The sequence below is a fragment of the Phoca vitulina genome, unplaced genomic scaffold, assembly GCF_004348235.1.
Source record: "Phoca vitulina isolate PV1807 unplaced genomic scaffold, GSC_HSeal_1.0 scaffold6, whole genome shotgun sequence".
Taxonomy (NCBI): domain Eukaryota; kingdom Metazoa; phylum Chordata; class Mammalia; order Carnivora; family Phocidae; genus Phoca; species Phoca vitulina.
In genome coordinates, this window is record NW_022589709.1 from 50,854,107 (window position 1) to 50,926,195 (window position 72,089).

The window sequence follows — 72,089 nt, forward strand, 5'->3', positions numbered from 1 at the left end:
CTCTGAAACTAATAATACACTATATGTTAATTAATTGATTTAAATTAATAAAAAAAAGATTAGTAGGACAAAACATCTGTGAGGAAGTTTAAGGGCTCCTTAATGATTCCCTGTGTTTTTTAAGGGACTGCTATAAAATTATTTTCTTGGGGCACCTGGGTAGCTCAGTTGGTTGAGCATCTGACTCTTGATTTCGGCTCAGGTCATAATCTCAGGGTCATGAAGTCAAGCCCCATGTCGGGCTCTGTGCTGAGCATGGAGCCTGCTTAAGATTCTCTCTCTCCTTCTCCCTCAGTGCCCCCCACCCTCTTTCTAAAAATAAATAAATAAATAAAATCATTTTATTAATCATCCCTACTTGCCTCTCATATTAATAGAATGACCAAGTGTGAAAACATCTTATAAACTATTTTTTAAAAACCTGTAGAAATATAGGTTACAATGATCTGGTTTTGGGACCCTCACAGATTCAGAATAGTATTCATTTGTGTGTGATATAAATAGACATATACATGCATGCCCATCCTTGGAAAGTTTCTCAAGAGTGATATACTTTTCTATCCATGTCGGTTGCTACTGGCGATGTAGGATTGCTGACCTGAAGGGGACTTTTCTCAAATCCTTTTTACCAAGACCAAAAAAACGAAATGAAGAAATACGACAAAACACATTTTGACCAGAAGGTGGCAGTAAAGCATTGGTATTTCCCAAAGTTTCCAGGCACAAGAATTAACTTCTGGTAGGTGTGGCATATCCAAGAGACAAAATATTGCCTGGAGGTTCTGATCATCCAGATCCTGTGGGCACCTCCCTATCCCCACCTGCCTAGTCCCTGCCCTAGAGGAGCCAAGCCTCAGACAACAGATTATGGGGACGCACTGTGACCAGCACTGCCATCGGAAAAACACAGGGGCTCTGGGAGCAAGGTCATTTATCTGAAAAGTATATCCCCATCTTGGAATCCTCATTTAAGTTAACTTTATTGCATAAATGGAATGACTACTGGGATATTGTGATCATCTTATTTTAACTCTTGGATGAAGTTTTTCTATGTACCCATTTTTCTGTATCTAAAAATATGATTTCTCTTTGGGCGCCTGGGTGGCTCAGTTGGTTAAGCGACTGCCTTCGGCTCAGGTCATGATCCTGGAGTCCCGGGATCGAGTCCCGCATCGGGCTCCCTGCTCGGCGGGGAGTCTGCTTCTCCCTCTGACCCTCCTCCCTCTCATGCTCTCTGTCTCTCATTCTCTCTCTCAAATAAATAAATAAAATCTTAAAAAAAAATAAAAAATAAAAAAAAAAAATAAAAATATGATTTCTCTTTGCTCTTCATATAAGGAATGGCAAAGAACTACTGGGAGAAATGGTATACCCTTTAATTGGCCCCCTCACCATTCACCCCAGGCAATCAAGAAGACCCCTAGAAGGCTCCCTTAATGCTAGGAAATGCACATTGGTGTTGTCTAGTCTAGACTGGGCCTGGAGTTCATAAAGGAAAAAGGTTTTCTGCCACTTGTAAGGAAGAATTTATTCAGGACTGTTGCCATAGGTGTAGATGTCAAGACTAGGGCAATAGGAGAAAGATATTTGACTCAACTCCAAAGACCATGAGAAGTGGAAATTTATAGCCAAGGAGCAGGGGTGGAGTTTGGGGGGTGGGGGATAACTTCAGGAGTCTGATGAAAGGAGACATATGGGGGTGTAGTTTGCATATCAAAGGCAATTCCGCAGGCAACTGGTTTGCTATCTCTAGGAAGTAGCTAACCCTGGGAGGGGCAGCCACTCCTTTTGTGTGTCTACAAGGCCCCAGGATGTCGAAGCACCATAAAATAGAGAAAAAAAGTTGAAACATGATTAATATAAAGTGCTTTGCTTCTAGCTTCCAAAACACTCTTTCTGTCAACCAACCAACTCACGAAATTAGGAAGCACTGAATAAGCAAGACCATCTGATTTCACCTAACTAATAATCATGATACGTAACATTTACTTAGTTCCTTCTATATGCTACCTCTTGTGTATGCACTTTAAATGCTTAGTTGTATTTAACCCACATATTTGTATCTTGATTGTAGTGATGTATATATATGGTGCCTGGCTGGCTCAGTTGGTAGAACATGTCACTCCTAATCTTGGAGTTGTGAGTGCCAGCCCCAGATTGGGCATAGAGCTTACTTAAGAAAAGAAAACAAAAACAAAACAATACAAAAATGAGTGTATGAAAAACTGGTGAAATCTGAGTAAAAACTATAGTCTAGTTAATTAGATTTGCCAATTAATTTCCTGGTTTTGATCATGCACTAGAATTAAATTAGATTCCCCCACTGGGGTAAGCTAGGTGATGGATACATGGGACCTCACTGTACTATTCTTGCAACTTCTTGTGAATCTACAATTATTTAAAAAAAAAAAAGTTAAAAGTCCTTCAAGGCCAATACTATTATTATCCCCATTTTACATTGGAGGAAACTAGGCTTGGGGAGGTTAAGTAACCTAACCTAAGGATCATTGAGCAAGCAAGTGACAGAATGTGTGTGATTCCAACCCAGAGCTAATATACCAACAACTTACCTCCAACACAGATAATCTTCAAATAAAATAATGATTCCTGCTACTCACAGAATGTTTCTAGGTTCCAGTAAGTTTTGAAAAATATGTAAATAAATTCAATTACCCTACACTGCTTGAAAGTTAATCTGCGCACACTTAGTATAGGAATCAGGACGGGTCCTTAGCAAAAAACGATGAAATGACAACATTGCATTTTATGGGCTTCCTTCAGCAACAAATTATAGAATATCAACACTTTCTTTTTTCTTTGCTATTATAAAACACCAGATATCAGATTAATAGTTATATAAAGATTGTATTCATTTACCAAGAAAAATCTTAGACCTGAGTCATAAATAACAATGCATTTTGTACAATTCAGTCCTCTCTAATGGCAAAGAAATTGGCAACGTATTTCCAGAATTCTAATTCCATTGTAGGTAGATAAATCATAGCATTTTCTATGACACACTTGTTAGAAGCCTTTTAATTTCACTTAGTCTTAATTACAGTGGCAGGATATAGCGCTGGATTGACTGAGTATTCACATCTGATCTCAAGGTCTGTAAAATGTCAGAGACACATGGTATTCAGAGACCCAGTACCTTTTCTTTAATACATTATGCACCTATAGAATTTAATTCATAAGGTATGAGTCAAAGAGCTCTACAGGTTTATTAACTACTTTGTGTCATTTCCCAAATATTCTCAATTACTTTTATCTTTGGTTATTTCTTTTATTTGGTTTAGTGTGACATGGGGCTGTACTCTGACTAAGTTAATGGACAGAAAGAGACTGTGATGTGTCTTTCTCAGCTCATCATTGCCATAGTCCCCAGTTCCTCACCCTAAACTGTCTCTATTGAGCAGGCTTTCCTATAATAGGGAGGGTGTGACCCATTGCAGGGAAGGACTGGCCAATAACTATCACCAACTTCACCCTGGCCTGCCTGCCTACCTGCAGTGAGAAAAACCAGCAGAGTTTTTTGTTTTTAAAAATTTATTTAAGTAACCTCTACCCCAGTATGGGGCTCCAGCTCATGACCCTGAGATCAACAGGCACATGCTCTTTCGACTGAGCCAGCCAGACAACCCCCCAGCAGAGTTTGTTTTAATCAGCCAATGACTTAAAAAAAAGTTTTTAGTGTGGGGTTTAAGTTTATTTATGTAAAATACTATACAGATTAACTAATGATCATTTTCAAAGAGGGGGGAAAAAAAGGAAAGAAACGAGTATGAAACCATTAACATTTTTGAGAATTTTGGGGCACCTTGGTGGCTCAGTCAGTTGGGTGTTGGACTCTTGGTTTTGGCTCCGGTCATGATCAGGGTCATGGGATCCGTCCCACACAATAGGCTCCTCGCTCAGAGGGGAGTCTGCTTGGGATTCTCTCTCTCCCTTTCCCTCTGCCCCTCCCTCACCAAAATAAATAAATAAATCTTTTAAAAAAACATTTGAGTATTTGAATGAATTCCCACATTCATTTTTTGTCTTATTCATTGTGACTGATTTCAGTTTCTTCAGTGTTTCTTTACAACTGACCCATAGTTTGAAATTACTGAGAGACTTCTATAGACAATGAATCCCATTCAGATACTAAGTGTCATAGGATGTGAATGATTATTTGTTTTAAAGATTCTACTTATTTATCTTTATTAGAGAAAGAGAGAGAGAGTGGGGAGGGGGCAGAGAGAGGGGGAGAGAATCTCAAGCAGACTTCACACTGAGCATGGAGCCTGACTGGGGCTCGATCTCACAACCCTGAGATCATGACCTGAACCAAAACCAAGAATCAGATGCTTAAATGACTGAGCCACCCAGGCACCACAGTGAATGGTCATTTTTAAGTCTCAAATATCCCCAGATACATTTTCCTTATGAAAAGAATGAAGTAGATTTAATGGATTAATACAGTTTTCTTTACTGTATTCCATACAATTTGGTTAAGGATACAAAAAAGATCTTATGCAACCAACTACCAGGTAACTCTTCTGGGTCATGATGGATTTAAGGGTTGCTGTAACCACAAAGGACATTGTAGATCTCTTTGATGAGTGGACCTCAAGCTAACAAGATAGCTGAGGCCAAAAAACAAGATCTTAGCTGGCTTTGAAAGACAAAAATTAGAAAGGAATATAAATGTAGAACTATAAAGTACATCCGTACAATGAAACGCTCTGCAGTTGTCAAGATAGTAATATATGGATATATTGATTATGTATATTTAAAATGTTTTTTCTTAAGTGGGCTCCATACCCAATGTGAGGCTCAAACTCATGACCCTGAGATTAAGAGTCACACACTCCACTGACTAAGCCAGTCAGGCACCCCTTGATTATATTTAAATGCATAGAGATTGCATATTTTTAGTGTGAAAAATCAGATTGCAAAACACTGTATCTCATTTCTACATATGTGCACACATGGATAGAAAATAGCCTAGATAGATAAACACCATAATGTATATCAGTGTTAAATATGGTTATATTCTAGCTTATTGAGAGATAATGGGTAATTTCCCTTTTGGGGGAGTGGGGAGAGTTCCCAGGTTCTAAAATTAACTTATATTAATAAAACTTTAGGGGCACCTGGGTGGCTCAGTCGTTGAGCGTCTGCCTTTGACTCGGGTCAGGGTCCCGGGGTGCTGGGATCGAGCCCCGCATCGGGCTCCTTGCTGGGCGGGAAGCCTGCTTCTCCCTCTCCCACTCCCCCTGCTGGTGTTCCCTCTCTCGCTGTGTCTCTCTGTCAAATAAATAAATAAAATCTTTAAAAAATAAAAATAAAAATAAAATAAAACTTTAAAGAATAAATGAAAGAAAAAAGGGAGAACCTATAGTAGCAGAACTTATAGAAATCTGAAAAGTTAACACTTAATTCAGTTAACATTATTCACTCAAAAGATACTCAGCAAATGTTTATTATCTACTACGTACACAGACCTTTGCTATGTCCTTTTTTTTTTTTTTTAAGATTTTACTTATTTATTTGAAAGAGAGAGTGTGAATGAGAGAAAGCATGAGTGGGGGAATGGGCAGAGGGAAAGGGACAAGCAGACTCCCCACTGAGCAGGGAGCCCGACGCAGGGCTCGATCCCAGGACCCTGGGATCATGGCCTGAGCCGAAGGCAGCCACTTAACCAACTGAGCCACCAAGGCGCCCCTGCTATGTCCTTTTTTTTTTTCCTTTGTTTTTTTAAGTAAACTCTTTGCCCAACATGGGATTTGAACTTACAAACCCGAGATCAAGAGTTTCACACTCTATCAACAGAGCCAGCCAAGCAACCCTGATCTTTGCTATGTCCTGAGGGAGATTTAAATGTGCGTTAACAACTTTTCTACTGTCAAGGATTTAATTAGTAGAGGTGGAGGCATCCATATAAACAATGAAAATTAATCCAGAGGCAGAATGAAAGACACAGGAAAAGAACAGACAAGGGGCTGTGGGAAGACAGAGGAAGGGGTCAGTGACTGCTGATGAGACACTTGACAAACACAAAACACAAAACAGACTGAGAAGGTGACCATTCACCTGTGAGGACATGCTTTGGGGTGCGGCTTCAGTGCTACACCCAAACCAAGCTGGGGGGTCTCTGACGGCAGAGCTAAGTCCAGTCTTCTACTTAAATAAAATACCAACTTTATGCTCAGGCTCCTGAACTGTTTTAGCTATAAACTTATCAAAACAAGCAAGAGCTCTTGCTAAAGTCTGGTATTAGGCTTTCATTGGAAACTATCTGGATGTGTTGTCATTTAATGGATAAGATGTATTTCTTATCACTTGAGCCAATATGCCCAGCAATATGCCCAGTGTATCATGAACAGTAGGCTGATGGCTAGCAGACAGCTGCAAAGATGCATGGAAGACTTATCTAGGGACACCTAAATAAGTAGCCTGGCTATCGATCATTTGGCATCAGGGAAATACAGATCAAAACCACAATGAGATACCACCTCACACCAGTCAGAATGGCTAAAATTAACAAGTCAGGAAACAACAGATGTTGGCAAGGATGTGGAGAAAGGGGAACCCTCTTACAATGTTGGTGGAAATGCAAGCTGGTGCAGACACTCTGAAAACAGTATGGAGGTTCCTCAAAAAGTTGAAAATAGAGCTACCATACGATCCAGCAAATGCACTACTGGGTATTTACCCCAAAGATACAAATGTAGTGATCCGAAGGGGTATGTGCACCCCGATGTTTATAGCAGCAATGTCCACAATAGCCAAACTATGGAAAGAGCCAAGATGTCCATCGACAGACGAATGGATAAAGAAGATATGGTATACACACACACACACACACACACACACACACACACACACACACACTGGAATATTATGCAGCCATCAAAAGGAATGAAATCTTGCCATTTGCAACGACGTGGATGGAACTGGAGGGTATTATGCTGAGTGAAATAAGTCAGTCAGAGAAAGACAGTTATCATATGATCTCACTGATATGTGGAATTTAAGAAACAAGGCAGAGGATCATAGGGGAAGAGAGGAAAAAATGAAACAAGACAAAACCAGAGAGGGAGACAAACCATTGGAGACCCTTATTCTCAGGAAATAAATTGAGGGTTCCTGGAGGGGAGCGGGTGGGGGGATGGGGTGGCTGGGTGATGGACACTGGGGAGGGTATGTTGTGGTGAGCACTGTGTGCTGTGTAAGACTGATGAATCACAAACCTGTACCCCTGAAATGATACATTATATGTTAATAATAAAATAAAATCTGGGGGGAAAGCAGGAAGGTGAATTTTTCCTTTCTGGGGATTCCATCCAAATTGAACTGTTTAGTTGCCCACTAGACGAAGAGAAAAAGGCAGTGGAATGAGAGAGCTGTGGCTGTTGAAAAGGGATCGACTGACTCACCAGATCACACCAGTGACCTTCCATCAGGGGACTGACTCACTGTTGCTTAGTAGCATGCACTCTGCATTCTCTCCCTTGCTTATCCAAGTGTTGCACATGGAGATAAAGCTCTTCTGCTCAATTTCAGACCCTGCGGCAAATTATCCTCTGTCCTTGGAGCTCAATCACATGGTTAAAAAGAACATGCAAATGGAATTGATAATTATCAAAATCATCAGAATCCAAAGGATTCTCTTGTCCTCTTATGTATAAACCGGTACAAGGATTAGCAAATGAGTGCATCAGGCTATCAACAATATTATAAGAACATCAGATAATCTCACACCTTGTCTCACCCTTCCTTCATGACTCACCTTGCTCTCCTCAATTATGAGGCTCAAGAACCCTCTTGATCATTTGGCTGATACTAAAGGTACACATACTTTGTGGCAAAACTTCAGGTCTGGGATCATTTTCTGATATGCATAATACTGAGTAGGATGTCAACTGCAGCAACTTATTAAAGGTTGAATTTTCCTGTTCCAAGAAAACAAAATTAAATTGAATGAAGGTGTGAACAAAGGACTGGCTAAGAATTGTGAGTGCAGCACACCTAGAGTTTATCCTACATTGTCAAGTGCTTTTCTATCGCTAACAATACACCTGTCCATTCTACTCCGCAGGGCAGGCTGATCTCTTTCCCAAGCTGGTAGGAGAGTATTATGTTGCTATTCATGTGTAGTTAAGTATATATAAATCATTTGCAACTGGAGATAGCTCATCCATCTCTCTTACAGCTTAACTTGCCACTTCGCTATAAAACATGCACAGATAGGCCTTTCTTTATGCAATGGGTATACTCTTGGCAAAAGCTACTTGACAGTTGGATTGTTTCCTCACTGAATTGCATTATAATTTAGAATTCAATGATTCTTTTTTGATTGACAATAATTTGCTTTAAAAATTTTTAACTTTAAAAATTTTCTAACAGAGGCACCTGGGTGGTACAGTCACTTGAGTGTCCGACTCATGGTTTTGGCTCTGGTTGTGATCTTGGGGTGGTGAGATCAAGCCCCACCCATGTGGGGGCTCCCCACTGAGTGTGGAGTCTGCTTAAGATTCTCTCTTCCTCTCTCTCATTCTCCCCACCTCTGTCTCTCTCTCTCAAATAAATAAATCTTTTTATTTTTTTTTTAATTTTTTAAATTGTTTTAAAGATTTTATTTATTTGACAGAGAAAGAGACAGCGAGAGAGGGAACACAAGCAGGGGGAGTGGGAGAGGGAGAAGCAGGCCTCCCACTGAGCAGGGAGCCTGATGCAGGGCTCGATCCCAGGACCCTGAGATCGTGACCTGAGCTAAAGGCAGATGCTTAACTGACTGAGCCACCCAGGCGCCCCTAAAATAAATAAATCTTTTTAAACAATTTTCTAACAAACTATTCATTATGGTCTGATCACATATGTATATGTAGTTTTCTCAGGAAAGGACACAAAAAATGTAAAATATGGTCCCAGTCCTCCAATAGCCTAAAATCTAATTATGGGAAGCAAGACATTAGAGACTTTAAACAGTTGAAAAACAAGGTAGGAAAGTAATGGTTAAGTGCAGACAGTACTTCGGAAAGAAGGGATTAGAGTAATCTGAAAGAAATAGGTCTCCAGCTGAACCTGAATGGCAGAGAATATTTAAATTAAAGGGAATGGAGGGGTGCCTGGCTGGCTTAGTCAATACAGCATGTGACTCTTGATCTCGGAGTTGTGAGTTTGAGCCCCATGTTGGGTGTAAAGATTACTTAAAAATAAAAAATCGTAAATAAATAAAAGGGAATGGAGAGGGCATTTTAGGCAGTGGGTTAAGCTGGGAACACATCTGAAGTCACTACTTAACCTGATTTATATGGAGGATGGAGGACTTTTTGGCAAAGAGAAATACCTTATAATGTATGCAGTCATTTACCCCATATATTAGTTTTCTATTGCCGCTAAAACAAATTACCACAAACTTAACGGCCTAAAACAACACAAATGGTATCTTCTCACTTATATGTGGAATCTAAAAACCACCACAACAACAACCCAAGCTCATAAATACAGAGAACAGATTGGTGGTTGCCAGAGATGGGGGTGGGGAGTGGGTGAAATGGGTAAAGGGGTCAAAGGATATAAACTTCCAGTTATAAAATAAGTAAGTCATGGGGCACCTGGGTGGCTCAGTCAGTTGGCTCAGGTCGTGATCCTGGGGGTCCTGTGCTCAGTGGGGAGTCTGCTTCTTTCTCTTCTGCTGCCCCTCCCTCTGGCTCATGCTCTCTTGCACCCACGTTCTCTCTCTCTCTCAAATGAATGAATAAAATCTTAAAATAAAGTAAAATGAAATAAGTCATGGGAATGGTGAAATTCATATTTGAAAGTTGCTAAGAGAGTAAATCTTAGAAGTTCTTATCACAAAAAAAAAGTCTGTAACTATGTATGGTGACAGATGTTAACTAGACTTATTGTGGTAATCATTTCACAACATATACAAATATCAAATCATTATATTGTACAATTGAAACTAACATAATGTTGTACATCAATTATACCTCATTTTAGAAAATGTACTATCTTATAGTTCTGTAGGTTAGAAGTCCAACATGTGTCTCACCGACTAAAGGTGTCAACAGGGCTGTGTTCCTTTCTGGAGACTCAAGGCAACAATCTATTTCCTTGCCTTTCTCAGCTTCTAGAGGCCTGCCCCATCCCTTGGCTTGTGGCCCTCTTCCTCCATCTGGAAAGCCAGCAACATCGCAAGATTGCATTCTTCCATAGTTACATCTCCCTCTCTCCACAACCAGGAAAACATCTCCATTTTTAAGGACTCATTGATTACACTGGGCTCATCTGGACAAACCGGGATACTCTGTCATCCCAAGGTCCTTAACCTTAACTACATCTGCAAATTTCTTTTGCCATGCAAAGTACCCAATTTTCTCTAACCCCTTTCTTTCCATTCTCATTCCCATGGTTTTAGTCAGGGTCATATACCCTCACTTGGGATTATAGCAAAACCTGCTAATTGCTCTCCTCTACTTCAATCCATCCTTATGCATCAGTTTCAGACAAATCATCTTGAAGCACTACTAAAAAACAAAATTCATCTAAGTCAATTTTAAAGAGCTTGTTGGCTTTATTCAGTGATTCATGAATTGGGCAGCACACAATCTAGCAGACAGAAAGGAGCTCCTAGGAGCTATACAAAATGAAAGAATTTATAGGCAGAAGGGAGGGGGGACAAGCAAGAAAGTGAATTGATTATTTCAAGGGTCCTTTCCTTTAGGGGATAGGAGGGAGTCTACCAGGCAGATATGACTAGTACTGATCAAGTGATTCCTAACTGACTGGTTTAAGATTCCATTTTTGGAAAAGCCAAAACTAATTTTTGCAGCTATTCATATATATTCCGGATACACATAAAACATTTCTGAAAGGATACACAAAAAACTGTCATTGGACTGAGAAATGGAACACAGTAGTGGCAGAGGAGGGCGGTATAAAATGTTCTAGAAGGATATACTAGAAACTAATAAAAGTGATTAGCTATAGGGACGAAGGGTAAGAATTCAGTCAAAAGGGGGATGAGAATCAGAAACATATCATTAAAAAAAAACATACTGTATATGTCTTTATATATTCAAACTTTTTGAACTATATGAATATATTCCCTATTAAAAAATAAACGAGGGGCACCTGGGTGGCTCAGTCAGTTAGGCATCTGCCTTCAGTTTGGGTCATGATCCCGGGGTCCTGGGATCGAGCCCTGTGTCAGACTCCCTGCTCGGCGGGAAGCCTCCTTCTCCCTCTGCCTCTGCTGCTCCCCCTGCCTGTGCTCTCTCACTCTCTCCGTCAAATAAATAAATAAAATCTTTATAAAAAATAATAAATAAATAAATAAATAAATAAATGAAAAATTTAAAGAAAACAGGGAGCTGGATTAATGTTTATGCCAGTTGGCGCTATGGTGCAATGTTAGAGGTTTTGTTTTTGTCAGTTTTTGACATGACTTTCTTTTTTTTTTTCCTTTTTATTATTATTATTTTTAAAGTAGCCTCCATGCCCAACATGGGACTTGAACTCATGATCCTGAGAGATCAAGCGTCTCGGGCTCTACTGACTGAGCCTTCCAGGCGCCCCAAGATGAATTTATTTCAAGAGTTCATTCAAATTCAAGATTCAAATGGTAAAAAAGAGCACATGGAAAAACACTTCCTTCCCACCTTAGCTACAGAGTTCCCCTTCCAATGTTTAAAAGATTCCTGAACATAAAGTTTTTAGACATTTAGGGTTTTAAAATGTATGTGCGGCTGTGCCTTCGAGGGGGATTATGCTCTAGTGGTTTTGGCAAGTCAGGACTTTCTTATTAAAAGCTATCTTTTATTAAACCGTCTTTTCTTATATTGCAGGTGAGAGGCCGACCGCTGCGGACACCACCAATGTGATGATGTCGGTAACAGGCCAGGAGTGACCCCTCTGGCGGCCGGAGGAACACAGGCAGAAGAGGCTCAGATGCGGGCCACCGTCCGGCTCCAGGAAGCTGGGGCCACCTTCGCCGGCTTCAGACTCCTTGTGGGGGGCGGCTGCACGGAGGGCCCACGAAAGCCACCGGGGGCTGCGGGCGGGCGTTCTCACGCCGCAGGACGACTCCCGAGCTCCGCGCTCCGCGCGCGTCCAGCCACCGCCCAGGCCTAGCGGGGCTGTCAAAGGGATGCCGAGGCAAAGGACTGGCACAGGGCAACTGTTAAGTCAGTGCTTCTCACAGTGTGTGGTCCCTACCACCGGAGAACGTGCTAGAAATGCGAGCACTCGGCCCCGCCCAGACCGACAAAATCGGGAACTCTAGGGGGAAGGGGCGTTTTAACCAGCCCTTCAGGTCGTTGTGAAGCGGGCGAAGTTTGAGAATCACCGGTTTAAATCTACATTTTCTCCACTTCCCTAATGATAACAATCACCTGGAGCGGGGAAAGAGGAGGTAGGAAGCTTGTGAAAAATGTACCCCCGGGGCCTACCTCGGACTTGCTAGATCAAAACGGTCTGTAGAGGAACATCAGAATGTACCTCTAGGGACCACTGAGCAACTAGTTTAAATGATTCCGAGTACCAGATGCACGATGTTAGCAAAACAAACTCGGCTTATGGCTCCCTGAACATGTCAGATGTTTCTTTTTCTCCAAGTAAACATCCACGCTGGCCTTACAGCTCAAACCAGACTCTTTCAGACTACCTAATAAGGAACAGCCTCTTCTGGGACATGCTTGTCATTTCCGACCCACAGCTGCGCTGTGCTCTACATCTTGGAATCCTAATTCGCCAGTCGTCCAAATAAGGAAACACAGATCCTTTGGCTGTTTTGCTGACACCACTCCCATAATAAATGCACGGGTGAGCCACCTAAGACCCACTCCCCACCGTTATCACAGCGAGGTCAGGAGACCTGAGAGGATGAACTTAAGGAGAGGTAAAGGTGGGATTTGGGAAGCCGGTGCCGCTTACCGCCCTGCGTGATGGCACACAGCTCCGAGGAGAGAAGCATGGGAAGGAAATGCTACACTCCCCTCCACTGAGTCATATCCTGTAGGCGGTGGACAGGCTGCATCACTCCTTAGTTCTAAAAGCAAGAGAACTTTCCCATACGCAGCCCTCCATTCCAAACCCCCTCATCCCCTGCCCTGGGGTGGGGAGTAGGCAAGTGGAAGAGGAGCTGGGTGCATAATGTGCCCGTCTTAGGACCGGGTGAGCCCCACACTTTGAAAGCACTCTGAGAAGCTCCTTCCCAGAGCCTGGCTAGGAACCCAGGGGGAGAGAGCAATGAGGCCCGCAAGGGTCCAGCTCCCACGGGCAGTGGCTGCAGGAGATGGCTCGCAGATGGTACCTTCAGGAAAACGAAGGACAGCCATAACTTAAAGAATAACTCCATACTTCCCGTTCATAATACATACTGTGAGATCATCAGTGTCTCCAGCTGTTTTCTCCCAAGCTCAGCTACGCTTCACAAGTCAGGCCGCAGCTCACTGGTCCGGGGTATGGGAGCGGAGGTCACAGGTTCCAGGGACAAGACTTTCGTCTGTGAGCATCACGGTAGCAGGTGAAGAATCCACAACTGTTAAACACAGCCAGTGTTTCGGAATGGCCATTGCCATGGAGTGTTTCCTGTCCACCGCACCGCTGAGCACCACTCCGCAGCTGGAAGGCCGGCGGCCTGTTTATTCTCTGCACATTCTGTCACACCTAGTTCTACGAGCACAGAGAAAAGGGACATGATGAGAAGGGCGGCACAGGGCAAGAGCGCAATTGGAGAGGTAGCCAGGGTAAGGTGACTTCGGGAGGGATATCAAGAGGACTCTCAGCCTCCACCTGCTGAGGTGAGCTGCTGTTCTGCTTTTGTTTTTCAACCTGGACTTAAGGTATCTTAGGCCATTTTTTTAAGTAAGCTCCAAGTCCAGCATGGGGCCAACACGGGGGCCGAACTCACGACCCCGAGATCAAGACCCGAGCTGAGATCAAGAGCTAGGCACTTAACTGACTGAACCACCCAGGCACCCCTTATGCCATTTTTAAAAAAAAAAAATCCACATTCGTCGGCCATTTTGTCCCAGGAAGAAGAAAGCTCCCAAGCTGAATCTACAGCAGTACAATGCAGACAGCCCCGGAGACGCCTGGGAGATGCTCCCATTGGCACAAGAGATGCCTCACCTCATGGTCGTCCCACCGCAGATATCTCGGGCGCCATTCCTGGTCAGGGAATCGGGGCCATTTGTGCTGTAATGCCTTTGTTGCCTCATTTTATGCAACTTGCCGCATTTTACCCACTAAGAGGACCCAAAATACAAAGAGGCATCTGAACAAAAAGAACAAAGAGTGGCTCCATCTAAAATGAATATGAACTCCATGAGAACAAGGATCTTTTTCACTTTTGTTTACACTATTGACTAAATGTTTGTGTCCCCCTACATTCATGTGTTGAAATCCTAACCCCCAAGGTGATGGTAGTGGGAGGTGGGGGAATTAGGTCATGAGGACAGAGCCCTCATGTTTGGCATTAGTGCCCTTATGAAAGAGACCCCAGGGAGCTAGCCCACCCCTTCCACCATGTGAGGTTATAATGAAAAGAAAGTCATCTATGAACCAGGAAGAGGACCTCATCAGACATGGAATCGGCCAGTGCTTGATCTTAAACTTTCCAGCGTCTACAACAGTGAGAAATAAATTTCTGTTGCTTCTAAGCTATTTGGTTTATGGCATTTTTCTTCTCTCTCTTTTTTTTTAAGGTTTTTATTTATTTGACAGAGAGATAAGAGAGCACAAGTAGGCAGAGCGGCAGGCAGAAGGAGAAGGAGAAGCAGGCTTCCCGCCTTGCAGGGAGCCCAACACAGGGCTCAATCCTAGGACCCTGGAACCATGACCTGAGCCGAAGGCAGTCACCCAACGAACTGAGCCACCCAGGCGCCCCTATGGCATTTTTCTTATAGCAACCCAAATGAACTAAGACCTAATCCCAATGTCTAAAACAGTGTCCAGCACATAGTAAGTGCTTTATAGGTATTTATTGTATAGAAAAAGGTGATCCCTGGTCAGGAGTAGAAGCCAGCACTCTGCAGGATCATTAACAAAGAGCTGTCATGAGCTTTGTCTTCCATGTTAATGCCTGTTGCATTTGTCATACCTAGGAGGACCAACAAATGCCTGTATCATTTATCCATTTATATGGGTTTCATGAAATTTCTTTGCATTACTCTCCATCAGTTGTGTCTTGTTTTGTCACTACATATATGTGTTTTACTTTTTGGCCTCTTGTCCTTCACACTTGCTTCAAGAGCAGTCCAGAATTGTAGATGAATATCACAGAGCCCTGGGAAGTCATGGGCCCACCCCACAACCTTGGGAAACAGCGATAAGCCAAGGTAGGTGGTAGAGGCATGGAAGGAACATAGCCATCATGTAGTCCAAATTCCCTGTTATATAGACAGGGACACTCAGACCAGGAGAGAGAAACCATTGGAACATCCCACTCGTTCAGCAACATTGTGGCCCACTAATATCACGGTGATTTATCATGATTTCTTTGGCTTTCCAGAGTCCTTGCTAAACAAAGTGTGCTATTTGGGGAAAGCTAATTGCTACTGGAGTCCCTTAAACTGTTGGCTTCCCATGCTCATTTCAGGGTGCAGGTTTTTAATGATGGGCTTTATGAATAAGCTTATCCAGTGAACTAGGAAGGAGACAAATTAATTCTAAAAGGGTGTGGAAAAGGTCTTAATTCATTGTACAAGAAAAAAGAAACTTTAACAATCATTTTGTAGAGGCAGTGTACCATAGAGAGTAACGAGGCTGGAGCCAGACAGCCTGAGTTCAAATCCCAGCCTTGCCACTCACGAGCTTTGGAAAGTTACTCACTTGCTCTTGGTCTCGGTTCCTCCATCTGTCCTTATCTGTAAATAGGAGGCAGTAATAGTGGAGTTTGTTTTTATAAAGAATTTAGTATAGCACCTGATACTTATAAGTTCTCAATATATGGAGGCCATTGCTTTTTCTTTCCAGATCTCTTCAGGTAAAACTTTGCTTACATTTGTCACTCATTTCTGGAATAAAGCACATCCAGATCTGTGGTGCATGACCCACCTGCCATGTCCAAATTGTTGTCCTACTTTAACCAAGGGTACAAGGAAGAAAGCTCCAGGGAGGAAGTGGTGCTAGAGGGCCATGGATGGTATTTGCTCTAAGGGCCGACTTCATAGAAGTTAAACTTACAGTTTAATAACACCCCCATTTTAATCTATTTGAGGATAGTCTTAAGAGTCTGCATTGAGTTTAGTGTTTATCGTTATTACTTTAGGTTTTGAGGGGTCTACATCTAAAGAATGTAAACATGGGGTCTCACATTACAGTTGAGTAATTCAATTAAACAACTATTTGTGGAACTCATCAAATACAAGACAGTGTCATGTACAAAATTCTGAGGGATGTGAAGGCAACTAAAAAACAGATCTCAATCTCGGGTTTAAACAATATAGTCTATTGAAAAGATAGTTGGATGCATCTAATGACATTCCCATATAAAAATAGTCAAGGACAGAATCATTTATAAAAGATTATCACATCGTCACGAATTCCTTCCAAATGTCGCTTATCTACCTCGCCTCTAACGTCATAACATTATCCTAAACATCCATCTCTGAAGTTCACTTCGCTACAATTATCCTCTGGTGAACTGAGAAGTAAATTATATGATCAGAGATTATTCTGGGTGTCATCAAAAAGGAATGAAGGTTTATTTTCTGAGGCAAAAAATAAAGTGACAGTTCCACAGCACAGAATATGTTCTCTTCCCAGCTCATAAGGATATAGAGCTATAAAAGGCAGAGCAATTTCATGTTAGTTTTCTCATGAATACCCAGGACAATTTTATTTTAAATTTATTTCGTGAAATCTTTACAGGTCTGTATTGTCAATATTCATTTTGGGGTTTTACTGTAGGCTTTAATTAGTTACTTGAAACCAAATGTATTAGTATAGAAAACTAGGGGAAATGCCTTTAAATGAAATGTTTTATTACCTATATTATAATTCTTTCATGTTCATGCTGCAGAAGTTTGAACTTCATTAGCGTTATACACTGCTGAGCTCTAAATACAAGACTTCAATGACAGGTGGTTAGACAGTAGTCTTTCTAGAAACTTGGGAGTTTTGAGTGCAAATTCTAGTTTGGCATTAATTCACTGTCAATTTTTCAATCTCGTGTTTGCCTACGTCTTTTTTTTTTTTTTTTTTAAGATTTGCTTATTTATTTGAGAAAGAGAGAGCACAAACAGAGGGAAGAGGCAGAGGGAGAGGGAGAAGCAGGCTCCCTGAGCAGGCCCCCGCCAAGCAGGAAGCCTGATGCAGGCTTGATCCTGGGGCCCTGGGATCATGACCTGAGCCGAAGGCAGATATTTAAACGACTGAGCCACCCAGGCGCCCCTCATGTTTGCCTATGTCTTAAGTGAAGACACCCATGTTCTCCTGGTTCACAGAGTTGAGTCCTTGCACACTGTAGGGAATAAATAAAGATACACAAAAGTCCCTTATGAAGCATTAAAAAAACCACAACTAGTGGTAATAAGTCAGTCCACCTGTTAGAGCACAGCCGTGCCAGGCAACCCGAGTCGTCCTAACACGGCATATATAAATACCGTGCTGCATTGAGCAAAACATATCCACAGGATGATCCTGCCTGTCATAGTGGCACCCAAAGAAAGCCTTGCTGATACGTATTATATGACTCATATTATGTAACATGTTTAACTTCCTTTAATAAGCAAATCCATTCATTCAACATATATAACTAGGTCTGATAGCATAGCACTGGACAAGATACACAAGGTCCCTGCCCTATGTAGTTTACATCCTAGTGGACAATTCCCTGTGGATTTGCCTTCCTCAAGCTTTAATGTGCATCTGAATCATCTGGGAATTTGATTTAAATGCAGACTCTGATTCATTAGGTCTAGGTTTGAACCTGGGGGTCTGCAGGTCAAGAACACCACTTTGAGTAGCAAGGAACTAGGTAACCAATGCGTTAAACTCTCAAGCAACAGGACACCTTAAGAGAAGAATCCTTAAGGACTGACAATGATATTGAGAATTTCAGGCAGCTGGTGACACAAGAGGAAGAGGAGACGCATAGGAGCAAATGGACTCTCTGTAACCTATCAATAAAACGGCTACTCAGGGAGCGCCTGGGTGGTGCAGTCGGTTGGGCTTCCGACTCTTGGTTTCAGTTCAGGTCACGGTCTTGGGGTCGTGGAATCAAGCCCCGAGTTGGGCTCTGCTCTCAGCGGGGAGTCTGTTTGGGATTCTCCCTTGCTCTCCCTCTGCCCCCTCACCCCATTCAAGCTCGCTCGTGTTCTCTCTCTCTTTCTTTCTCAAATACATAAATAAACCTTAAAAAAAAAAAAAAAGTTGCTCAGAAGAACCCAGAAGGACAAGACCCAAGTGCAATGACCAGCCCCAAGTTTTCTGAAGGGAAACTTGACCCACAAGTAGCCAGCTCTGATTAAGAGGATTGATTTATATATAGCAAGGACTTTGAACCCTGGCTGCATATTAGCATCTCGAGACCAGTCTTTTGTGGGCCTAGCACCCAGACATCAGTACTTTTGAAGGTTCCCAAAATGCTTCTTATGTGCAGCCAGAATTGAGAACCATTATCTAATAGGTATGGATCTTTAGGAAGAGTTATTTCAGGAATTTTTACTATTTTCTTTAAAGGCAAATTATTAAATTATAACTGGAATTTATTTTTATAGATTTTTATAATTCTTTCTATATATATACATTTGTAAATCAGGTAAACATCCTTTCATATAGCATTTATCCTAGTTTTTAGCTTGGGGAAAATATGACAACTAATGGGAGAATAATATGCACAATATAAATGGCAAGCAGTGTCATTAACATATAAAGTCTTCTTAAAAACCTTCAAAAAGACAATCACCACAATTAGAAAATGGGCAAAAGAAGTGAAAAGGTAATTCAAAAAGGAAAAAGGTGAATGTGACCCATAAGCAGCTTTAAAAGGTTTAACTCATAGTTAATGAAATAGAACCAAATTAAAATAATGACACTTATGAAAGAGAGCAAACAAAAAATTTTGGAGGAAACAAACTATGGGAGGAGATGAAAACTAAAAAGGAAAAAATATTATTAATATTTTTGGAGAAGGAAGAGAAGACATATTCTCAGAACAAAAATAAGCTAAGTCGTTAAAGGTGTTGCCTTATTCACTGGGCTCCTTGCTGTTAAAGCCTTCAGTCCATATGAATGGCTCACTGCTAAAGGGCCACAATGCACTGAGGTGGTGCATGCAGAGACCATATGGAGAGGCCCTGGGACTACAGGTAAAGAGAGAGATGCCTGGCTAGCCCCCAGCTGCTCCATTCCCCTGCTGTTCCAGCTCTGGCCATCATCTGATGCAACCACATGAAGACTCTGAGCCAGAGCCTGGCAGTCAAGTCCTTCCCAAATCCCTCATATACAGAAACTATGAGAGATAATAAAATGATTATTGTTGTTTGTGGATGATTTTTAAGCCAGTAATAGATACCAGAAGAAGATTTGGTACCTGGAAATTGAATGCTGCCATAACAAAACCCTAAAACAAGTGGCATCTGCCATTGGCATTGGCAGACAGAAATGGAAGGGCCTTGAGAAAACCGTTAGCAGAAGTCTAAAAGCAGGGACCAAGACAGAGCTACCACACTAAGAACTTACCAAATACCCAACCCACAGTAATCATGAGATTCAATAAAATATTAGTTTTAAGTCAATAAGTGTTGGGATGTTTTGTTACATAGCTATAGATAACCAGGAGACCCCACATCTGGTACCAAATTCTGGATTGGTTACTGTTCAATAGGAGAAACAGAACGACCATGAGTTATACATAGGAACTAGACGTTGTACAGTTGTGGGAGCTGGTTAAGGCTGCAGCATCTGCTTCTGCTTCTGCTTCTGCTTCTGCTTCTGCTTCTGCTTCCGGGGTTGGGCTTGAAATTGGCAAACCAATCCCTAGTGGTTGTGTGGGAGATTTTCCAAGAGGTGGGTAGAGATCTGAACTGTGGAGGTTTGAAGAAGATGCTCCCATGGGAAGTCCTGACTTGAACCTTGCACAAGGTGAGGAAATGGAGCTCATTGAAGGGCTTCTCAGAGACTTTTTCTTTAGATTGTAAGAGAAGTCACATTTTCCACACAGCTTTAAATTCTTTCCAGCGTACCTTTTAATGCCTTTAATTTCCCTCACTCATGGTATCCTTTCCCATGGGCGCCGTGACAAAGTACCATAAACTGGGTGGCTTCGAACAACAGAAATTTATTCTTTCATGGTTCTGGAGGCTAGAATTCTGAAATCAAGCACTCCCTCTAAAGGCTCAGGGGAGAATCCTTCCTTGTCTTTTCCTCACTTCTGATGGTTGCTGGCACTCTTCGGAATTCCTTGGCTTGCATCCAATCTCTGCCTCCACTGTCACATGGCCCTCTCCTCTGAGTATGTGTGTGTCCTTTCCTCTTATAAGGACCCCAGTTATTGGATTTGGGGCTCATCCTAACCGACTGTGACCTCGTCTTTACCAATTACATCTACAAAGACTCTATTTCCAGGCAAGATTCCATTCTGAGGTTCCTGGTAGAAATTAATTTAAGGGGACACTATTCAACCCAGGACACTCATTAATGAAAATATCAACGCGGTGTGGTGATGTTATGGAGGGAAGTAAAACAGAGAACCAAGAGGGGAAGTGAGAGCCGCATTGCCCTCCTAACCCATGTCTATAAGGTGTCAGATGCGACAGCAATCCACGAGTCCTGTGGGCCACAACCAAAAGTGAAGTGAGTACGGTGGTGAGGAGTGGGCGAGTGGCAGGGGGCCAAGGTCAGGAGATGTCTCAGAGAGGGCTGGAGACAATCCTCTTTCCTTTCCCCAAACTGAGGCTTCATCCGCAAGCATAAAAGAAGTTGCTAGAAGGGAAGTTGTGTATCCTTCTTATTTCTCCATCTATAGTCAAAAGTCACTGAGGCATAACAAATAACGAGGAGTTTCAAACAATTCAGACTAGCTGCATGTAGAAGCTTTGGCGTGTGCTGTGGGTTGGGACTGCTGATAAGGAGCGATAACTGAGAAGGTAGTTCTCCTTCTCAGGCAAAGTGTATCAGATGTTTGGTAATAAATGGTCAGGGAGTATACTTAACAAGACAGGGGTATCGATCAGGAAATAACTGTTTGCTGGGAAAGGGGCAGTCTTTTCCATGGGTAATTAAGATGGTGTCACTTGATACCTACTCCAGAGAGAATCACTCTTCCAGCGCTGTGTCTTTAACCTGGCGTCATGGCAACAAGCTGGTCGTGAGTTCTCCCCCTGGAGCTTTCTTTTATTAATATGTCTGCTATTCACAAGTTACAGCTTGCCCTTTCGTTGTGTTGCTCCAAACACAAGTGATAAGGTGGAAAGAAAGTGAGGTAGCTTTTATTATTTAGCACCAGCCTTTAAGAAAAGAAAAAACAAATAAACCAACCATGGGCTAGCTACATTGAAAGGTAATCTCCCAGGGCGCCTGGGTGGCTCAGTCTGTTAAGCAACCGACTCCTGATTTCCGCCCAGGTCATGGTCTCAGGGTCGTGATACAGAGCCCTGTGTCCAGCTCCACACTGGGCGTGAAGCCTGCTTAAGATGCTCTCTCCCTCTCCCCCTGCCCCTTCCCCCTCCGTGCTCTCTCGTGCATGTGCGGGGTCTCTCTCTCTCTCTCTCTCTCTCAAACAAAACAAAACAAAACAACTGAACAAAGAAAGGTAATCTCCTTTCTCCATACATTTCTCCATAGGGGCTCATGGACCAGTAGCATCAGCCTCACCTGCGAGCTGTTAGAAATGCAAAATCTCAGACCCCACCCCTGAATCAGAATCTGATCTTTGATAACATCTGCAGGAGATTCACATTCACATTAAAGTTTAATATAGACTTTCCTTTAGATAATAACATCACCTGCAGTGGCCTCAGGAGAGACACCCCTTTTTTTTCACTAGCCTTGGTGGCCTGATAAGGTTTTTTTTTAAAGTGGAAAATAGTCACTGTTTTCTGCAGTAATAGGAATTCTTGGTAATTTAGGCTAAGTTTATCATGAAAATAAGTTTCTAAGCGGTGCCAGGTATTTGGTCCCCAGACTTTTCTTGTGCCCTGTCTAGTTTTAGGAGATACGTCCCTTGGACTCTGGGCTCACCCAGTCAGCTGGGAGACTCCCGTCAGAGAATCAGGCACCATATTTCTGCAGCACCAAATGGAGGAGGCTTTTGTTCTAGAAATACTGCCCAGAAACTTTGCCAAAGAAACGCTCAAAAGCAAGTTTTATGTCTTTTAGCCAGGATAGATGGTCACGCTGTTGCTCTTATTCATCACAGTGATGATTTCTGGTCTAAGCCTTAACCTAAGGATCATTATGAAAATGTTTTGATAGTCAAAACACCCAGTTTGAAGGACTTTCCTTCATTCCTAGCAGACATATGAAATACCACAAACCAGGTCTTAAAATGAAATGAAAAATGAGGGAAATGACCCAAATCTTTCCATTAAGAAGCAAATAATAAAATCAAACCCATTCAACTATCTAGATATTTTTTTTTTACCAGACTTTGTGCTTTTTTAATTTGGGATAAGGGAGGATGGACAGGATGGATTGTAATGGAAGAGGAAAGCTGAGGCTGTAAAACAGGTTGTACAAAAGAATGATTGATAATTGATAATTAGGAATAAAATGAATCATTGTTGCCATGAATTAACCTTGACAAAGGAATGTGAATTGTTTTCCATTATGAATGGGTAGCTCTATGACCTTGGGTAAATGTCTAAACCTCTTTCTTCCTCAGTTTCTTTTTTTTTTTTTAAAGATTTTATTTATTTATTTGACAGAGAGAGACAGAGGGAGAGAGGGAACACAAGCAGTGGGAGTGGGAGAGGGAGAAGCAGGCTTCCCGCTGAGCAGGGAGCCTGATGCAGGGCTCGATCCCAGGACCCCGGGACCACGACCCGAGCCGAAGGCAGACGCCCAACGGCTGAGCCACCCAGGTGCCCCCTTCCTCAGTTTCTTAATTGGTAAAATGAGGATAATAATACTACCTCCTCTGTGGATTGTTTTAAGATGAAATAATACGGTAACGCAAACCACTTTACAAGGGTTAGTACATAATAAACACTGAATAAATGTTAGATTTATTATTATACAGAGAAGAAGTAAATTCTGAGACTAAGAGAATGTGGGGCACCTGGGTGGCTCAGTTGGTTAAGCGTCTGCCCTTGGCTCAGGGCTCAGATCATGATCTCTGGGTCCTGGGTTCAAGCCCCCATCAGGTTTCCTGCTCAGTAGGGGAGTCTGCCTCTCTCTCTCTCTCTCTCCCTCTGCCCCTCCCCACCACTCATTCTCTATCTCTCTCTCTCTCAAATAAATAAATAAAATCTTTAAAAAAATAAACAAATAAAAGAATGTGCTAGAGCAAAAACTGGGGTATCATTTAAATTAAAATCTACATACATGAAGAAGTGAAATGAAGAATTGAGATAATTTGCAAAAATGACTTCAAGGGGAATTAGCAGATGGATCAGGTTTGGAAGAGTTAGTCTGTTTGGGCTGCTACAACAAAAATACCATAAACTGGGTGGCTTATAAGCAATTAACATTTATATCTCACAGCACTGGAGCCTGGGAAACCCAAGATCATGGCACCAACAGATTCAGTTTTTGTTGAGAGTCATCTTTTCCCTATAAACTCATGTGGCAAGAGGGGCAGGGGAGCTTTTTCAAGCATCTTTTATAAGTACACGAATCCCAATCACCTCCCAAAGGCCCCACCTCAAACTACCACCACACTGGGAATGAGGATTCAACATATGAATTCTGGGGGGGCCACAAACCCCTCCGTAGCAGAGAGGTTACCCTGAATTATCAGTTTTGTTCACCTACATTCATTTAATTAATAGAAATAATCAGTTCCTCACAGCATCTTTATGGACATCACTTTTTGAGATAGTAAATTTCAAGAGAACTATTTTTAAAAATCTGCAAAGTATCTGAGAATATTAATCTTTTAGAACAAGGAGAAACAAAATGCCTAATATGCAGTGGCCCCTCTCAGATGTATGTCAGAGCATCCTGTTCTAGCCTCCATACCTCCTAACCTCTTCCAGAACTGATGTTCTCAGCTTGTCCGAGCTACTATCAAACCCATCCACTGACCTTTATATTTTACTACCTTTTCTTCATTTCTTAAATTTATTACATTTTTAAAAAATGAATCTTCAGGAGTGCCTGGGTGGCTCAGTCTTGATTTCGGCTCAGGTCATGGTCTCAGGGTCGTGACATTTAGCCCGATGTCAGGCTCCATGTGAAGCCTGCTTAAGATTCTCTCTCCCTCTCTCTCTGTCCCCCTGCCACCCCCCCCCCGCACGCATGTTCTCTTTCTAAAAAAAAAAAAAATCAAATTAAATTGAAGAAATGAATCTTCTGAGTTTCTTCCTCCCATAATGTTCTCCTCTTGTCTTATTATATTCATCCCAGATGTTTCTGCAATCCTGGATAGAGCACATTTCATTAGTGGCCTGAGGAAACACATTGTTCATTCATGCATGAGGGAATCCTTTCCAATTAAAGACATTGCTTTGAAAGAGTCTTCCAAATTGGTTTCAGTGGTAAGAAATGAAGGAAGCTAAAAGCTTTTCACTTAAGATTTGACAACAGCCAGAAAACTTTTGTTAATCACGAATGTTAAGTGATAACATTTAATTAGCATGGGTTATAATCAGAATATTGCCTGGAATTTACATAGGCATAATCTTAAGCATCTGTGTGACTGTTGGCTGCTCTTCTACAGTTCCTCCTAAATATGGGACAATGACACCTCACACCATTTTTATTTTGGACTTCCTTTTTAGAGATAGTTTATTTGGGTGAGAACTGGGTTTTACTTTGGCCCTTGCCATCTTCAACACCTGCCTCTCAGGTAAGTGGACAGAGGTGATGTGGGGAAGGTGCTAATAAATCTGTTGGCATCCATTCCTTTGCTCTTTTGTGCTCCTGTACGTGAAAGTCAGTGTGATTGTGACTGGAAAGTCACTTGGGACTATGTGGAGAAAGAAAAGACAAAATCACCTCAGATCCTTCATTGGTAAATAGCAATTTAACAACAGCTTTGCTTACAGCACACTATGGCTTCAGTACAAGGGAAAGATTTTAAGAGAAAAAAAATTAGTAGTATTTAGTGTGCTCTCTAGAAAAATAGAACCGATAGGTTTCCTTTTCCTCAGGGGATCTCCATCTTTTTTCTCTTAGGACCTTCAACTGATTAGATGAGGCCCCCATCCAGGTTAGAGAGAGTAATCTGCTTTACTCAAAGTCTATGGATTAAAATGTTCATCTCATATGAAAAATACTTTCACAGCTACATCCTGACAAGTGTTTGACCAAATATCAGGGTATCCTGACCTAGCGAAGTTAACACAAAATATTAGCTGTCACATTTGGCCACTCTGAGAACTGAAACTGGGACTGATTTGTTATAATATCCTCAGACAAATGTCCTAAAATTACTGTGAATGGTGTGCTCTGATAAAGGAATAAGGACCAGAAAGCTTTCAACGTCACTGATACGCGGGCAGAAACCCTCCGTGAAAGCACTGTCTCATATTTTGGTCTAATAACAGTCTCTAGCAGGGTGGTGCAGTAAAATGGTGGTCAAGCTTTGATGTCAGATCACAGGAGTCTGCGTCCTGGTTCTACCACTTTCTGTGTGATTTGAGGCAATTTACTTTCATTTCTCTCTGCTTCATTTTCTCCATCTATAAAATGGAGATAGGTTTAAATGTTCTAACTCATTGGAAGTCTGTAGAACAGTGCAAGGTACATCTTAAGTATTCAATAAATATTAGCTTTTATTATTCCCTTAAATTAATAACAAAGCCAAACATTTTCTTTTTTTTTTTTTTTAATATTTTATTTATTTATTTGACAGAGAGAGACACAGCGAGGGAGGGAACACAAGCAGGGGGAGTGGGAGAGGGAGAAGCAGGCTTCCCGCGGAGCAGGGAGCCCGATGTGGGGCTCGATCCCAGGACCCTGGGATCATGACCTGAGCCAAAGGCAGACACTTAACGACTGAGCCACCCAGGTGCCCCAAAGCCAAACATTTTCTTAATGCATGTCCATCTGAGAGAGGTTTTTGGTTTCTTTGTTTTGTTTCTAAGCCTGTGGCTTAATAGAAAGTGGTACCTGTATGAACCCTTCCTACCTTTACCCTGGGGTTGACATTTCAGGGTCCCTTAAGGGGCACTCAATGTAAGCAAGTTGTTCTTCACTAGGAAGGCCAGGAGAGGGAAGAATTGGAGAGGTTCCTGTTAATAAGTAAGGACAGGATGGGTGGAAGATTGGCTTTCACTGAGCAGATGGCAACCTTTATGAACCTTGCAAATGAAAAACCCCATTTTTAAAATTTATTTAAGTAATCTCTACACCCAACATGGGGCTCAAACTCACAACCCTGAGATCAAGAGTTGCATGCTTTTCCAACTGAGCTAGCCAGGCACTCCTGAACCACCCCATTTTAATAAATTGATGAATACATACTGTAGCAGGAAGGTCATTCTAAGAAAAAATATATATAACAATTTGATATTACAAAAACAATCAGCTATTTTCCTTTTACCAAATAAATACTCATCACTTAAAAGAGCCACCTCTTGGGGCACCTGAGCCTTCCCTGTGGTCATTCAGGGATCCAGGATCTGCATCCTATAGCTCTGCCTTCTTATATGGTCTTGGATTCCTCTTTTTTTTTTTTTTAAAAGATTTTATTTATTTATTTGAGAGAGAGAATGAGAGAGAGAGAGAGCATGAGGGTCAGCGGGAGAAGCAGCTCTGCCGAGGGAGCCCGATGTGGAACTCGATCCCAGGACTCCAGGATCATGACCTGAGCAGAAGGCAGTTGCTTAACCAACTGAGCCACCCAGGCGCCCCTTGGATTCCTCTTTTAAAACCTTGGTATCTTGCTAGTAGGTAAGGGAGGAGAGAGAGGGCATGGAGGATCCCCTGAAGATTGGACATCATTTTACCTACATTCCTTCAGGCAAAAGTCAGTCACATTACCAAACCTAACTATAAGGGAGGCTGGAAATTGTATAGCTGTATATTTAGGGGGGTAGAAGAAAGGACTTTTGGTGAACACAAGACACTTGGGGCGCCTTGACTGATAAACAACCTTTCTAGGAAAGATAGACTGATAATGTCTGCCATGTGTCTAGAATGGTACTTGACACTTACAGAAGCTATCTAATTAAAGTGGGTGCTCCCAGGGGCGCCTGGGTGGCTCAGTCATTAAGCATCTGCCTTCAGCTCAGGTCATGATCCCAGGGTCCTGGGATTGAGCCCCGCGTCGGGCTCCCTGCTCAGTGGAGAGCCTGCTTCTCCCTCTCCCACTCCCCCTGCTTGTGTTCCCTCTCTTGCTGTCTCTCTGTCAAATAAATAAATAAAATCTTAAAAAAAAAAAAAAGTGAGTGCCCCTGTTTATACTTTACATGTGAGGTAAAATGACTTGCTTGAGGGCACATGGGTGATTAGTGGTTGAACTAGAACTCAGCCTCAGGTCTGGTTCTGAAGTCTGGCTTCCTCCCCACCACCCCCCATTACAATGCCTGCTCTCATAGGACTAGATCTTGTTTCTAAAGCTGCACCTCTGGTCCATCTATTCTACATAGGCAAGATTGTACTCCAAGCTGGTCCTAGGCAAAAGTAAGGAAGTATACTAAATTTGTCTCTGACAACACCCCCAACTCCACAGCAAGCTTTCTTTGGCTTCCCCCTACAGACTCTCAGCCAGCTAGTGGTTTCATCAGTTCCTTTCTGGTTTTCCCAAGAGCCTTAATGGGGCATTCATGTAAGTCTGTCTCCTTCTCTCAGTATCTCCCATTCTTAATTCCACACACCACACTCTCCTTTATTCAAAGCCTACCAGCCAATTCTATGTCACGTTATAATGCTTAGCAATATCTTACATGGTTCAAATTAATTACTGATTTGTAAGTTATTTCATTAACTAATTACCTCTAAATGGTTTGAATCTTTTAAAGCAATAAAGAACTTATGAATTACTTGCTTAATTAAAAATATACTAGGGGTGCTGGGGTGGCTCAGTCAGTTAAGTGACCAACTCTTGATTTCAGCTCATGTCATGATGTCAGGGTCTTGAGATTGAGCCCCATATCAGGCTCTGAGCTGAGCATGGAGCCTGCTTGAGATTCTCTCTCTCCTTGTGCCCCTCCCCACCCCCAGCACCCCCCCCCCCCGCTCTAGTGTACTCTGTCTCTCTAAAAAAAACAAAAAACAAAACCCACAAACGAACATCCTAAAGAACAAAAGGAGAAGGATTTTAAGGGTACAAATTTTGGTGATATTCTCAGTCAAGTGGGTCTTTTGCTGTCCCTCAAATCATAACACATAGATAACCATCATATGGGCTTATGCTTTGGCTGGCTTGATTACATCAAAACCATTTATAACATAGGACACATTTTCTTACACTTTACAAACCTGGAGAGGGGAGGAAAGTCGGCAGAGAGGAGTCCACCTTCTTACTAGGGAACCCCTGTATCTCATAACCCACTAGTCACAAAGATGGCGGTTCTCTCTAGCCCGTCCAGCTGTTTGTTCTAGTATTGGCATTAAATCTTCCCCTTAAAGCACAAAACACTTCTCATTTTCAATTTTTCAGCTGCAGAGGGATTGACTACACTGTTGCTACCAAGAGCAAAGCCCAGAGTCCAATTTTGAGACCTTGATTTTCATTATGTTTTCAAACGCTTAAATCAAGCCTTCTTTCTCTTACCCGGATTTCCTCTTTCGCCTCTCTGCTTCTCTCTTTGCATAGTTTGTCTTAACACCTGAAGAAAAAACATTTAAATGCAAAGAGATAAATGGATGGTAATCATTACAAATGACCCATTAGAACTGGAGCTGTTCAATCTGCTTATTTGAACGTACAAAGGCGGTTCTCTCTTCTGAAATACTACACTGAACAGGTAAGAGTGTATTCAGATATAATTTCATGTGATTACTCTATAATAGGAGCTCCTAGCCACAATTCTCTATCAGGTGTTGTTAAGCACACGAACTGCCTACCAATAAATCCTGTCCATCAAATTTTATTTTTCTTTCACAAAGATTCTACTTTGCAGGCAAACTCTGGGAACGTTGCCTACCTATTAAAATGGCAAGAAAAGAAAATCTGAAATTGAGAGAGAAGAATCTGGAACAATCTTTGTCACAAAAATTTGTCCTGTGTCAAAAGTATTTCCTCCCTTAGGAAAAATTACCTAACAAGGCAGAAAGAGTAGTAGTGAAAGGCAAAATTAAATAATTAAATACAAAAGCAGAAACACTAAGTTGCTATTATGGACTCATTTTGCAGCTGAATTAACCAATGAATGTTTTTAACTAATACTGAAGAGAGGGCAGCCCAGTTTGAGAAGACTGGTTTAAAAACGACTTTTATAGGGTGCCTGGGTGGCTCAGTTGGTTAAGCAGCTGCCTTCAGCTCAGGTCATGATCCCAGGGTCCTGGGATCGAGTCCCGCATCATGCTCCTTGCTCAGCGGGGAGCCTGCTTCTCTCTCTGCCTGCCACTCTCCCAGCTTGTGCTCTCTCTCTCTCTCTCTGTCAAATAAATAAATAAAATCTTAAAAAAAAATAAAAACTTAAAAAAAATTACTTTTAGGGGTGCCTGGGTGGCTCAGTCATTAAGTGTCTGCCTTTGGCTCAGGTCATGATGCCAGGGTCCTGGGATCGAGCCCGCATCGGGCTCCCTGCTGGGCGGGAAGCCTGCTTCTCCCTCTCCCACTCCCCCTGCTTGTGTTCCCTCTCTCACTGTGTCTCTCTGTCAAATAAATAAATAAAATCTTTTAAAAAAATTACTTTTAAATTACTTTTATCCATTATTTACTCCTGAAGCAGGGATTCTTATCCTGAAACCTTGGATGGGCTTCAGGGTCCTGTGAATGCTCAGAAATTTGGGGGTGTTCTTAAGTATATTGGGCTCTTTTTCCCCCCCTGGGAAATGATCTGTAGTTTCTGTCAAATTTTCAAAGGGGTCTAGTCTAAGAATCAGTGTTCTTAGAAGATTCTTTAAGGCATATGGAAAAGTTGGATACAATGATTTCAGTTAAACCTTGGTGTTTGTGAGATCAAAGATGTGCATTTGAGGTATCTTTCTCTGGAAGACAAAGATCAGGCCTGTCTGGACAGTTGCAACAAAACCCAACAGGAAAATTAGAGAATAGCTGAGAACTGGATTGAGGCAAGCCCCTTGTATGAACTATGGTAACACTCAATGCTGTACCCAAATCATCATCATCATCCTCATCTCAGTAACTTAAGGTAATAAAAATTTACTTCTCATTCACACAAAGTCCAATTCTTGGTCAATAGGCAGCCTTTCATGTGGTCATTCAGGGATCCAGGATCTGCATCCTATGGCTCTTCTTTTTTTTTTTTTTAAGATTTTATCTATTTATTTGACAGTGAGAGCAGGAACACAAGCAGGGGGAGTGGGAGAGGGAGAAGCAGGCTTCCTGCTGAGCAGGGAGCCCGATGCAGGACTCAATCCCAGGACCCTGGGATCATGACCTGAGCTGAAGGCAGACGCTTAATGACTGAGCCACCCAGGCGCTCTGGCTCTGTCTTCTTGTATGGTCTTGGATTCCTCTGTTAAAAAACCTTGGTATCTTGCCATAGGTAAGGGAGGAGAGAGAGGCATGGAGGATCACATAAGGATTGGACATCATTTTATTCACATTCCTTCAGGTAAAATTCAGTCACATAACCAAACCTAACTATAAGGAAGGCTGGAAATTGTAGTCTAGCTGTATATTAAGTGGGGGTAGAAGAAATGACTTTTGGTGAACACGATAGCATTTCTGCCCTATCCTCTTAAATGAAGCCACAGTACCACGACCAGAAAGAAGTTGGCGGTGAAGACATGCTGCCTTAGATACTGGGAGAAAGTCCACTGTCATAGGCAGACCAACATACTCCCCCAACAGTAAGCACTAGAGACAGGAGGTCGAAAAGTGTCCAGAGGATAGGACAGACACAGTGGCATAAAATTTAGGAGCAAAAATGCTTAGAAAGTCAGGCATGGAGGCAAGAGGCATTTGGGAATTCAGTGATCCATAGCAGAGTCCAAGTCACCTAATTAGTATTCAGGAAGACCCAGGGCGAGGAGTGGAGGATAAGAGTCCAGCCAGGCATCTCTACCTAGAGTGAGATAACCCAGAGCAGGAAGGTTACATTACAGAGATGAGGGCTGCACACAAAGGTAAAGAGCACAGATTATTTGTGAGGTGACTCCATCATGAACAGAATGCTGAACAAGAGCTATCTAAATTCCTCCTGTCCAAGGTCAGGAATGGTCCTAGAGATGTGCGGAGCCTATAGACAGGGGTCAACTATCAGGAGAAGTTCATGGGAACCTGTTCAGGCCTGATATGATCCACCCTCAAATGTTACCAGTAACTTCATACTCTGTTTCCCACTCACAGACAACAACCCTAACGAACCCCAGCTTCCTCACAAACATCCTGGGATGAAAAAGGGCAATGAATCAGTACAAACCCTTCAGGGAACAGAGCAAATGCTTCACTAACAGTATGGGGTGGCATACTTGCTTATAAGTAATAAATAATAATTAAAAGTAACAGTTGACATGTGTAAGACATAGTTCTTGGGCTTTCATATATATTTGCCCACTTAATCTTGACAAAAGTGTTTATTTGAAGGAGGTACCTCTATTACCTCAATTTTACAGATTAAAAGCTGAGCAATGAGGCTTATATGTAACTTGCTCAAGTGAGTGGCAGAGGTCTGGCTCCAGAGTCAATGACCTTCCCCACTGTGCATACTGCTTTTCTCAGAAAGTCAAATTTGGCCAGAATTTCAGATAACATTTTACTCCCTTGGTGAAGGTGCCTTCACTCCCTTGGTGAAGGACACACCATGTAACGCTCCCCAGAGATCTCATCCACCATTTTGTTTCCAGAGCACTGCCCCATCCTTTTGGAATGAAGACTAAGACATGGATATCCAAAGAATGTCTTGGACAGTTCACTGGAGTGGCTATCCTCTTAAAGAATGTGTGCTCTGCTGCAGTAATGAGCTTTGAAGTAAAATAATGTCACAAATGAATGCAGACTGTCAGCGTTGGAAGGGCCACCAGTCCTCCCCATTTTAGTGCAGTGAGGTTGAGTGGCTTGCATAATGTCCCCTAGGAATAAAAGCAGGTTGTCCTAAGGTCCATGGTAAAATACTCGCCTCCTTACCTCAGATCATTTTCTGTACTCAGCATACAGGATCATGAGGGTTAAGAGCCAGAAACTGCTGACAGTGATGTGACTGCATTCATTTTTAGGTTGCTAAAGGGACTGTGAAAAAGAAAAGGGTTCAACTTCACAGAATTTACTTTCTATGAAATGAAAATCCAATGTCTGATATAACTCACCAGGAAGTCTATCCATCCAGGCATTTATTCATTCCTCCCAGCCTTTATCCTACCATTTATTCATCTGTCCGCCCATTCATCCATTCAGGCATTAATTCATTCATTCCAAAATATCTACTCTGCCAAAATTTGTGCTAAATCCTGGGTATTTTTAGCACCCTCAACCAGTAGTTTTCTTTCTGCCTGGTTTTCAAATTGTGTTAACAAGCCCAGTGTATTGGATTCCAGTACATTTCATTATAAAATGACCTTTATATTAAATATGTTTCAGGAATCATAATCAGGCCATTAATTGTGGCAGAGTTTGCAGCTTCTACCCATTAATCCAAAGAAAAGAGTTCAGTACGGAGTATTTCCTTTTTTGCTCAGGACCTCATTTTTGGCCCCAAGCTGTCTTTTATAGACCATAGTCTCCAGCGAGACGTGGACAAGTCTTAGTCAACAGTAAATTGCCCTCAGTACCAAAGAAGTCCTCCAATATCTGCAAATGTCCATGAGAGCTGTAAGACCCCTGCTGTCCTTGCTGAGAAGTACATCCCACAGGGATAAAACTATGTATTCTCAGTTCTCTCGGAGGACAGTAGAAAGAGGATTTCGGCATCCTGCTGCCCGCACCAGTTAGTGCAATTCTGCCTTGTGCTCTAAATAATTCTACTCCCCTGGCCCAGAGTTCTACTGGCTGTAAGAAGTCTAAAATGATTTAGCTCAGCATTTGCTTCTGCATCACATGAGAACATTATTTTCTGATGGTAGTAAAGGAGGGGACTACTCAGGAAAACAAAGCACAATGTCAGGTGCCAACATTCTGATATATTTATTCATGTTTGTATTTGTGGATGGAAACTTTTTCCATGCTACAAAGTTCTGTTAGAAACAAGATGCTATAAATCAATAAAGAATAGCTATAGTTATTGCCTATTAGAATAACAAACAGAAAACAAACAGATACAACTAATTTGGTATACACAGACATTCAATTGTTTTCTGCTCTAAAACTGATATGAACACCACCATTTTAATTCCTTTATGGCATTTTCTCTGGAGATACAATTTTTTTTTTTTTGAGATACAATTTCTTATTGCCCATTGCTTTGTGCTTCTCTTACCAGTTCAGGTTTGTAGCATACCAAAGAATTACAGAAAACTGTTTTTCTACCAAAGAGGGGCTATTTGCCGCCATGTGGTCATTCATATATTACAATGAAAAAGAAGCAAGGTACAAAAATTAATGTATGCTTGTGCACACACGGGTGTGTGTGTGTGTGTGTGTGTGTTTTGTGTATGTGTCTAATGTGTGCTGAAGCCTGGGAATACTGAGTATGAAAGGCTTTTAACTAGCTGGTCATCAAAATCATATATAATAGCTATTAAAAACTCACTTAGCTAGCAGCTTGTAAATCACTGGGGTTGGTTACTCAACGACTAGACAAACAGATTTCTTGGATACTGTTTCCACTTGGGTTTTCCAGTTCATATGGCTCCAGCTGGCGGTACTCAAAAGTCACACGATTTATGTGCTTTCCGCTGGACACCATGCGCACCACCGTGTTGTCACAGCCAATTTTCATTTGGGCTATAATTCACGAAAAAAGTAAAAGGTTCCCTGCAGGTTAGAAACCACACAAACCATTTCCATCGATAAGATCATTTAAACACAAAGAAAGCGAGGGGATGTAGCTCCTCTCACATACTCAAACCATGCTCTTGCCATCAGGTGAAAAGTTCTGTTTTCATTTTTATTATAATATATAATTAATTGTAGAATACTGAAAGTGAACTCAGTTTTCCTCATGTGCAAAAACACTGTTAGCCAAATAAAACTGGCTGGAGGGGCACCTGGGTGGCTCAGTCATTAAGCGTCTGCCTTTGGCTCAGGTCATGATCCCAGGGTCCTGGGATCGAGCCCCGCATCAGGCTCCCTGCTTGGTGGGGAGTCTGCTTCTCCTTCTCCCACTCCCCCTGCTTGTGTTCCCTCCCTTACTGTCTCTCTCTCTCTGTCAAATAAATAAATAAAATCTTAAAAAAAAAAAAAAACTGGCTGGAAAGAGGAGTTAAAAAGAAAATCACAGGGGGAAAAAAAGAAAGAAAGAGGGCACCTGGGTGGCTCAGTCGTTAAGCGTCTGCCTTCGGCTCAGGTCATGATCCCAGGGTCCTGGGATCGAGTCCCACATCGGGCTCCCTGCTCGACAGGAAGCCTGCTTCTCCCTCTCCCACTCCCCCTGCTTGTGTTCCTGCTCTCGCTATCTCCCTCTCTGTCAAATAAATAAATAAAATCTTTAAAAAAAAAAAAAAAAAGAAAGAAAGAAAATCACAGGCCCAAAATGGTGCCCTTTAGGCCAAGGTATGAAACTGGGGCTTAATACCTAATCTAATTGTAATTTCAACCTCCCCCAGAAAGGTAGCCTTAACCAGTCAGGAATTTTTCTATCAGTGTCAGTGAGTCGGCTACAGGGGCCCTCTCCATCCCCCAAAAGGAGGATGAGGCAATCTGCATGACAAGACACCTTGCTTTTCCCCCTAAGGGAAAGTGCCCTTGTCTGGAACAATCTTTTTCTTTTGCCAAATTTCTTGCCCCACCCTCCTTCTATAAAAACCTTCCATTTGGTACAATGCCTTGGAGACCCCTCTACCTGCTAGATGGAATGTTGCCCCATTCATGAATTGTTTACTAAAGCCAATGAGATCTTTAAAATCTATTCAGTGGAATTTTTGTTATTTAACAGAGGCAATAAGATGTCTCTGCACTTCTCATGTTCTCCTATCTGCAAGGCTTCCGTAGTGCAGGCAAGCTGTCTACCCACCCCTGCACCTCTGCTCTAGCTCAGTGTTGGCAGCAGGAGCAGTACCGCCCTCTAGGGACAGGTTGGAAATTTGCAGGGGCAGTTTTTGGTTGTCATTATCTGAGGATGCCAAGTGGCATTTAGTGGACAGGGCTAGAGGATGGAGTGTACTGCGGGATTTTATGCCGACTAAAAAAAAAAAATCACCCGTTTATTATTTTCTGAGCCTAGATAATAACTCTGTTTACATAAAAGCAAAAAATAATTTGCATAGTTTAGATATACACTAATATACTTGTTTTTGTTCTATTGTCCACCTGTACCTTTTGACTCATTTTTTCTGTGCTTCTTATATGGAATGGCTTTTGATATCCTTACTTCTCTTAAATCCAATCTTATTCATTATTTGTTTTTTTAAATTGTATTATTTGTGTAAGCATCTGGCAATGTTTATGTATATCTTCTAGTGCAGCTGTGACCGAACACTTGTATGTTAAAACTCATAGCAGTTTTATCGAAAATTTCTTTTATTTCTCCCTTGTCAAGCTGGGTCCTGAGGCAAGATTTATCTGCCTGACAATAATTTTTTCTGTTGTTTTAATTTTGTCTGTCTCCTCCCGACCCCTTGTCTCTGTCAGGCCTACATCCTGAGAAACACTAGCATTATTATTGCATGACAAATGAAGTAAAACAGCCAGATACTTAATTGAGATAAAAGTCAATTTAGAGACATAACAAATATAAACCCTATAATTATTTTTATATAAGCACCTGGGAGTCTTGGTTAAGCTTCTATGAGGAGATCCAAATTTAATTTTCTTTACATGATTTGGAAGGTTATTCTTTTTCTGACCTTACTCTAAACTTTAATATATATATCAGGATCCATTTCCTTTGTTATGTGCACCTGATTTACTTATTATTTGACATAAATGCACCAAAATTACTCTGGTTTCAGTAACCTAAATTTTAAGGCATGAGTATTCCTTAGACCTTAATCTACTCTTCTTACCCCGAGCAAATGCATCTCCTCACAGGTGCCCTCCTGCATGGAAGGATCCAGTGCTTCAGAGAACACAGTAAGAGGCGAGAAAAGCCACATGGACTGACTGTTTATTTTTTTTATTTTATTTTATTTTTTTTTAATTTTTTTTTATTGTTTGGACTGACTGTTTAAACCAGCAATTCCCAGCCACCCTCACCCCGCCTGACCATCATCCAATGGAAAATCGTCACTGATCCCTCACAAAGAATATCTGGTTCTGTTTGGCATGCTGTGTACTAAACTGGTCTTTCATTACCAGTGACCACTTTTAGGTTTCAGGACGTATTTCTGCTTTTGCACTGGTCTTCCAGAGGCTGCTTTTGCCCCTAGAAGTTGGGGACATTCAGCAAGTCTGAGAATTTCTAATAAAGCATATAACTTTTAATTTATGTACTATGAGTAATATCCACATACACATTCCATATATATATATGGAAAAGTTATTTAGATATTACTCCATTATTTAAACAAGATATTACTTCTTTATTATACTCTTACTAACTGATGATACATCTATCTGAAGCATAGTTTTCAGTTAGTAAACTCTCTAGTCTTTAGAGGATGAAAGCAGGTAACTTCAAGAAGGTGGAAAGAGCACAGAACATAAAAACTGTCATTTTCATGGTTTTCTTAGGGCCAACCTTAAACACGTACCCTTCTTTCTTCAAAGCTTCCTCTCCCAGGTTCAGATATTTTGGTAATGCCTTGTCAATACCATACATATGCTCAAATGTAAAAATCCTTACATCGGCTCAAGGTGCAAAACCCAAGTTTTTAGGGTGGAAATTGCCTTCCCATGTATAAAAAAATCTGAGGTGTTTTATTTAAGGAAGTATCAAGTTTTATTTAAGGAATCTTGACAGGCTCATAAATAATAATCAAAGAAATGTCTCACCAGGGCCATGAAAGGAATAGCAGAGGCCAGCCAGAGGCATCATCTTGGAAGGGTCCAGCCCAGGTCCTCCCAGCAGCTCCACAAAGTCTCCTATTCCCCCACAACCTGCTGAGGGGTTCTAAGAGAATGAAGCAGCAGAGGAAGATATATTTCAACCAATTACAGAAGTCAGACCATTTGACCAACCGCAAGGTGGTGAATCCCCTCAATCAGCCTTGCCATGTTGGCGGTGCCATTTAATTGAACATCCAGGACTCCGGAAATGAAAAGACATTTATAAGGAAAAAAAAATCGTAAGAACTGCTCTTCTAAATCAGTTGAGTAATCATTTTCTTTAAATGTGTGTGCATTTAAAAAAAAAAAAAATGTTATAATCTCAAGGACCGGAATGATGAAATGGGAATCTGTAAACTCCACATAAAATGAATGAAAATTGAATCTGAAAATGCTTTGCTTTTTAAATCATCTGGACATACATATGGAATTATTCGAATTTCTTAATGCACGCAGTCAGCATTTATAAACAGAGCTTTCACATCAGTTTTTCCTTCAACTCACCTCTTTTCCTCTTCTTTATTTTTTTTTTTAATTTTTTTATTTTAAAGATTTTATGTATTTATTTGACAGAGACAGAGATAGCAAGAACAGGAACACAAGCAGCGGGAATGGGAGAGGGAGAAGCAGGCTTCCCCTCGAGGAGGGAGCCCGATGTGGGACTCGATCCCAGAACCCTGGGATCATGACCTGAGCCGAAGGCAGACTCTTAATGATGAGCCACCCAGGCACTCTTTTCCTCTTCTTTAGAAAGGACTTTGCCTGATCTTGGGACAATCCTTATCATTTCTACTAATGGGCATTGAGATTAGTTCTAAGAATGTTAAAGAAAGAATAGAGCCCTCCTTTGGGGCTCAAGGTAGGTAGAGTTACCAGTGTCTTTCTCCTCCCAACTAAAACAAATTTATTTCAAGCTACTCAAAACCAGAATGTATTCCAGAATGTAATCCACTGTTAACTGTTTTCCACTCCCTTCATCCTTTCCACACTGCCTTGTCCACAGCAATTCCTACACTTCACTTTCCCACAAAAATAAAGCAGCTACTCTCAGTCCCAAAGGTTGCACTTTGGGCCACCCAGCTCCTGTGATCAGGGCTGCTGGCCTCATCGGCATGGTCCCCTGTGCCCACGGGCCCACACTTACAAGGGCCTTGTGCTTGGCTGAAGGCTCTGCTGTCACCATCCTGAAATTCCTAATAACTCTAAAACAAGGGCCTGCACATTTTCATCTTGCACTGTCCCCCATAACTACATAGCCAGCTTTGCCTGTGATCCTCTCCTTCACTTAGGCACACTATCGCGAGATCTAGTGCAGAGTGGCAGGGTGCTCAGAGGTGAACCAGGTAGACCCTGCCACATAGGGAACAACATCTAAAATAGAAAATGTTAGGGGCACCTGGGTGGCTCAGTCGGTTAAGTGTCTGCCTTCAGCTCAGGTCATGATCTCGGGGTTCTGGGATCGAGTCCCATGTCGGGCTCCCTGCTCAACAGGGAGTCTGCTTCTCCCTCTCCCTCTGCCCCTGCTCTCTTGCTCTCTCTCTCTGTCTCAAATAAATAAATCTTTAAAAAATAAATAAAATAGAAAATGTTAAACACACACATATATAAACACACATTCAAACATCTAGAAGACACTGAAATGCAACTAGAACTAAACAACAACTTAGGAAATAATATATAACACCAACTGTTTGGCTAATACAAGGAAGGAAGTGAGGACATTCATTTTTTAAGTGCCTACTCTATCTTGGGTCCAATGCTTAGATGCTCTACACATAATTTCATCCAATAATGAAATAGAGGCTTAATTAGCCCTCCTGTGTACAGGGCTCATGCTCTTGTATCAAGAGTTGAGTGAGAGGTGAAGGAAAAAAATCTTAATTGCCTTTCCCTTCAGGAGAGGATATCCAGGGGGAACATCCCTTAAGACTAAACTTTCCACTTGGTTCTTCAGGATCTAAATTTCAGCGGGAGGTGGTGAAGGGGAAAAGGCAGGCCCCAGAGAGAGAAATGGGAAGTAAGGAAGTTGGGAAGAAGTAGGAGCTAAAATGAGGGGAACCAAGCAGAAACAAAGAAGTTGGACACACCTGTTCCTTGACGTTCAATGACTTTTCTCTGCTCTTCCCAAACCTCTCAGCTAGTCTTAGGAATGAGAAGTACTACACTACCCTGCTGTGTTCAGCTCCTCGGCAGCAAGCTCCTAGATTTCTCTGTTGAGGTTCTGGCTCTCTGGACTAAGCCACTACCATCTCTTGCCTAAACTGTGACAATGGCCCTTCCCGCACCACTCTGGTCCCCACAGCCCCTTCACCAGCCAGAATGGCCTTTAGGTAAGCCTCTCCCTCTTGCCCCCCCCTCCCCCACCGTGGACCTTGTTAATTAATTGGGTCACGAGATCAGCAATTCCCAACCACCCTCACTGGACCTGAGCATAATCAAATGGATTATGTCGCTTTCCTGCCTGTACTCCTTCAGTGGTTTCCCAGCGCACTTAGAATAAACTCAAACTCCTTCATATGCCCTGCTGGGCTCTCCACACCCTGGCTCTGCCCTTCTCCCTGATGCTGTCCAGTATTCGCGCCCCCCCCCCACTCTACCTTTCTATTTCTGGAAACCAGCAAGCCCATTCCTCCCTCTGACTCTCTGCATTATTGTCCCCTGTGTTCCTGGCTCTTCAGGGGCTGCTGGCTCCTTCCTACCTATCAGTCACATTTTACTTTAAACGTCTCCTTCTCAGAGGTTTTCTTTCCTGACCACCTTACCTCAAGGAGCTCCCCACCCCTCCCTCTACTCCCTTGTCTATCACAGCACTCTGCCTCATTTTCTGTTGGGCACTCATCACTATTTCGAACGCATTACACTTTTGCTTATCTCAACCCACTAGAATGCAGCTTCCATGTGAGCAGGACCTGTGTAGTTCATTGCTATTTCCAGCATCTAGAATAGTGCCTTGCACATAGGAAGAACCCAAAAACTATTTTGTAAAAGAATAGATGTTTAGAACACTGCAGACTTCAACATTTTTTCGAGGGGAAACGCCAAGATGACTCCTCACAGCTCAGAACAACTAACGTGCAGATCTCCCAACCTGGGATGGTGCTTGCCATCCATCTTCTGTGGTAAACATCAGGATTGACATACAAACAATCTCAGGCCAGAGGGCTACGCCAAAGACATCTGCTTATTCTGGTCTTTATCAAAGGATTATTCTTCTACTAAGGCCCAATCAAAACAAACAAACAAACAAACAAAAACAGGCCCTGGCCCATGAAATTAGGGCTTAATGGAAATTAGATACACACCTTTCTTCAGTGCTGGTCCTATTTATTTGGTTTTCACTGAAACCTGCCTGATTAGGAACAATGTGTGTCTTTGATGTCAGCAAATATATGAGCCATCTTAACCAAGGAATATGAAAAAGTGAAAGGAAATGAGAATGACTCAGAGTGAAGAAGCCAGCAATACCAAAAAAAAAAAAAAAAAGTGGTCAAACTCAGCATTAATTGTGAAGTCCATACAGAAGTTCATGGAAATATAGACTGATAGAGATTCTCAACTAATATTTTCATGCCAAATGTATTGAACTAAATGTAATGTAAAGAAGGGGTGCCTGGGCTCAGTCGGTTAAGCATCTGCCTTTGGCTCAGGTACTGATCCCAGGGTCCTGGGATCGAGCCTCGCATCGGGCTCCTTGCTCAGCAGGCTCCCCGCTGCCTGCCACTCCCCCTGCTTGTGCTTACTCTCTTTCTCTGATAAATAAATAAGTAAGTAAATAAATAAATAAATAAAATCTTTTTTAAGAATGTAATATAAAAAAAATCTTCAAAACTTTACTGTATTTTGTAATATAAAAATCCAATTCTGTATTTTATGCTACACTTAGCATTCCTTCATCACACAGTTCTGTCACTGAGATACTTCTTTCATGTCATAAAGAAATGCCAAAATTCAGAAAAACAGCTGTGTAGATGACTCACACTAGGTTCTGCTAGGAGAGAATTTTTGTAAAAGAGGCAAGTACAAGAGAGTTCAATTGTAATTATATGCCACAACTTTCCCAATTGAACACATTTCTTACATCACAAGAGAAGTATCCAAGTAATCAGAAGGGGCACCTGAGTACGCAACATGCAGTGTAAGGGAAATAGAAGGGGGCTTTCATCAAAGCAGCGAGGGTAACAGCCCATGTGGGACTGACAGCCAGCAGAAAGACACACTCCCGCAATTTGCTAATGTCCACGTTTACCCTGTATGCTTCCTTCTCCTCTGATAAAGCTGTGGCCTCAGTAAATGATTGGGAAGTAAGAAAGCAACTTACCTTGAACTGCAGACCATTTAAGTGTCCCAGGGTAAGATCCGATATTTTGATCGCCACGGGATAAATTATGGAGAAGCTGCAGTTTTGCCGCAGATGCGGGACCACCAGGGTAAACCTTCCACTGGGGGTCTGGGAAATCACATTGCAGGCTTTGTGGAAAAACAAAATCACATTTTCACTATTTGGTATGCTGGGTTTTCATAGAAATTTATCCTATCCTTATTCTAGGCTCCTATTCAGGGTCTAGGGCCCTTGTGGCCTGGACGAGAATAGGTATCACAAGGGCAATTTGGTCCCGGGAGGCAAGGGGGCTTCTAATCTCAATCTCAAGGAGTTACCTTGTTTACAACAATCGTAAGACATAAAGTAATAATCAAACAACACTAGCTAGTAGAAGTTCTAGAAACACTTCATTAACTAGGGTCCAAATTTGAGCTGTAAATCTGAAAGAATAAAAGCTCAAAGGTGAGGCCAGAACTCAAACCCTGCCTGCCTGAAAGCTTCATTCACTGAACTTGGAACCATAATGATATTTTTAAAATAATGAAGTCAATAAATAAAAACATAGTTACAAAAGAGGCTGAGAAAAACAGAAAGCAGGCTTATGTCTGAATAAATATTTGCTGGGTGTTAAGTGGTAACTTGACTAAAAGGTAAAATATTTTTTAAAGGTAAAATATTAATGTTTAACTTTATCATAAGACTTTCTGATTTGTTTTGTATCTCAAATCTAGATTTATAATAAATTTATTCTCCTAACTATGAAACTAGAAGTATCAGAGTTTTGCTGATCATGGGCCAAAGATTTCTAATTGATCAGAATAGTCAGAACTACCTCTTTCTCTTTCCTATGTTTAAATTACACTTAATTTCAAAAAGAACTGAAATACCTTGGTGATTCTACAAGATTGCTGATTTCTAACCACACAAAATATAGAAGTGTTGTTTTCTAGTGTTATTCTGCTCCAGTTCTCAAAAATGGACTTTTTGGGGGGCTTCTTTTTTAAAAAATAAAAATTGGAAGGTAAGTCAATACATTATTCTTTGGCAGATTAGACCCCATTCTTCCACCATTTGAAGTGTTAATACCATTGTGTGCAGCTAAAAATGAATGATTTTTTTTCTTTTCCCGATTTAAAAAAAATACATTTTTCTCTTAGTGGAGAAAAATAGTAAGTAGTTGGTTCATGAACTCATTCTGATTACAATAACATGTTTTAGGGCTGAGCTGTTCAGCTTTATAGCATCTATGTGTGTATCCAACAGAAATGAAATTAGAGTGGTGGGCTCCAAATTAGAAAGCAATGCTGAGGTCCTTCAGTCCAACCCTCTGCTTAGGACATGAAATCTGTCTATCACATCTCAGATAGAGCCTTTGCCCAAATATCTCTAAGAAGACAACCTCAGATCTGATTCATCAAGCTAATCCCAGATCAATGGAATGACTCAGAGGGATTAAAGTTTGTCACTGAATCCATTATAGTGCCTCAGAAGATCAGAAAAAGACTAAAGAAAAAAAATAAAATTTTGCCCACCAAAAATTAATATCCTACCTAGCCTGGGAAATCAATTAAAAACTGTGAATTGATTTTCGGAGTAAGGACTAGGAAATATCCTTAAAGTCATTTCTAATGACAAAAGAATTTCCATTCAAATCATTCCTCACTTCAAATTTCTTAAGTCTGGTGCAATCACACTACCTTTGAAAAGCAGATCTGACACTCCCTCCAAGTCCTGCCTTCCCACTAAGAGAGGGAGTCCACTTACGAAAGAGGTTGGGATCTGTCTTTATGGTGAAGGTGAATCCATTTCCTGGTTCATGAACCCGGAAGAAGATCATGGCCACATTCTGGGAAGATCTGATGCTCCTTCGGCTAAGACCACTGTCACAGAAATCTATGTACCGCTCAGTTGTGGGGAGAGGATGATCCTGGGAACTGGGGAACTTCTCCCCCTTAAGAATCCAACCATCAAATACCTTCCAACAAAAAAACACACAGATGTAGATGATCATTTCCATCAACTCCTGAAGTCACAGGTGTGTTGGAAAGGGGGGAGTTACCTAGCAATGAGCCTTCAGTCCTAAGTGGGCAACTGACAGCCTGCACTCCCCTGACCACTTGCTTTCCATCTGTATATGTATTTTGACCAATACTTGTTTGCAAGGATTATTATTAATGATTTTTTTCTTCATAAACCTTAAAGTATCCAAAGTAAGTAAACTCTGTTATACTCTATTTTATAATTTCAGCCTCCTTGGTATGAAACTGTAGACAATATACATTTTTATCTTGGTCACATTTTCCACACATCCCATCTTGCGAAGAATTCCACACAAGCATAATTTGGGTTTCAGCTTTCTCTTCCTTCTCCATGTCAACATATTAACAAAACATCTCAAAACTAGCAAAAGCAAAAAACAGGAGCAGCAACTTTACCTACTTGCCAAAGGCTGTAATATGCCCACTTCCCTCATTTTGTAACTCTTATTTCACATTAAACTATCAAGAACTACTTCAACACTCAGACAGCAATGGCTGTTATGCCACTTAGGACCTTTTTTTTCCCTTCACTTTGTTCAAGTTTGTGGTTAGATAAAAGGTCAGGGTCGACGGACAGTACTCCTAAAATCATCACAGGTCTCCAACTGAGTGAGTCCAACCTAGTGCACATTCGCAAAATCACCGGCTACAGATGACTTCATCACACTTAGTCGTCTTCTGAGGACTTGGACAGATTCCAAAATCACTCCACCTGGGAGGTTCTCATCGTGACCATCGCGACCGGCCTGCGTAGCCCCATCAGCCGGCCCCAGCTGAGCGGTCAGACTCACGGGGACGACTAGGAGTGGGCATGTGGTACGGTTGGGGGACTTGTCCTCGCCTCCCAACTGCCCCAGACTATAGACCCCCTCTCAGCGTCCGTCGCAGCCGCCAGAGCCCTGCTGCTTCCAAACCGGCTCACCCGGGCATTGAGGACGGCCTCCGCGAGCCCCGCACAGCTCCACAGAGACGCGGGCCGGCCTTCGAAGCTGGGCGGGCCCTCCAGGTAGCCCCGAGCCGCGGTGCCAGTTAGTTGGTATCATTTTTCATCTAACACAGTGCTTCACGCCACAAGTTCAAGTCTTTGCAAGCGCGGGATCCCGGGAGCGCACGGAGGGGAATTTAAAGCACTGCAACGGGCGAGGCCGCAGGCCCTCGGGCGCGGGGCGAGGTTCGCTCGGTCGGGGAGGCGCTCTGCCCCTCGGGCACTAACTCCCCACCCCGCAGCCCCCCCCCGCTGGGCACCGCACCCCGGCCCGGCGCCCCTCAGGGCCCCGCGGCGGGGGCAGGGGCGGGCGGGTCGCCTCACCTTCAGGAAGTCGCCGCCCTGACAGTCGATGGAGACCAGGTCGTAGTGGATGGTGATGAACTCTTCGGGCTCGGCGATGAGGAAGGCGGCGCAGTGCAGCTGCGGCCGGTCGGCGGTGAAGGTGAACTGGCCCGGGAGGCTCAGCATGTCCAGGCACCCTGCGGGAGGGCAGGGGGGCCGGGGGGGGGGGGGCAGAGCTGCGGCCACCGAGGCACCGGCTCCCGGGCAGCCCGTCTCACGTGCCCCGTTCCCGACTCCCCGTCCCCGGCGGGACCCCAAGATGGGAATCGCACCCCCCGCCCCGGCGGTGCCCGGGGCCTCCTGCGCTGGCGCGGAGCCCAAGCTCGCCACCTCCCCGCTGGCCGCGGACGCGCGCCGGCAGCCCGGACTCACGCAGAGCGCGGCGGTACACAGGCGCCCCCGCCAGCTCCCGCTTCAGGCTGGCGCCGAGGAGCAGGAAAGGGTCGTGGTCCGCCGCTTCCCGCAGCTGGCAAGGAGAACGAGTCAGTCGGCAAAGTTCAAGAGGTGGGAAAGGGGACTGGCAGCGGGGCACTCTCCCTGCCCCGCAGCAAAGAGAATAAAGTGACGGGATACATCTCCCGCGTCCAGAGAAGAGAAGGTCTTAGACCCTTTCCACGAGACCCAGGTATCCCCAGGGGCCAAGGGAAGGACGGAGAGGCAGGGAGGAAGACCAGTCCAGGGGAAACCAGGAGAAAGAAGGGGCAAAAGATAGGGAAGAAAGAGCTAACCCCAACAAAGGCTGAGAGCTGAGGCAGCTTATCTATCCCCCAAGGCTGGACACACACACAGAAGATGTGATGGGTCAGTCCGGAGATAGCTCACCTCTAGGTACCGGTTCTCCACTCTTAGAGCCATCAGGAAGATCAGAATGAAGTGATACTGAAGTTTGAAAGAAGGAGACATGCTGGCCTGACTTCTGCAGCTGGTATGCTCCTCCCTGAAGGTCTCAGGCTTTGCTTCCCACACCTTCGCCCAGGCTGAGAGCTAGAAGCTGGTAGGGTCCCTTTGCTGGGTCTCTTTTATAGAGCAGTGAGGAGGGGAGGCTCTCTGCCCCTTAACTGATCTGAGCTCAGTAACCACGGGTTACTCTGTCTCAGTGACAAAGTGCGTGCTGATGACGAGGGTCCCCCTCTCAGCCACAAATTTTCAGAGTGGTCCAGCATTATTCACCAAGAATGATTTCAGGCACTTACAACTTATTGAACTAAACTGTGGGAGAAAGAACGAGGTAAGGCTAGAGAATAAAGGAGGGCATTTTGCTGGATCTGCCAAATGCTGAATTATCTCCTCCTGTGGATATTTAGGGAATTCTCGGTGTTGCAAAGCAAAGTGACAAAGTTACACACGTGCATAAAATACCCAAACACTTATAACCTTATCATGCAGGCTTGTCACAGAACCTTGGATGGAATCATGCTGGAGCCTATCAGAGAATATAGTATTCGTGCAATTGCTCATGTCTCAGGAAAAAACATGAGGTGTTTTTAGTTATGAACAGAAGCTGAAGTCTGATTTTGCAGAAGATGGCTATAATGCAACTCAAGCTTTCTTTCTCTCCCTTCGTCTTTGCTTTATCCTGGTCCAGTTTCTTGTAAGCATTTCCCTAATGGAAAGCTAACTCAGGCATCTATGAACTTCTGGATTTTAGCTGAGCTTTGTCATTCAGCCCAAATGTATACATGGTAGGACACACTCCTGGGCCAGCGAACTGTGACCATGACCTTGGCATCCATCTGAACCAGTGAGAGATGAAGTCATTGTATTTCACACCTTCAAATACTTAGATTATTTTGATATTCTGATAGAAAGAACTGCCCAGAAGCTTTATTATAACTGCTTATCAGCAAATGTACAGGGCTAACAAATGACTTAGAGATCCAGAAGTAAGCATCTTTGCTGATTAGATAGAAGACAGTTGTTTCCCCTTTATGTCAAAATTTGTGGGAAATATGGGGATGCTAAAATTTTGGCTTTCCAGTTTATGTGCTAAGCAAGGCAACTACAAATTCTAAAAACATCATGTTGTTTTACCTCTTTCTGCCTGATTGAAAACATGATACTACCTTTAGCTTTCTTTGTTATTAAAATTAGTACAAAGAATGAGACCATAATACAAGTTTTCACTCAAGGAAATGGTTATATTTTTAGTTTATAAATACTCAAAATTAAGCAGTAATTTACCTAGTGGTGTTGGAACTTGATATTTTCATATTTAAGACTATTTGAGCTCTAGGGGCGCCTGGGTGGCTCAGTCGTTAGGCGTCTGCCTTCGGCTCAGGTCATGATCTCAGGGTCCTGGGATCGAGCCCCGCATCGGGCTCCCTGCTCCGCGGGAAGCCTGCTTCTCCCTCTCCCACTCCCCCTGCTTGCGTTCCCTCTCTCACTGTGTCTCTCTCTGTCAAATAAATAAATAAAATCTTAAAAAAAAAAAAAAGACTATTTGAGCTCTAAAGGGGCTGCCCCTTAGTTGTTCAACTGGAAGGCCTTCCTACCGTACTCCAATTTTGGAAACAGTCCTCAGACCACAGAGAGCCTGAAGGGGAATGGTACCCAAAGGTTATGAACCCTGGGCACCATGTCCTTCTCCCCATCTTGGGACTGTTTAGATGTCTGAATTTCAGAGAGGATATAAAGAAACCTAAGAGGAATAAAACAGTAGAAAAATAAATGGTTTAAGACCAGTTTGCTTGGCCTCAAACATGCCAGGCCATCTTCAGGCCTCTCTCCCTCACTGTTCATGCCTGAGAAAGCTCAGGCACACTCATCCCACATGCCATGGACACATTTTCCTTTTCTGTCAACCTAGCTATGGCCTTGGCCTGCTCCCAGGATTTAGCCCAGCACTCAGCTTTGGAGACTCCTGTTTATCCCACTTTGGGGGTCTGGCTTTGGTAGCATCACCATGGAGATAGTCTTCTATCTCCTTCTGCCCCTACCTACACACACACACACACCAATGATGTTCCTACATGCATTCATGATGTTTTCTCCTCAGGGAGTACACACAGGAAGAGCTGGGATATATGAGGGCAAACATAGCCACAGATAGATAATATTCTATTTTATATAACAACCCACAAATTATCACATATGGATGAACTTTATTTCCACAAAAGGTGTCATGTTCACCAGCTTGGCAAATATCTACTAATCCAACAGAAATTGTTTCTTGTGGTTTATTATTATTATTATTATTATTAAGAGTAACAACAGAAGATATTTGCAAATGATATATCTGACAAGGGGTTACTATCCAAAATATATAAAGAACTCATACAAGTCAACATCAAAAAAACCCCAAACAATCCAAAACAAACAAACAATCTGATTAAAAAATGGGCAAAGGACACCTGCCTGGCTCATGCAACTCTTAATCTTGGGGTCGTAAGTTTGAGCACCATGTTGGGTGTAGAGATTACTTAAAAATAAAATCTTAAAAAAAATGAAATGGGAAGAGGAGCTGAACAGATATTTTTTCCAAAGACATACAGACATCCAACATATATACATGAGAAGAGGCTCAATGTCACTCATCATGAAGGAAGTGCAAATCAAAATCACAATGAGGTAGCACGTCATGCCTGTTGGAATGGTTAAAATCAAGAATACAAGAAACAACAAGTGGAGAGGATATGGAGAAAAAGGAACCCTCATGCACTATTGGTGGGAATGTAAATTGGTATAGCCACTGTGGAAAACGGTATGGAAGTTCTTTAAAAAATTAAAAATAGAAATACCATATGATCCAATAATTCTACTATTGGGTATTTACCTGAAGAAAATGAAAACATTAACTTGAAAAGATACATGCACCCCCTGTTTATTGAAGTATTAAATATAACAGCCAAGACATGGAAGCAACCAAAGTGTCCATCAACAGATGAACAGATAAAGAAATGTGGTATATATACATGATGGAATATTGCATAGCCATAAAAAAGAATGAGATGGTGCCATCTGAGACAACATGGATAGACTAGAGGGTATTATGCTAGATGAAATAAGTCAGACTGAGAAGGACAAATATCATACGGTTCCACCAATCAATCAGTCAATCAACCAATCAACCAACAAACAAAAAACAGAATCAGAACTGTAAAACACAGAGAATAAACTGATGGTTGCCAGAGGGGAGTAGGGTTGGGTGAAATGGGTAAAGGGGATTCCAGTTATGGAATGAGTAAGTCATGGGAATAAAAAGCAGAGCATAAGGAAGACAGTCAATGATATTGTAATAGTGATTTAACAGGACAGATGGTGGCTACACTTGTGGTGAGCATAGCGTCATGTATAAACTTGTCAAATCACTAAGTTGTATACCTGAAACTAATGTAACGTGTGTCAACTCTACTCAAAGAAAAAAAAAGGAGTAAGTATAAAAACTAGAACCTATAAGGGAAAACTAAGAAAACTGAACAGGGGTCAAAGAGAAGCCAAGCCAGGTAGCCATTCTCTATGAGCAAAAGTATAAAAAAATGGGTGAAAGCAATGGGAGAGTAATTTGGATGAGACAGAAGAAAAGTTTCTGGAAAATAAGTAGGTCTATATCCACAGACAAAAGAGGAATTGTTTTCATAAAAACATGTTTTCATGTTTTCAAACAACTAGCATAATATTTCAAAGCCATTTGTTCAACCAAATTGACCGGTTATTTTGAAATACATTCTTAGTAAGCCCAGTGTCCCTAGGCATGCTGGTTGGAAATTATCTGCATATTCACCTCCATTCTCTGTACACATTTTTTTTTTTCTCTCCATATTTTTTGAGACAACATCTTTAATGTTGATGTTGATACAGTCCCTGATCAGTGCTTTTTAGGTCTTAAACTACTGTTGGGTGGGGTTAAGACATTCTTTTTGTTAGGTAGGATTAAGACATTTTTTCTTTCACAAATCCCCAGAGCAAACTGTCACCTGTGTTAAAGTCTGAAGATCAAGGTGGCCACACAATATAGATTCATATTCAATTCATGAACATGGGCAGTGGGGCGGGATTTTAAATTGTGCTGAGACTGAAGAGGCTCACCCAGACAATTTCTAAGTATGCAGGGGGGCACTCTGTAGTCACCCACATGGTCTATGATGTGATTGTGACAGCCAAGTGTAAGCGTATGGAGTCTGCAACATCTTATACACTGAGGTATCAGGAAAAGCAGGAGATTACATAATCCCAAATCTCTTTCTATTGTAGGGTCAATCCCAAGATCCCCTTAAGTATTCCCTGCTTGTAGTAGTAAACTTTTTCTTTTGTTAATCACTTCAACAGAGAACACCATAGATACATGCTTTAGAAGACCTTCCTTTTTCCTTTCCTGACTGATATGAAAAGAAGTTGGGAAATGGTACATATGACTGAGTTCTTTAAGAAATAAAGATGACATGGGGTGTCTGGGTGGCTCAGTCGGTTAAGCATCTGCCTTCAGCTCAGTTCATGATCTTGGGGTCTTGGGTTCGGACTCCCCACTGAGTGGGGAGTCTGCTTCTGCCTCTCCCCCCTCTCCCCCTGCCTCTCCACCTGCTTGTGCTTTCTCTCTCGCTCTAATAAATGAATAAAATCTTAAAAAAAAAAAAAAGAAAGATGACTGAATAAAACTCATTGTTAGCCAACAACAAAAAAACTAATTTTCAGTTGCATTCAAGCTGACTTGCTATTTGAATAAATTTGGCTATTTTTTAATGCAACCATTTTTTTATTATGTTATGTTAATCACCATACATTGCATCATTGGTTTTTGATGCAGTGTTCCATGATTCATTGTTTGCGTGCAACCATTTTTAATAGATAAGATTTCTTTTTCAGATGTGTTTGAGATCAGGAAGGAAGAAACTAAACAAATACACTTGGGGAACTAGTATAAACCAACCTTTGAATGAAACCCTTATATGTCAGTGATTTTCAACCCAAATCCATTATCTTCTTTTGTTCTACGTAAGATGACCAGCAGTGATATGTGGAATTTAAGAAATAGAACAGGGAATCAGAGAGGAAGAGAGGGAAAAAAATAAAACAAGATGAAATCAGAGAGGGAGACAAACCATAAGAGACTCATAGGAAACAAACTGAGGGTTGCTGGAGGGGAGGGAGTGGGAGATCGGGTAACTGGGTGATGGGCACTAAGGAGGACACGTGATGTAATGAGCACTGGGTGTTATATGCAACTGATGAACCACTGACCTCTACCTCTGAAACCAATAATACACTATATGTTAACTGAATTTAAATAAAAGTTTAAAAAAAGATGACCAGGGTGCCTGGGTGGCTCAGTTGGTTAAGCAACTACCTTCAGCTCGGGTCGTGATCCTGAAGTCCTGGGATCGAGTCCCACATCGGGCTCCCCGCTCAGTGGGGAGTCTGCTTCTCCCTCTGACCCTCTCCCCTCTCATGCTCTCTCTCACTCTCTCTCTCTCTCTCAAATAAATAAAATCTTAAAAAAAAAGATGACCAGCAGTGAGTAAAGATTAGGATTTTGGGGGGTTGCAAGTGACTGATACCAAGTTTGAACTTAAGCAAAAAGGGGAACCATCAAGACACACGGACATCTTGCACACTGCATGGGCAGAACACTGGAGACAAGGGTTTGAATGCCTACTCTCCAGTCTCTCTGCCTCAGGCTGCCTTCCCTCCTACGTGCAGTGTCTGTGGCAGTAAACTGGCCACCAACCATTCCTAAGCTTTACATGTTACCATTTGACAAATAAAAAAAACACCCTGAATCAATGTTCTCATCATTCCCAGTCCACATAGCTTTGTGGGAAAAGGCTCAGAGTCCAGGGGATAAGATCCTGTCATAACATGACTGCTCTCACTATAGCCATATGGATGGAGTAGGGAGAAGCAGTTTCCAGAAGGGATGCTGACTTCACAAAATAATAGGTATCTTCAAAAGACTGAAAAAAACAAAAGAAAACAAAACAACCCTGGTTTAATGACCTCTTTGATCATAAGTTTTCTCACCTGTAAAATGATGATCTACAATGAGTATTATTTTAGGAATTAAATATTGTATGTCCCAACAAAGGAAAGCTGCCAAACAGTGATGATAGGAGAAAATGAGAGATTAAATGATCCGCCCAGATTATCACCATGAGTCAGAAACAAAGTCTAGACGCAAAAGATCTCCCTATCTCCAGCCAGGTAATTGATCTTCCTTCAAAGACAACATCCCTGGAAATTAACCCCCAAAATTTTATTTTGGGTTCTAAAAATGACTACGCTAGCAGCAAAAAGTGAGATGGCACGGCGCAAAGCAAGATACTGGCAGATCAATAAGTACAGAGGAGACTGGGGATTGTTCGCATTTGTGTGTTGGCTTCCTTGACTTTGGAGTGACACTGTTATCTCAACTTCCTTCAGGCTTACTCCAAAATATGCCGTGACTAACATCCAGCCAATAGATCATGATGAAATGCAATTTAATAATCCCTCACTGCCTGCATCAGAGGGAAAAGTACAGCCGGGTCCAGAAGCGTTGGTGTGTTTGTCATTAGGTAGTGGTGACGCGCTTGGGCACATCACATCAGCCTCTGCTCTGACGGAAGAGGAACGAAGTGCAGAGAGTCTCATTTCTTGGTGACTTAAATCTAAAGGAGACAAGTCTGCCTATTATGTGGAGTGACAGGAGATGTTCTCAATAAGGAAATCAGTAGGGCTAGCTAGCTAGCAAGCTAGGCATTAGTGAGCTCTCTGTGGTTCCTTCTCAGCACTTTTTCTTTTTTTAAGACTTTATTTATTTATTTGACAGAGAGAGAGGCAGGGAGAGAGGGAACACAAGCAAGGGGGAGTGGGACAGGGAGAAGCAGGCCTCCCGCGGAGCAGGGAGCCCGATGTGGGGCTCGATCCCAGGACCCTGGGATCATGACCTGAGCTGAAGGCGGACGCTTAACGACTGAGCCACCCAGGTGCCACCCCTTCTTAGCACTTTTGTGAGACCCCTGCCAGTGGTCAGCTTGCTTCGACCCTCTGTCAACCCTTCTTCTCCTTCCTTCCTTCCTTCTTCCCTTCCTTCTTCCCTTCCCTTCCATTCCTTCCTTCCTTCCTTCCACAAACTGTGAGCAACAGATTGAGCTGCTCTACATTCATAGTATTGTATATATACCCTGACAACCCTTTATCATATTTTATTATAACTTTTAATATATCTGTCTTTGACTCTAAATGTAAACTCCTGGAAGTCTGGCCCGGCGGCTCCTCCCTCTCTGGCTTCAGCACACACACACACCTGGAACTTGTGGATGGTACCTAAAAGCAAACTGAATGGAGGGGCTTCTGCTCTTCCTACCAAGTTATAAAGAACTGTCCCCACTACGATATTGGCTGACCACATCCAAGGACACGGCAGCAGCCACATAATGAGAGTCAAATGGAAAAGCCCAGGGAAAGGGAAGAGAGGAGGGTTCAAGCCATTCCGAGAGCTGGCTCTGGAGGACCACAGCCGGCTGTGTGGTGTGGTAGTGAGAAACGTAGGGGCGACCTGGAGGGACAGGGCCAGACTCAGGTGGGGCACAAAGACTCAGTCATCATGACAAATAATTTTACAGTGCAATACATAATAAAATGAAAATTAAAGCCATGATGAACAAAATATCAAAGCTTTAGATAAAGACACCCTTGGTCTTAGTGATATTTCCTTTTGCCCCAGGTTCCATTCTGGCCCAGCACAGCACTGTGGAGACAATATCCCAAAGGATTAATCAAGGACTGTAGGGATTTCATTCTGGTTTCCATGTGTGTAGGCTATAGAGTGGAAACAAAAGGGCTCTGGATTCAGTGTCCCAAGTCCCAGATCATTGACTGGGAGTTTGGACAAGTTATTCACTTCATCTCTACGATGAGGAGGTGGGTGTTAACAGCCAGGATCATAGCAAGAAACAGATGGCACTCTCAAATGGGTAATTTTGGGGAGTTCAATAAAAGGACTATACAAGGGAGGGGGGCAGAGTGCAGGGCAACCACAAGGGAGGGTGCAGTATTTCAGGACTGAGAGCAAAGAGGAGCTGTCGCCTAGCCGTGGAGGCCACAGGAGGGTGAGAGAGGAGAAAAAGGGGCCAGGGGAAGATGTCAAGCCTCAGGGGTTGGTGGGTCCCTAAGGTCCTGTGATGGCTTTAAAATTTGTCTGAAATCCTTTGATGCTCCTGATACAATGTGATGAAAAAGGCCCTTTACCTCTGTGAGCTTCCTCTCACAAACCCATAACCCAGTCTAATCATGAGTAAAATATCAGACAAATTCCAGTAGACGGGCATCCTACAATATACCTGATCTGTACTCCTCATAACTGACAGGGCCATGGAAAACAAGGAAAGTCTGAGAAGCCGTCACAGCCAATAGGACCCTAAGGAGAGATGACAACTAAGTGTAATCTCTTAAAAAATTAGCTCTTAACTCTATTCCTACCTAGTTATGCCCTGGTTTTTCCTCAGCCTCTTTTGCTCTGGCTTCCAGCTCTACCAGGCAGCAGGAACTTCCCTCACTTATGTCATTCCTAATTTTACGTCTGCTGATCGCTTCCATTATTCCCTGACTACTTTGCATTTTTTGACACGTTCCTGTTTTCTTCATTTGGAACTCCTATTCCTTTGATTTTAGGTAAACTTGATTTTCTAAAAAAAAAAGCCAGACATATACTAACTTTGAAAACACCAAAAAAATGATTTAAATGCCAATTTTATTTCATATTATTTCACCATATACACACTCACACACACAATTCTGCGGCACGAAACTCAACAGCTGATTTTGTCTGCATCTTAAACATTGGAAGGGCAGGGTCAAAAAAAAGCTGAAAAGTTTTTTCCTTACAAAATCTTTTCTCTCTCTAAATTTGAAATATATGATTCTAAAAAAGCAAATCATTGTAATTGGGGGATATAATAATTTGCACTTAAAGTTATTGGCTACGCTTTAGGGAGGCAAAAGGACGTGGAAGATAAAGATGCAAATCCTGAGATTTCAGGTTTAGGTTTAGAACACTTTTTTGGGAGCCCCTGGGAGGCTAAGTCGGTTAAGTGTCCGACTCTTGATTTTGGCTCAGGTCATGACCTCAGGGTCATGAGACTGAGGCTGGGTTGGTCAGGCCCTATGCTCAGCAGGGAGTCTGCTTCTCTCCCTCTCCCTCTGCCCCCCCCCCCCCCCCCCCATGGGCATTCTCTCTAAAATAAATAAATGAAACTTTAAAAAAATAGAATACTTTTTTGTGTGATGGCCAAAGGGATGGAGGCACATTCAGTCAGCTTAAAGGCATGAGGTGCTGGTACAACTGAATATCTGTATGGAAAACACACACACACACAACTTGATCCCTACCTTACACTATACACAAAAATTAATTGGAGATGGATCACAGACATTGACATAAAAGTTAAAATTATAAAGCATAGAGAAGAAAACATAGGAGAATATCTTTGTAATCCTGGGAGAGGCAAATATTTCTTAGGTTACAGAAAGTACAAACCATAAAAGAAAAACTGATAAATTTAACTTTGTTAAAATTAAGCATTTCTCCTCATCAAAAGATACCATTAAGAAAATGAAAAGACATGCCACAGAATGGGAGAAAATACTATGAATTCATGTATCTGACAAACCAATCATATAAAGAAAGCAATTCTATTTTTAAAATGGACAAATGTGGGAGTGTCTGAGTGGCTCGGTCGGTTAAGCATCTGCCCTCGGCTCAGGTCATGATCTCGGGGTCCTAGGCTGGAGCCCCACATCGGGCTCCCTGCTCAGCGGGGAGTCTGCTTCTCCCTCCCCTCAGCGCCTCCCCCCAACTCATGCCCATGCACGCGTGTGCTCTCTCTCTCTTACTCAAATAAAATCTTTAAAAAATAAAATAAAATGGGCAAATGCCTCGAACAGTCACCTGACAAAGGAAGATCTATAAATTGCCAATAAGTGCATGTGAAGGCGCTCGGCATCACTAGTCAGCAGGAAATGCAATATAAAACCACAATGAAATACCACTTCACATCCTCGGAAGAGCTGAATTAAAACTAAAAAAAACCCTGATGACAGGTGGAGATCTGGGGAGAGTGAGGTCCCTAGAGCACCGAAGCTCGGTGCCCTTTCCCCATAGCTTGCCCTATGCATCTCTTCCAACTGACTCTGAGTTATATCCTTTCCTCAAAAACCAGTAATCTAAAATTCACCATTCACAAAATTCAGTGTGAAGAGATCAAAGCTCATATGCAAAAAAACTAATGCAAAAGTCTTAGACCCCGTGCCTCCGGGCTCTAGCCAGGCTATTGCCTAATATGATCTAAAGTAGAGCCAGGACAGTGCGCCCTTATCTGCGTCATTGTGCCAAATACACAACCATCTGGAAAACTAGAGCCGCACCAGTGTAAGAAAAATGAAAAAAGAAGACCTGGGTTATGTCACATTTTCCAGGTATTACCCACAGCTTGGTAAATACAAGGATGACATAAAGATCTACTAGTTTCTAACTTAAAAAGAAAACATTAACTTTTTAAAAAACTGACATTAAGAAAAATGTAAAGGCAAACAAATTGTAGTGTACTTATGTAATGGAAAAGTACTCAGCAATAAAAAGAAAGAACTACTGATCCATGTATCAACACAGATGAATCCCAAAAAGTTACATTGAGAGGGGGAAAAAAGCCAGACAAAAAGAGTACATGCTGCATGTTTGCAATGTTCTGGAGTTTAGACTTGGCAAAACTACTTTGTGGTGATAGAAATCAGAACAGTGTTTGCCTCTGGGGTTGGGGGCTTGACTGGGCACAAGGAAACTTCTTGGGAGGAAGGAAATATTCTATATCTTGATTGGGATGGTGGTCACATGGTATATACATTTGTCAAAACTCATAAAATTGTACAGTTAAGATCTGTGTATTTTATCATACATAAATTATACCTCAGTTAAAAACACTGGGGATCAAAATCATGGTGAAAAAATGCATGATACCTTCTAAAAGCTTCATGAGAGACACCAACACTTTTGTTCCCTGAGGAAGCCAATTGAGGAGTAACTAAGAGATCTACGGTAAAAATAAGAGAACTTAGAGAAAGAAAGAGGGGATGAGAGAACAGAGGAAATAGAACAAGAATGAAAAGGAGAAAGGGAAAAAGACAGAGGGAGGAAAGAGGTCTTGGGGTGCCCCTCACAGTCCTATCCCAGTGCTATCTTCTGAGATAGCACCAACATTTTTTGAATTGTAAAATATGTAAGGCATAGAGAAGAGTGTATTAAGTGTATATACATAGTTTAAATGAGAATAATTTTGAGACGTATTACCATCCATATTCCTACCACTCGGTTTAAGAAACAGAACACTACTGAGGTCTACCCCAGTTGCATCCCCCTTACTTAACTCTGTCACAGGGACCAAGTGCTTATCCCTTACTTTCCTATGGTTGTGGGTCACCTAGATACATATCCCTAAGTGCTATACTGTTTAAGTTTGAAGCCTTCGGGAACAGGTGTAAATTTAGTCTGTAAGGAAGCCTTTTCCAATCTCTTATCTAGAAGGGTAAAGTCTGGGTGCTGGTGTTCTGGAGCCAAATGGAAAGATCTGGAAGAGCTCTGCATTTGGGATTCAGTGTGCAAAAGATCACTCATTTGTTCTGTTTTTGGTATATGCTAGAATTTCAAGTATCTGGTGTCCATAGTACAGAGACCCTCTGCAGAGAATGAACCATCAAACTTCTGGGGGGCGGGGCAGGGGATGGCTAACAGGCTCAAGGGCTGAGAAAGGATGAGAAATTGCCTCTTGAGATCTAGAAGCTTCTCCAAGGCTTTCGGCACAGTTTATTTTGGTGCCTTCAACTCCTGCCCGGCTGGTCCAGAATGCCTGGCATGCTCACTTTCAGCAGCGGTCGCTCTGAGCAGGCTGATGTGTAGCCTCCCCCGCTGCTTGCCTTGACACCAGGCTTCTCCAGCCTCAACCGGCTGCTCTTCTCCTATCTGCTTTCTGGCTTCCACAATGTGGTTGCTGTTGTCTTCTTTACAGTTGGTTCTCTATCCCCTCCTTCCCTCGCTCCCTCTCCCTCTTCTTCCCCATCTCCACTTTCAACCTTTCTCTCTCCCGCCTCCCACTCCCACAGTGTGTGTGTGTGTGTGTGTGTACCCATTTATAGGAAATTTAATGGAGTTTTGGGAGAGAGTGAAATTGGATGCTGAGTCCAATCTGCCCTCCTTCACAATTACAAGAAATATTCATTCTTTTTCTCTAAAATGTTCATAGTAAAAAAAAATATATATATAGGCAAGTAAAAATCCTTAATCCTACCATATAGATATAACCATGATTAACATTTTGGTATTTATACTTCCAGAGAGATAGAGACATAATTTTCCTTACAAAAATGAGATTATAGTACATACACTATTTTGCAGTATGATTTCTGCATGTCATATATCACAAACCTGTTTTTATGTTATAAATATACTCTTCCCACATCACTTAAATGGTATAGCATTCTATTGGCATGACATTTTATTGAACCAATCACCTATTGGTGAACATTTCTATTGTTTCTAATAATTAACTATTGTAATCAAATAAATGCGTAATTTAAAATCCTTTATTTTGGTTCTCTAGATTTAAAGCTACAGTCTTAAATGGATCCTCACCATGGATTCTTTTTTTTTTTTTTAAGATTTTTTTTTAAAAGATTTTATTTATTTAAGGATTTTATTTATTTATTTGACAGAGAGAGAGAGAGCACAAGCAGGAGAGGTGAGGACAGAGGGAGAGGGAGAAGCAGCTCCCCGCTGAGAAAGGAGCCCAATGTGGGGCTCGATCCCAGGACCCTGAGATCATGACCTGAACTGAAGGTGACACTTAACCAACTGAGCCACCCAGGCGCCCCTTCACTATGGATTCTTAAAGGTGATATCTCTTTGAGTCTGGGATCAAGAATAAACCAAGAGCAGGGAGAAGGTAAGACCACTTATAGTATTGGAGGAGAAATAAATCAATTACTTTTCACAAAGTCATGAGCACTCAGAACTGGATGCCTCCCCCAGTATTCATGCATTGCCTTCTTTCCCATTTAGAAGAGAGCCCGAAAGGAGAAGAGTACAAGCATGAGGCACGCTGACAAAGGGGTTGCCTTATTTATGAGGCTAAACGGTGGATTTTAGATTACCACGTATAGCATCCCGTCGTAGCACAACACACGCCTGTCTGTGAAGACCTCTGGGTATTCTGAGAACGAGAAGGGTCAAATTAATCTCAATGATGTGTCAAATTAGTGATCATATTAATTCCATATTGTCACCTGCTCTTTGGCAGATTTGATAAACCATATGTTAAATTGATTATGCAAATTATCATAGGTAAATTAAAACATCTGCTCCACATATCATCAGATTTCAAGGTGAAAGTCTTCCTGAAGGTGAGTTTTCAGTCCCATACTAAATGTGGCATGTCTTCTGGTTACCCTGTGCATTGGTTTGCCAGCGTCTCGACTCTGCATTGGTATGTTTCTTTTCTGACGCCACACATCAGATGCTGTGTTTTCACAGCTATGAACAATAAGCTAGTTTGGTTTTCATACAGAATGCAAGTTGACACGATCCATAAAAATAAGAATGAAAAATACAGCAGAACTATAAAAGATGCACCTTTTCACTTCCCACAAGGATAAGTCATGAGGCCACAAAGGAGATACAGGGTGGACACAATGGAAATCATCCCAGCAGAGGCCAGCTGAATACACAGGCTCTGAGAACTCCTGGAACCTTGTTTACTCACTTCTTCCTGTTAGTGAGACCACCTGGCCTTGAGGGTGTTCCTGGGCGTTCTTTTTCTCCGCTACCATTGCTTTGCAGTTGCAGTTTCAATAAAAAAACATGAAGTAATACTCAAACTTTAGTTTTCCATAAGAATCAACTCAGGAGCTTGTTAAAAATGCAAAGATTATCAGTTAGTAGGATGGGGTTGGGGAATATAAAAAAATAACAAAACAAAATGGGGATACCACAACACAGATGACCCTTGAAGACACTATGCTAAGTGAAATAAGCCAGACTTAAGACAAGCATTGTATGATTCCACTTCTGTGAGGGACCTAGAATAGGCGAATTCATAGAGACAGAAAGTGGAATAGTGGTTAGCTGGGGTTGAGGGGATGGAAGGAAGTTTTTGTTTAATGGGTATAGAGTTTCCGTTTGGGATGATGAAAAAGTTCTGGAAATGGATGGTGGTGATGGTCGCACAGCAATGTTAATGTTCATAGTACCACTTAATCGTACACTTAAAAATGGTTAAAAATGGAAGATTTCATTTTATGTGTATTTTACCAAAATAAAAAGAAAGATGTGGCCATGAAGAAATGAGAATTGAGGAGTTGTATTATTTAAAAATGGGGATAACAATTAATGTTCCCTAAGGTTGTTGTGAATATCAAGCAAGATAATATTTGAAAAGTACTTAACACAGGGTCTGGCATGTGGCCAAAGTTCGGTAGATGGTGGTACTGCCTGAGGAAGAGGACCTGCTCCTTCCTGCGCACAGCAACGCTGCCCGCGGTGTGCTGAGAGTGAGTCATTACATACCAACACTCACGCAGCCCAGGCTTGATCAGATCAGTGACTTCCCAGTTCTCTGAGGTGCCTTCAAACTGTCCAGGCGAAGACCCCCCTGCCCCACCTCTCCTAGGCTGTTCCACTACTTCTAGAAGAGTCTGACGGGCACTCCAGAAGATTCTCCCTGTGCCACTGCTCCCATGAGGGGAAACACACCACTAGGATAACATTCTCGTCTCCTGAGGGAGGCAAAACTGCCCAGCAACACAGTTGAGAAGAAGATGGCGGTAGGGTTGGGGTGGGGGGAGCCATACCCTGGGGACCCACCTGACCTCAGGCTTCTTGCCTGGCTTCTCTGAGGCATCCCACCAGCGATGCAGGTCTTGAGCAACTGCTTGGATCTCACCTCATAAGTTTGTTCTGATGCCCTATTCTCCCTCCTTTGAATCATCTCAATTCTACACAAAACTTAGCAAATCGTTGGCTCCTTACAAAATACATCTTTAAACATTCTTTTAAAGAAAACTCCCACGGCTGCAAACAGCAGGAACTAAGATTATTACACTAAATTAAATTTGATTGCAAAAACACCTCTTTGTTTTCTCTTGGATTTAATATTGATGAAGCAAATATAATTTTGATTTCTAATTAGTTTTAGCTCCCACTGGTACGGAGCTGCTTTGTTTAAATCTTAAATATTACAAAGAATCATTAAAAGCTTTTCTTTTCCTGATTTTTAAACTCTTATTTCCTAAACCCCACCAATAAAAAAAAAATCTAGCTTCATTTCCTTTTTATTTTAAAACTGTTGATGAATAAATAAATGGCTTTTCTTTGAAAAGGGTAATAATGAAGCGTTCATCTATGGAATGGGGATAGTGAGAAGCTCAGTGGGGCTTTATTTTTCTAATGAGAGTTTCATAAATGACATTCACTCCTGTCTGGTCACTATAAAGGCATAAAAAATCTCATATTATTGAAAGCCTGGGGAAAAGCTCAGAAAAACACTTATTCTCCAACCTAACTGAATTACATTATGTAGGTTGTACCTATAGAATACCAAAAGAACTAGTCAGTCTTATACAAAAAACAAACGAACAAGAACAACAAATCTCATATCAATTTGAGGGAAGAAAAACAACAAAAAGAGTCAACATTAAATGCTTGAATTTACAACCTACTGTTTTGAGATACGCAGACACAATACAAATGACCTTTGAAAAACAACTGACATCTTGTGAAAAGATATTGGAAGGATTTTTGGTATAAACTCTCTCTATATATATATACTACAAATGAATGAAAAAAATAACATAACTCATAATTTCCCCATCTAGAGAAAACCACTGTCATAGACTCTAATCCTATTTCTCTGTATCTCTCTGCATGTGTATATGTGTGAATATGAGTGTGTGTACATTGGTGTCAAATTTTATATACTGTATCTTAGGTGTACAAACAAACAAAAAAAAAAAAAAAAAAAGGAAAGGAAAGAAACTTTCTTTCTTCTCTATAAGTGATCTCATCTTGTTCTCCAGACTGCCCCTTGCCTCTGGGTGCCAGGCTCCCACAGTCGGTGGCCTCCCTATCCCAAAACCAGTGTTCTCAGATTCTCTATCCACCTGGTCCTTTCTACAGCACCTCTCTACCCATGCCACAGTTCAACCACATGAAGGGGCCAAAGTGAGGGCACTTGCTATGAATTAAACGCTTTTATCCCACCAAATTCATACCTTGAAGCCCTAACCCCCAACGGGATGGTATTTGCAGGTGGGCCTGTGGGTGGTGATTAGGTTTATATGAAGTCATGAGGTTGGGGTCTATATAATGGGATTAGAGCCCTTAGAAGAAGAGGAAGAGAGCCCAGAGTGTGCTTTCTCTCCCCTGGACCTGTGAGGACCCAGTTGGAAGACAGCTGTCTATGAGCAAGGATGGAGGCCTGCCTCAGGAACCAAATCTGCTGCCACCTTGATCGTGGACTTTCCGAACTCCAGAACAGTGAGAAATAAACGTGTGTTGTTTTCAGCCATCCAGCCTGTGGTATTTGTTATAGTGGCCTGAGCTGACTGAAACACCACCACCTTCTAGCTGTGCAACTCAGGGCCATTTATTCACCTCTCTGGGCCTGGGGCTAATCTGTAAAGGCAGGATACGCCTCCCCACTTCGCTGAGCTGTTGAGAGGACCAACTAAAGTAATATGCTGGAAGCTTTAGAATTCTTCCGGGTACAAGACAGAACTCAACAAATGCTGGGCCCTGTCTCCACTCTTTCTCGGCCTGAGAAACAGACTCCATGTAGCTAAAGGCTGTGCTCCTCTCCCAGGAGTTAATTGAATTGCCAAGGAGGAGCTCAGAGTCCTTAACCATGAAGAGAATAAATCACTTTGAGTTTAAGGCATCAATGTGTGTTTAGAGGGCTTTCCGGCCTGCACAAATCACTCCTCCTGAAATGCCACTGTCCCTGCAAAAAGCAGAAGTACCCGATGAACTGGGGATGTGCTTGTCTCCTGTATTACTCTTTATTTGCTAACAGTGGGTGCACACGTTTCAAACCTACTCCCACTGACTTCAAAATAGCCTCTTGACCCCACCTCAAAACCACAAACGGCGTATCATGTTTGTGCAAAAATACAAGTCAACATCAATTAAATTTTGTAAGTCTGGGGATTCTTTTATGACTCTACTTAGGATAAATGCAGAAACCATAAGTTTATACCACAAAAAAAGGTGGAGGGGAATGAATATCCCTATCTTAAATTAACATCTTAGGCAGAAAACATACTAATATAACTGAATCCACAACTGTTTCTCCATCACAGATCACAAATCATCATTGAAAGGACCCAAAGGGGCCCCTTTAAAGACAGATCTGACTTCCTTTGCTTTTTTGCAGTTTCTGGAAGCGTGCAGACCTCAGCATCCCACTGTCTCCACAACTTCCGGCAAGGAAGCTCTTAACTTGGCAGACCCCTTCCCAGCTCTCTAGGCTGCTCGTGAATTAACCTGGGTATCAATTTCCACAAAAAGCTTGCCATGCTGTATTTTTTTTTTAAATGTCTCCTCTAGGGACCCCTGGGTGGCTCAGTTGGTTAAACATCTGCCTTAGGCTCAGGTCATGATCCCAGAGTCCTGGGATCGAGCCCCGCATCGGGCTCCTTGCTCAGCAGGGAGCCTGCTTCTCCCTCTGCCTGCCGCTCCCCCTGCTTGTACTTTCTCTCTCTGGCAAATAAATAAGTAAAATCTTTTTTTAAAAATGTCTCCTCTATTGGACTCCTGAACCATCCCCCAGATGGGCAGTGTGCCCGGAAATTGTAGGACCGCAAACACTCTTCTTCTCCCTAGATCTCCCCCTTCCCTTGAAGTGCACTTGAGACAATTGCTCTGAAATATCAGTGGTGAGTCAGACTGAGTGATCAATAGACCAGAGATCTGTTGTATTCAACAGAGTTATGACCTGAAGATAAAGTAGCTGCAGCTGATGTACTACTCAGGAATTCTCAGAGCTGTTTTCTTTTTCTTTTTTTTTTTTAATTTTATTTATTTATTTGACAGAGAGAGTGAGAGAGGGAACACAAGCCGGGGGAGTGGGTGAGGGAGAAGCAGGCTTCCCGCTGAGCAGGGAGCCCGATGCGGGGCTCGATCCCAGGACCCTGGGACCATGACCTGAGCCGAAGGCAGACGCTTAACGACTGAGCCACCCAGGCGCCCCGAGCTGTTTTCTATCAGGAGCTTGGTGAAAACTTCCTGCTGCAGACTGAACAGGGGGGTTGATCCAAATTGCCTCCTGCCCTACACAGCCAAATCTTCGACTCTGCAGCCCTGAACCCCACACGGTGAGATCTGTGCCCGCTTACCATGGCAATCAGGTGAGATTAGGATCTAACGTGCTTCGGAGCTGAGTTCAGTCCCGGCTCCACTGTGCCCTGGGGTGTGTCACGCGTGTGGACCTCAGCTCCCTCCTTTGTAAAATTCAGACTTGCGCTCCCACACTCACCAGATCCGTTGAGGCTGAGGAATAGGAAAGGAGCTTGTTCAACAGCAGAGAGAGCCTAGCCACAGCTCCAGAGATGCTGGCAGAGTCCAGGGGGGACCTCACGATGACTCTGCTCTACAGGGGGATTGAGGAAACACTGGGTCAGGAGCTTGCTGGGTCTTTTCTAGCTCTCGCATTTCTCTGATTTACAAATGAAGAACTCCTCTGGGCCGAAATAGAAGGTGTCTTTACCCCAAGTGCCTTGCCATGTTACAGAAAGAGCAGGCTGGAGGCAGGTGTCCACACCATCTTAGGATGCTGATGCTCAAGATGCTTTTGTCACCATTCGCCTCTTCACGTAAAGGTGTACACATACCTCCTTCCTTCCCTTTCATCTGTTTCTGAGGCCTTCTATTAATTGCACCCTTCCTTTAGTAGAAGGGGGTTGTCATTTCTTGCCCTGAATTAGTAATGAAGTTTCCAGGTGAAGGGGGCCACACACACACACATACACACACTCACACAAGCCTCACTCAAGAAGTTTTTTCAGCAAAAGAGTACACTGTGCATCTATTTTCTCCCTGCCATGTAAAAAGCCAGGCTGAATATACAATTCAAAGACCAACCTTCCCTGTGTGTTTGCCCGTGTTGGGGGCATTGTCTCGCTAGAAGCTTTCATTCCACATTCGTGGCCCTGTAATTTTCTCTCTAGGGTATCCATCAACCAGGCTGACGGGTAAGCTCCTCCTACTGTGGCTCAGTCTCTACCAGTGAACGTAACACAAGAACGAGCTAAACAGCTTCTAACCCAGTAAGGGACACTGGGAGGTTGCAGATGACGGAGCCCCACGTGGACATGAAAAGAGCTCTTGTTTTTAACTCACCCGCCATCATTTTGGAAGGGGAACTGGCAGCTGTGTGTGGCTCCGACAGTTTGCTCCTCTCTGCACCGGAATTCAGAAAGAGAGTGGCAAGTCTAAGTGGCCTCCCCCTCCTGCCTCACCCCTTCTCGGTAGAGCCTCTGTCATTATTCTATAAAATACGACAGGAGGGACAAAGGATTCTCTCTCCCGCCCTGAGATGCATTATCTCATTTTCAAAACGGGCTCCGGTACCAGAGGCACACCACCACTTACGTTTCATTCTGCCAAGTAAAGATGACTCGGGAAGCAATCAAGTTCTGAAATTTCAGGCATCTTTTGTCGCTTATGTGTTCACCTCCTCTGCGTAGGGGAGATTATTGATGGCCCAGTTACAGTCCTTGTTTCCTTTGCAACTGAAAAACCAAAAAGCTATAATTTATAGAGGTCTCTATTGTATAAAAATGACGGAATTAGACCCTTTGTTTCAAAACAGAGGAGGCAGTTCTGACTCAGGTGCTTCTAAAGGGTACTTGAAATCAATAGAGATGGGGAGCACAGCAGGTGTCCTTCCATCTGTTTTCCCACACGTATTTTAACACCTGTGTAATGTCAGCATCCCACCTTCTCCGCCCTGTCCTCGGACCAGAGAGGGCAAGGGGGTGGGATGGAGAACACACACACACACACACACACACACACACACACACACACACACAGGCTTGGAGTCAGCACACCTCAGCCTGAGGCCTGGCCTTCCCACACTGGCTATATATGATCCTGAGAAATCTGCTTGACTGTTCTGAGCCTCAGTTTGCTCATCTGTACAACAGCACTAATCCTCACTTCGCGGGCTTGTCGAGAAGATTCAGTGTCACAACATGGGTATGGCACAGGGACAAGGCCTCACCATAACCAATGTCAGTCCTCATCTCCCTGAATCCCCCCTTTGTACACCTGCCACTTCATATATTAAAATTCAAATCCTTATCTCATTTCTTCCTTCTCCAAATGCTCTGTGGGTTTCCTTCTATAATTTTCCACCAGTTTTCTTCAAGAGCCTGAGCCACCACCAGGAGGGTCATTAACTTGCCCCAGCCCTTGAGGTGAATGATCTGGCAATGCAGACTGGTTGCTGAGGCCTAGGATGTTACCAGGAAGGGATTTACATGTAGGAAGGGATGCCTGGGTGGCTTAGTCGTTAAGCATCTGCCTTTGGCTCAGGTCATGATCCCAGGGTCCTGGGATCGAGTCCCACATCGGGCTCCTTGCTCAGAGGGGAGCCTGCTTCTGCCTGCTACTCCCCTTGCTTGTGCGCCCTCTTTCTCTCTGGCAAATAAATGTTTTTTTGTTTTTTTTTTTTTATGTAAAGGGAAGGATGGGGCAGCCTGACCTTTTGAGACTTGGAACTCTTCACCATTCACAATGCATTCAGTAAATCATTTTGAGCATGCACTATCTACTAGGCATCATTCTAGATGCTGAGGAAAAGAGCAGTAAACAAGGTCAACTCAGGTTCGCTCTCCTGGAACTCAGTCTGGTGAGGACAGGCTCTCTTAGTCAGGCTGTAGTAATAAATACCATAGACTGAGGGGCTTAACCAACAAACATTTACTTCTCAATTCTGGAAGCTGGAAGTCTGAGATCAGGATCACAGCAAGGTTGGGTTCTGGTGAGAGCCCTCTTTCTGGTTTATAGACAGCCACCTTCTAGAATGCTGTGTCCTCAGATAGCAGAGAGAGAGAGAGAGGGAAAGAGAGAGAGATCATTTCTCTCCTGTCTCTTCTTGTAAGAGCACTAATCCCATCATGAGGGCTCCACCTTCATGACCTAACTGACCCCCAAGGGTCCCACCTCTAAATAACATCACATTGGGAGGTAGGGCTTCAACATATGAATTTGGTGGTGGGGGGGGGGGCACACATTTAGTCCACAGCAGACACTTAATGATCAACCACATAAACCAGACAATTTCTGATACCAGAAGTGCAATGAAGATAAGCAAAGGAATAGGACCAAGAGTGATTGGTGGAGGGTCCTTTGGAGAAGAGACCAGAACAGCCTCGCTGAGGAGGTAACATCTGAACAGGGATGAGAAAGATGAGAAGAAGCCAACCACACGATGACCTGGGCAGAGGGAGAGCACAGCTTGGTATCCCTGACCGCACACTTGCCCCCGGAGAGGGGCCAGGTGACTGGAGCTCAGGGGAAAACGATGTGAGGTGAGGGTACAGAGGCAGGTAAGAAGCCAGATCGCAAGGGCTTTGTAAGCCAGGATAAGGAGCATGGGCTTTAGAATAATCTCACCCAGAACGTCAAAAGACCTCAGAGATTCAAACACCACTTGCTTTGGACAAAGACAATCGTCTGCACATTTCACTTCCTGTGGGTCAGCATCTTTGCTTTGGGTCCTGATGTCTTGCTCCTACTGCTATTAGTATAAGAACAAAGCAGCAGAAAAGCCTTAAGTCTGCACATACCTCCGAGAATCACCAACAGACCGAATGAGGACAGTTGGCCCAGGCATCAAGTGATTAGACGCTGTCCTAACCCAGGATGAAGTCAGTAACGGAACACTCAGAGGAACAACAACAACAAGGAAACACAGACAGGAAGCTGGGAGAGCAAATATCTAGTCCTTCTATTTACTATGGAAATTTCTAAGAAAAAAATCATAAACCCGAGAGCTTTGCAACTCTTCAGGGGGAATCTTTTCCTTTCTCTTTTGAAAGGCTGACTCTACTGCCTTGATCTGCGCTGTTACTATGTGGAGAAGAGAATTTCCGTCTGGTGTCCTCAGCCTGTCCCCTCTCCCGTACCCCTCTCATCCAGGCCTTCTCTTGTTCTAGGGCCAATCTGTCCTTTTTCCATCTTGGCCATGTAGCCTGTTCCTCGAGTATCTGCATACATGCGTGTTAAGCTTTACACTGAGTTTTCTCTGGAGCCTCTCTCCCCAGCCCCAGGTCTCCTGACGGGGTGATGGGGCGCTTTTCTGTAGGTCTTGCAGGAGCTCCCTGGTGGCTGGGGGGCAAAATGGCAGTCCCACTCACTCCCTCAGTCCTTCCTAGCTCCCCTGATGAGCTACCACTTTCATCTTTCCCCCTAAACCCATTGTCTGAATTTTGGGGAAACCTGAACTTGGTTTGTATTTTCTTTTTTTTTTTCACCCACCAGGTTGGATCATTCTACAGCAGACTAGGACACCAGATGAGTTCTACTTCTCACTCTGTTCAGAAAGAACAAGCTTCTCCACGGTCATGTATCTAAATCATCTCCCACTAGTCCCAGTGACCTTTACCTCCAGGCTCCGCTCCATAGCCTGGATGTCACAATTACACATTCTGAATGGAATGGTCTATAGAACGTCTGAAGTATGGTACCTGTATGTTTTTATGTAATTTTATATTCAGCGATTTCTTACTGTTAGCCATTAAGTTCTTCTATGACAAGCAGCATCCATTTAAATAAGTTAATGAAAAGGAAACCTATAACTTAAAAAAAAAAAAAAGCACTTGTGGGAAATGGGAAGTTGAGAGCAAATCGTGCAAATGCAACAGAAGCAAGAGGGAGACAGAGTCAGGCTGAGGGAGAATGAGGGCTCCCTGCTCAGTGGGGACCCTGCTTCTCCCTTTACCCCTCTCCCCACTCGTGTTCTCTCTCTCTCAAATAAATAAAAAATCTTAAAAAAAAAAAAACCAAAACCCATGTCATAAACAGCCCTAAGGAAAGGCCCCTGTGACAGTGAACTGAAGTCCCCGGCCAACAACCGCATGGGTGAGCTTACAAGAGGGTGGTAAGTGTTGGTGTAGTTTGTTACATAACAGCAGGTATCTATACAACATCTATCATCCCTCTCATCCGTACCTAACTTATCTGGGTCCTATCGACCAGTACTTCTTAAATTTTAAAATGCATGCTAGTCACCTGAAGAATCTTGTTAAACATGCATGTTCTGAGGGGCACCTGGCTGGCTCAGTCAGAAGAGCATGTGACCCTTGATCTCTGGGTCTTGAGTTTAAGTCCCACGCTGGGGGTAGAGATTACTTAAAATAAGAAATAAAAAATAAAAAATAAAAAAAATAAAAAAAAAGAAATAAAATACAATGGTTAAAGTGGCAAAGGTTATGTGTACTTAATAAAATTTTTTTAAATGCGTGTTCAAAAAGAAAATGCATGTTCTGATTCAGTAATTCTAGGGCAAGAGTTTCTGCATTCCAATAAGCTTCCAGATGATGCGGGTGCTGCTGGTCCGCAGACACTGAACAGCAAGGCTGCAGGAAAGAGCTTGCCTCTGACGGAGCTCCGTTGGCTTTGTGAGCGGAATCAGGAAACTGCCCCCATCTCAGAGCAAAGTCTGGGTCTACGCTCCCGAGCGAGGCACAGCTGGAAGAGGAACCACCACAAATGGGAGAGTGTTTTGCATTCGCCTTGGCACTGCCCTGCACCCACCATCTGGGTGGTGCAGCACAGGCCCCCGAGACTCTAAAAGCAGGCAACCAGGCACTGCCCAGCCCCTGCACAACACGGACCACACAGCCCCTCCAGCGGAATCATTTTAATGAGAGTCCAAGTGGACTCTAATCAAGGCTCTCGAGCTCACCTTCGCTGAATGGAAACGTAGCGATAGAGGAACCAATTATATAAAACTACAAGGAAGGAAGTGAGTAAATCTGGGATATGGGGCTTTCCACGGGACTACTGGGTTTCAGCAACATGGGCAGAGGGGGAACACGAGAAGGGACTGCTGAGGAATAAGCAGATGTATTAGACTTACCAGTCAAATGTAATTTGTGGATCTTGTTTGGTTTCTAATTCAAACAAACCAAGTACAAGAAGAGGTATTTTTTTTTAAAAGGTTTTATTTATTTAACAGAGAGAGACACAGCGAGAGAGGGAACGCAAGCAGGGGGAGTGGGAGAGGGAGAAGCAGGCTTCCCGCTGAGCAGGGAGCCCGATGCGGGCCCTGAGCCGAAGGCAGACGCTTAACTGACTGAGCCACCCAGGCGCCCCACAAGAAGAGGTATTTTGAAACAACTGTGGACATTTGATTTTGAATGGAGTATTAGATGATACCACAGAAGTAAGTTCTTAGGTGTGAAAGGGGCACACGACTCTTGATCTCAGGGTCTTTAGTTCAAGCTCCACACTGGGTGTAGAGATTACTAAAAATAAATAAATAAACTTAAAAATTTTTTAAAAGATTTTTTATTTAGAGAGAGAGAGAGAGAGCACAAGCAGGGGGAGCAGCAGGCAGAGGGAGAAGCCTGCTCCCCACTGAGCAGGGAGCCCGACCTGGGGCTCGATCCCAGGACCCTGGGATCAGGACCTGAGCTGAAGGCAGACGCTTAACCCACTGAGCCACCCAGGCGCCCTTAAAAAAATTTTTTTTACGTGTGATAATGGCATTTAAAAAAAAAAGTTCCACATTTCCCCCTACAATAAACTTCTATTACTTCTGTAAGGAGAAATGGTAAAAGGTTTCATTGTGGCCGTTGTGAATCTCAAGGTAAAATCAGAAAATCCATATCACACTGCTCTTCATGCCACAGGGCTGACATGCTACCCGGACACTTCCTCACTGCCCTCTCCACAATTACCAGTGGGAGCAGTTTGTTCCAAAGCCCCCAGGTGCTAGGCGCGGCTTGAGACAAGCCAAGTACTATTCCAGGCAGACCCCCTCCTGAGAGCGATGCTTTTCAAAGATGCTTTCCACTTCATTTAGCCCTTGCTGAGCACTCAGGAACTTCCTGACACACAGGCCCATACAGTTGCTTGAAATCCAGCCAATGGCTGTGTCGTATGTTTCTCACTGATTACTGTAACATTTAAATTGGGCGCACTGGCTGTAGATGATGTACTGCTCTCGGTGACTATTTCTGCTCTGCGCTGCAGAGAGTCAGTAGCACTCCATTATGCTCAGATGCACAGCCTTTCATGGAAGGTGGGCAGCCATGTTCCAAGTTAGGCAAATTCCAATGAAGAAAAGCACTGTGTACGTCATTACGCTGTGCATGCAGGTGGGAAGAAGTCTTGGCAGTGGATTCAACTTCTAATGCTGACTGAAGGAAAATGTGCATTTCAAGAAAAAAAAAAAAGGTACTCTAAAACATTTACAAAATTTAAAACACAAATTAAAAAAACCTATTGGCAAAAAATAAAGTTGGATAATATGCAACATTAGTGAAGATACAGAAAAAAGACTCACATGAAAATGCTGGGAGTATAAACTGGTACGAAGTTTTTGGACGGAAATTTGACACAATAAGAAACTTAAATATAAATATCTTTGACATAAAAAATTGATTCCATTTTTAGGAATTAACCCTACAATAGACCCTGCTATTGAATTTTGTTCCCTCAAAATTCATATGTTGAAGCCCTAATCCCTGATGTGACCGTATTAGGAGACAGGGGCTTTAAGAGGGGCTTTAGATCTTCAGTCTAACAGTAAAAGAGGTCTTCAGACATAGCCAAATGTTTGGAGTAAGGGGGCTGTCTTCCATTTGAAAACTACTGAGTTAGGCAAAGACCTCTCTGATAAAATATCAAAAGCATGATCCATTTTTTTAAAATGATAAACTTGAGGGGCACCTGGGTGGCTCAGTCGGTTAAGCGTCTGCCTTCGGCTCAGGTCATGATCACAGGGTCCTGGGATCGAGTCCCACATCGGGCTCCTTGCTCAGCAGGGAGCCTGCTTCTCCTTTTGCCTGATGCTCCCCCTGCTTGTGCTCTCTCTCTCTCTCTGACAAATAAATAAATAAAATCTTTAAAAAAGAGAGAGAGAATGGAAAGGAAGAAAATATTCGCAA

The 72,089-nt window shown here is 42.7% G+C and overlaps 1 protein-coding gene across 1 annotated transcript; it reads right to left on the reverse strand.

The window, feature by feature from the left end:
* Positions 1 to 32,960: 32,960 nt before the first annotated feature.
* CRHBP (corticotropin releasing hormone binding protein) lies at positions 32,961 to 46,255 on the reverse strand. Its single transcript, XM_032404160.1, has 7 exons — positions 45,777 to 46,255; positions 45,327 to 45,420; positions 44,934 to 45,091; positions 43,350 to 43,560; positions 41,583 to 41,731; positions 37,211 to 37,328; positions 32,961 to 34,063 (listed from the first exon to the last, which is right to left on the reverse strand). Exons 1-7 carry the CDS (start codon positions 45,855 to 45,857, stop codon positions 33,906 to 33,908), a joined length of 969 nt encoding a protein of 322 aa, XP_032260051.1. The 5' UTR covers positions 45,858 to 46,255; the 3' UTR covers positions 32,961 to 33,905.
* Positions 46,256 to 72,089: the final 25,834 nt, after the last annotated feature.

Excerpts from the sequence above, each read along its gene's own strand:
- CRHBP (XM_032404160.1), bottom strand. The coding sequence starts at position 45,857 with ATGTCTCCTTCTTTCAAACTTCAGTATCACTTCATTCTGATCTTCCTG. Across the intron at positions 43,561-44,933 it reads AGGGCGGCGACTTCCTGAAG|GTATTTGATGGTTGGATTCT; the intron begins GTGAGGCGACCC and ends TTTTGTTGGAAG. Across the intron at positions 37,329-41,582 it reads TAAATGGTCTGCAGTTCAAG|AACCCCTCAGCAGGTTGTGG; the intron begins GTAAGTTGCTTT and ends TCATTCTCTTAG.